The 51,045-nt window shown below is 34.1% G+C and overlaps 4 protein-coding genes and 1 pseudogene across 5 annotated transcripts; 3 read left to right on the top strand and 2 right to left on the bottom strand.

Annotated features, from left to right (window-relative positions):
• Nucleotides 1–7,035: 7,035 nt before the first annotated feature.
• Nucleotides 7,036–8,776, top strand: LOC121803208 (2-oxoglutarate-dependent dioxygenase 19-like). Its single transcript, XM_042202905.1, has 4 exons — nucleotides 7,036–7,302; nucleotides 7,389–7,630; nucleotides 7,851–8,178; nucleotides 8,395–8,776. The coding sequence occupies exons 1-4, from the start codon at nucleotides 7,078–7,080 to the stop codon at nucleotides 8,644–8,646; spliced, it is 1,047 nt and encodes a 348-aa protein (XP_042058839.1). The 5' UTR covers nucleotides 7,036–7,077; the 3' UTR covers nucleotides 8,647–8,776.
• A 6,282-nt stretch (nucleotides 8,777–15,058) lies between these two features.
• Nucleotides 15,059–17,040, top strand: LOC121802478 (2-oxoglutarate-dependent dioxygenase 19-like). Its single transcript, XM_042202158.1, has 4 exons — nucleotides 15,059–15,321; nucleotides 15,416–15,657; nucleotides 16,007–16,334; nucleotides 16,668–17,040. The coding sequence occupies exons 1-4, from the start codon at nucleotides 15,094–15,096 to the stop codon at nucleotides 16,917–16,919; spliced, it is 1,050 nt and encodes a 349-aa protein (XP_042058092.1). The 5' UTR covers nucleotides 15,059–15,093; the 3' UTR covers nucleotides 16,920–17,040.
• A 622-nt stretch (nucleotides 17,041–17,662) lies between these two features.
• On the bottom strand, nucleotides 17,663–19,714 carry LOC121803374 (annotated as a pseudogene).
• Nucleotides 19,715–21,010: 1,296 nt separating this feature from the next.
• LOC121804695 (putative 1-phosphatidylinositol-3-phosphate 5-kinase FAB1D) lies at nucleotides 21,011–27,966 on the bottom strand. Of its 2 annotated transcripts, none has more exons than XM_042204329.1 (13): nucleotides 27,740–27,966; nucleotides 26,676–26,896; nucleotides 26,560–26,593; nucleotides 25,822–26,466; nucleotides 25,577–25,724; nucleotides 25,169–25,510; nucleotides 24,307–25,068; nucleotides 23,893–24,221; nucleotides 23,677–23,803; nucleotides 23,440–23,595; nucleotides 22,190–23,365; nucleotides 21,843–22,103; nucleotides 21,011–21,657 (listed from the first exon to the last, which is right to left on the bottom strand). In XM_042204329.1, the coding sequence occupies exons 2-13, from the start codon at nucleotides 26,734–26,736 to the stop codon at nucleotides 21,262–21,264; spliced, it is 4,437 nt and encodes a 1,478-aa protein (XP_042060263.1). In that variant the 5' UTR covers nucleotides 26,737–26,896; nucleotides 27,740–27,966; the 3' UTR covers nucleotides 21,011–21,261. The 2 variants fall into 2 exon arrangements, with proteins under 2 accessions (XP_042060263.1, XP_042060264.1); XM_042204330.1 differs by having other exon boundaries at nucleotides 27,782–27,966.
• Nucleotides 27,967–46,341: 18,375 nt separating this feature from the next.
• LOC121805858 lies at nucleotides 46,342–48,244 on the top strand. Its single transcript, XM_042205884.1, has 2 exons — nucleotides 46,342–46,983; nucleotides 47,540–48,244. The coding sequence occupies exons 1-2, from the start codon at nucleotides 46,624–46,626 to the stop codon at nucleotides 48,134–48,136; spliced, it is 957 nt and encodes a 318-aa protein (XP_042061818.1). The 5' UTR covers nucleotides 46,342–46,623; the 3' UTR covers nucleotides 48,137–48,244.
• Nucleotides 48,245–51,045: the final 2,801 nt, after the last annotated feature.

The following is a 51,045-nucleotide window of genomic DNA, read 5'->3' as shown; positions in this document are numbered from 1 at the left end:
CGTTAACGGTGCCTGGGCCGCATCGAAAGCGTCCCGGCCCGGCGTTGGATGCTCTTCGGGCAGGGCCGCAAGTCCCCAAATTTTTTTTTTTTTTTTGAATTTTTGTCTATAAATATTGAACATTTGTGCATCATTCTTCCGCACTTTACCCATTTCAATCCTCTTGTATTCCCATATTTTCGGCTTCTATGGAGTGGTTTAACAGTGATGAACGTCAGATGAACGAGTTCGCCAACAATTGGTACGTGCCACCATCACCCCCACCACATACGACGCCTAGTCCGGGGGTGGCTAGCAACATCGACCTAACATCGCCAGTTAGCACTGATGAGTACGAGATCAGTGATATGGAGCCCGCTGAAGGGAGGGGCAAGGGCAAGGTTGCGGATGATGAGGGGCCGAAGAAGTATAGTCCGCACGAGACATTGTGGCTGACCAAGAACTTCGTCGACGTCTCCGAGGATCCTATCATCGGCAACCAGTAGAGCGGCAAAGTGTTCTGGCAACGGATTGCAGAGAAGTACAACGCTGGTCGTCCTAGAGGGTCGTTCGAGCGTAGCTACGTGAAGCTGCGCAAGCATTGGAGTCGGGTCCAGAAGGAGATGAACAAGGGGAATGGCAAGTGGACCAATGTGTTAAGGACCTAAATCCCTAACGATCCGATAAAACGGACAATAACGAGATAAAGATAATCCGGCGCCCGTGAGGGTCGGCGGAGATAAAGATCTGGGCGGCGGTGCGCGGGTTCCAACCCGTCGGGCAACGGCTACAGATCAGATATACGTTCCGGCTGTGCGCGGAGACCTTCCGTCGGGCAGCAGGTAGCGTAGGGAATTACGGATTCAAAGCATAACTCGAGGCATTTGGCCAAAATAATATATTCATTGATTCATTATTGGATGATTAAATATGATAACAAGCTCTCCTATTTATAATAGTAGAATACTACCCTAACTTATTGAATAAGAAAACTAAGATATGGAAAAGATATGGCGAATCAAAAGATACTAAATAATTGAGATTTCCTAGATGTTAAGGGGATCGTATCACAATGTAATCAAGATGTGGCCGAGCGGGCACAATGAGATGGACCTCATGGAGAAGGCCAAGGCGGAGTTCTTCGCTGACAGGATGAAGCACTTCAAGTACTTCGACGTTTGGAAGATTGTCGAGAAGAGCCCGAAGTACACCGGTGGTGCCGAACCGACGTCAAGTGGGGCGTTGAAGAAAACCAAATTTTCCGCCGCTGGAAACTACTCTTCGAGCGAAGGAGGTCCGGCGATCGACCTCAACGTGACGGACGACGACGTCTTCTTCTCATCCCCTAGCACTCAAAGCCGTCCGATGGGAACAAAGACGACAAAGAGGAAAGCGAATTAGAGGCAACTGCGAGCTATTTCGCTACGCCGCCACCGCCGCCCAATCAGTCTCTGGATAAGATCTCCGACTCTATGTCGGAGATGAGTATTACCTGGCGGATGAGCCAGCTGACGGAGTTAACATCGAGGGATACCTCGACAATGTCGGAGTTCGATCTCGAGTTGCACCATGAGATGATCGCCTACAAATAAAGAAGTAGTAGTTTTATCCTTTTTTTAAAAAAAATGTGTGACTTGTATTTTTATTTTCTAGGATTTTTAATTTGCTTTGTCTAGGATTTGTAATTTTAATTTCTACTGAACAATGTATTTTCCCGATTTGAATTATTCAACGTATTACATTTACGAGTAAAATATGTTGAAGTTGTGAATAGTGTAATTTATTAGTTGTGGCCCGGGTTGGGGCCTGCAGGGTTAGAGGAGTTGTGGCCTGAGACTCAAATTTAGGGAAATGATGACGTGGAGGGGAATTGGGGCCTGAATCCGGGCCAGGGTTAAGGATGCTCTAAGATCAACAATGATGCCTTTATATAGGCAAGAGAAATCCTAAACTTATGGAAAGAAAATAACTAAAAAATCCTAAAATTATGGAAAGAAAACATCTAAAAAGATAATAAGCAAAAATAACTATAAGAAAAATAAGTAAAAAAAGAAAACTTAATTTGTAGAAGGAAAAATAATTAATATTTTTCCATCTACTAATTTTACTAACTAGGAAATAAATAAAACTCAAAATATAATTTTCTTAGCCTCCAAGTCTTGTCTTCTACTTCATCACAATATTTTAAAGAAATTGTACATGTTCGTAATTGAGCTTGGACATTTTAATTTTTAACCCTACCCAAAATTTGGTGAACACCATCAGTTATTTTCTCATGATTTGTTTCGATTGAGTTGTTAAAATTTTGTGATGTTACCTATTTGTGATTGTATTATGGTTTGATCGATGTGTATGCCCTATAAATATGTTAACCCATTAATATGTTGATAATAATGACAATGTTAATGATGATAATATGTCATGTTAATGCTAAGGCTAATGTTGATGTTAATATTATGTGGTTAATGGTAATGCTAATGTCAATAATAAGCTCCGTAAATGTTAATGTTGTGTGATGTTATTGCCTTATCAATGCTAATTCAAAGTTAATGTAAATGCTTTGTTAATGTGGTTGATGTCAATAATCTTTGATGTTAATGCCCTGTTAATACTAATTCTAATGCTAATGCTTTGTTAATGTTAATGCTGATGTTAATAATCTATGATGTTAATGCTAATATCAATGCTGATGTTAATGTGATGTTGTGATAATAATGTGATATTATTTCAACATTGCTGCGATTGTTGTAATAATATGTATTGCATCATGCAGTGAAGAAGAAGACTAATGATGAGAAGATTGAAGACTATAGACAGATTGTGTTTACTTGTGATGTTAATTTTGGAATACCTCCTTTTAGTTTTTTTGTTTTAATTCGGGTATTGTTGTATTTACTTATGAGTATGAGTTGATTGTGAGTTTAAGTTTGATAATACACTGATTTAAGTTGGAAAAACTTCTCAATTAAAAACTCACCAATTGATTAATGATAAAAATATGTAATTTTTGTCCAACAAAGAAGCATATATAAAGGCATAAATAAACCCTGATTTTATCAGAAAAGGAAAAGATAAAGGAAAATCTAAAATTAGATGTAAACAAAACATAAGGTTAATTATTGCAAGCTAATTATATTATTATATTGCGAGAAATAATATGTTGCATGCTTCAGTGTCGCACATCAACTATATAAAATCAGGGGTGGATCCCCTGCGGTGCACAGCACTGCTGTGCACACTCACAAAACAATTTTTTAATAATAAAAAAAAATATTTTTTTATTATTCCCTGTGTGCACAGCACAACAGAGGATCCAAATCCATAAAACCAAGGGTATGTGAATGAATCTTGAAATGTTGACTTACTAAGTTGCACCACCGAGACACATAGTAATAGTTTAGTTAAAATGTTTAAATTCAAAATCGATAATTATATACAAACTACTAAATCTTCATATTCTTAATTTTATTATTAGAATTTCAAAATTGGAAGTCCACGTAAAAATTTGCTTGTAGTGATTTAGTGAACACCAGACCATAGTTATGTCCCGATTTAAAAGTGTTTAGTAATCAATACTCGCAAAACATCATTTTTGGTAGTGTTTACGCGTCTCTCCAACAAATATAGTTTCCAATTATTACCAATGCACACCTATATGAATCTAATCTGAACTAAAAATTCAATTTTGTTTATAAGAAGCTAACACTTTTTGAAATAAGCTCTCTTTTGGATTACTTTTAGGGGTGAGCAAAAAAACCGGAAACCAAATATCCGAACCGAACCAAACCAAACCGAAATTTTGAAATTCGGTTCGATTCGGTTCGGGCTAAGAAAAAATTGAAAAACCGAATTACTATATTTTAAATATAATATATGTATATTCTATTAATTTAATATATTATATTATATATAATATACATTCCTTTAATATAGTATTCTACTAGGGGAGCACTATAGTGCCACCATAGATAGGGTAACACCATACCACCAATATAGTCCGTTAGCTCTCATTTATGGACGCCTAAGATTAATTTGTCGCCGCAAAAGAATAAATTTTGTGACTTTCAAATTCATTTATATTTGAGTCCATACAAATTCATTTAGACGAGTGCCTGGAGTAGGTTGGGCCTCAAGCCAAGTGGATTTCCCTGGTCAGAGTTGGGCCGGCCCAGACCATTTAACAAGGATAATTCGGGGAAATGTTTTTCTAGAGATGAAAAGGTAGAGATTTTTTTTAGATAGATGTTAAAATTGAAGATTTACCAAGTTTAGTTCTTATAGTACTAGAATGAAGAACAAAAAATTGACATAATTTGTAAGTCTTGAGTGGTTTTATAAGCAAGTAGTAACTTGATAAGGCAGAAAATCTCAGGGTTCTTTATGGATGTAACATGATAAAGGAAAAAATGAATTTTTAACTCACATTTATGGAGGTTACTCTAATCCTAATTATATAAATCGAAAAATCACTTTTTCTTTGTTACTTAGGGGAGAAAGATCATGATATGTTTCAATTTTAAATCTCTCTGTTTAAATAAAAGCTTTCATATTTCAATCATTATTCCTTTTTTTAATAAAATAAATAAATAAAAGAGAAAGATGAAAGTTCTAGAATTTCTATAAAAAATATATGAAAAGATTCCTCTTCGTTTTCTCATCTTTGCATGTGAAGTTGTGAACCAATCAATTGAAATCATTCTTAAAATTCGTAACGTAGTTAATTAGGACATGTATAGATTAATTACATTTTCCTTAGTTTAAGCGACAACCTTTGCCTGTATCACATGGAATATGATCTTCTACAGCGATATTAAACAAAAATTACAAAAAATATATTTTAATAATCATTTTATTAATTGAACAAAAATAAAATAATAGCACGAGATCATTACTTTCCAAATCGGCGGGCTGAGTTTATTGGCTTGGAGAAAGCCCACCAAAGCCAAAAGGAGAAAATATAATATAAATTTTTTCTATTGAGGGGGAAGTATTAGTAAAAAACTACTACTATATCTTTTCCAAAATGAATAATAATCTCAGAATCTAGAAATATACATAACTTAAAGATCTCGGTAGTTGAAACCCTAGAATTTTAAGCTAGAGAAAGATAGTCATCTCTTATAAGTTTCAAATATCCATAAGCATGGACTCTTTTTATAAGTATACCTTTGGTGTTGTTATAACTTAGCAAAAAGTCTTAAAACCGAATAAACCAACACGTTCATGGATGGACCTAGCTAGGTGGGGTCGGGTGGGATTGATCGATCCTAGTGCCGACTCATGAATATTGTTTCAAAAATTCCATTAATTGGCTCATAAACTTACAGCTAGCAGCTCCGGTTTTGCCTCAACCCTTCTCGTTCTGATGAGCGAAAATATACGAAAGATGGTAACATAAGACATACGTAGAAATCAACCTCGTACATATCTCTGGAGCAAAATTTTGAAAATTTATGATCAGACGTGGATAACGGAGAGATAATAAAATTTAGAAAGAGCCAAAAACGTCATATAGAAAATGATCTTGGAAATCACTACAGCCCACGACAATTCACATATCAAGAGGCCAAACATTAAAAATTCCATATCAATAATTCAGTTAAACTATGAAACAACAAATCCTAATAAATTAACAAGAAACAGTTAAACAATTTGTATACCATAAGTCATCAATCAGGAAATCTTATTAATAATCATATACGGATACGATACAACCATACCACACACTGGCACAGCTCATCAACCAACAAATCCTATTTAAAAATCATACCAAGAAGCATGAAATACATGATCGATCAACCGACCAATAATTCAAGTTATTCAATAATACAAAATCCAAATCAACATTGTATATATTTGTATAATATTCTAACTAAATAAATTATCAGAATGACTGATTAATTGAACCATGAATTGATAACTTTGTTAGACCCATTTATCAATTTGGTTTAAAATTTGTTGGGGCTCCTAGAAATTCCTCCCCAACAATAATTAAACAATAAGTAAGATAGAGTCCTCTATAATAAACAACATATACCAATAAAAAATACTTAGTATACTTTAATTAGTACTTTTTGTAATTTAACAATTATATATTTACCGAAAAAAAGAGCATTCATAATTATTTGTGATTATTTATGAAGCCCTTTGTCATTTTTCGATTTTTGATTGTTCAAAAAGTATAAATTGAGTACCTAACAGAAGCCAAAATCAATTCTACTTATATAGCCTACATAGTCACATACTCCATATGTCCCATTAAAAATAGAATATTTTTTTATTCCATTAAAATAAAACATTTCCTAAAATAGAAATAACTGTATTTCTATTTTTTCATCTCTCTTAATTAACTAACAAAATAACATTACATAAAATTCCGTATCGATTCCCAAATATTTCATTTTAAATGGGACGGAGGGAGTACGTACTAGATGTATTGCAACGTAAAAAGTGCAATTAAGAGACCTTTCAAACCTAGGAAAGTCATCAAAAGTAAAACCATACAAAAAAAAAATCAAACCCCCAACAATAAATTGGAGAGGGACGATTTCTTACAACAAATAACATATGGCTAATTGACTAACTAATTAGTGTTTTTGTAATATAATATGTACCACGAAAACAACATTGATTAATTAAATGGAATAAAAAGTTCTCTAAAGTCCATATGTGAATGGGGAGCGAAAGAAATTACTATTTTCTTGACATAGTTAGGAATTAATGGTCTAACAAGAGACCTTGCACGACTATGCAAGTCATCAAAAGTATAACCTTACTTTGAAAACCTAGAAGATCCACACACAAAAAACTTTAAAAAATACAAAAGCACATACAAAAAATTCAAACCCCAACAATAAATAAGACAGCTACAATTAACAACATAAAACTAATAAAAACCAGTAAACTTTAGTACTATCTTGTTTTGTAATTTAACAATTAGTATAATATTAACAACAAAATAAACATTGTTCAAATGTGTCTATAAAAATCAACCTCGGCGTGCTTGATCACATTCACTCTCTCTATAAATTACAACTCCAACACTCTCCAAACTCATCCACATCAAGAGAGAGAGAGAGAGAGATTCAGAGAGAAACAATGGCAGCAGTAGCACAAAACTCATCATTTGTGAAAGCTTTAGCAGAAAACACCATTCTCAAATCCATTCCTTCTCAATTCACATTCGCCACTGATTCCAAAGGCTCCCAATCCGATTCGCTCCCCATTATCGACTTCTCTCTCCTCACCTCCCCCGATCCCGATCAGCGCAGCAAAGTCCTTTCAGACCTCGACAGCGCTTGTCGGGAATGGGGCTTCTTCATCGTAAGCAAAATAAATAAAATAAAATTTTCTTTTATATATATAGTTCATTGAGTTTAACATAATTATTTCGTTGTTAATTAATGCAGTTGGTGAACCATGGGATTCCGGAGAAGCTTCTCAAGGCTATCATCGCGTCGAGTCTGGAGTTTTTCGAGCTGCCTGAGGAGGAGAAGCGGAGGTATGAGGCCAAGAGCGCTTCGGACCCCATCAAGTCCGGCAGCGGCAGCCTCATCAACACCGCTAACCAAAGGGTTCATCTTTGGAGGGATTTTGTCAAATCGTATGTTCACCCCGAGTTTAACTGCCCTACCGAGCCTCAGACTCTCAGGTAAATAAATAATACTCCCTCCGTCCATAAATAATCTTCCACATTGTGGAATGGATTAATGTGTGTGTTTTAATTTTTTAATATAAAAGCTGGTGATGTGTAAACAAATTATGTTGACCCTACTACTAGGGTTTGCCAGATTTTAACCGAAATGAAAATAACATTTTTTTTGTGGATTAAATGAGCAATAACAATAATAATAATGTTTCTCCATTTGTAGGGAGACTTTGCTCGAGTTCTCAGGTAAGACCCGACCCGTGTTCAGGAAACTGATGCACGCGATCGGGGAAAACCTAGGGCTCGAACAAGGGTTCGTGGACGAAGCTTTGAAACTCGACTCATGTTTCCAATTGTACGCGGCCAACTACTACCCTCCCTGTCCGGAGCCGGACCTGGCCATCGGTATCCCCGCGCATACCGATCACGGCCTTCTCACGTTCCTCATACACAACGGAGTGGCCGGGCTTCAGATCCAGCACAACGGAGAGTGGTTCGACACCTTCTCCCCGCAAAACGCAATCCTCGTTAACAATGCCGATCATCTCGAGGTATGTCCGGTCCGGTCCGGTTCGATTTGAGATTTTTTTAAAAGTATAGAAAATTAGATTTAAAATTATTTTATATTAAAACTCTTAAATCTTATCTCACATCGACTTTGTGATGATCCTAGCTCATCTATATAAGTATGGATAACTCAGTTACTTATAAGGCCTTTTAAGAGGTGAGCGACAAATTTCTAATATTTTAATGTTGTATAATAATAGATACTGAGCAACGGGAGGTACAAGAGCGTGAGGCACAGAGCCGTGGTGAATACGGAGGCGACGAGGATTTCGGTGGTGATGGCGAACGGGGCGGCGCCAGAGGCTGTGGTTGCTCCGGCGCCAGCGTTGGTGGAAAAAGATGGGCGTCCATTTTATGGGCCCATGAAATTCATTGAGTATGTGGAAACAATGCTGAGCAATCGACTTTTGGGCAAAAGCAACTTGGATTGCATCAAGATTCAAGATGAATGAATTATGTAGTATTCCATGTTTAAATATTACTAGTGGTATGCAACATTGTTTAGGTTGTCGGAATAAGTTTGATTCTTGTATGAATCGCATTGTCTACTTTTAATTATTTATATAAAAATACTATTTATTATGACTAAGGTCGTGAAAACGATCTCCGCATAAGGGAAATTAAAAAATTGCAATTTGTAGTACTTAGATTCTAAAATTTTAACAAAAAATTGTACTATTGAAGGTGATTAGTATTGCAAAATAGTAATACATTATAACGTATACTTTGAAATCTAATCGATATGTGAATCCTTTATATGGTCCACAGTTATTATTTTATTATCGTTTTCTTAATTTTCCTAATAAAAGAAGAGAAATTAAAGTGCTCAAAGCTGTTTAATTGGAAAAAGTGTAAAACAGTCGAGCTAGAAAATGCAAATTGAATTTAGAATAAAATAATTACTGTATATGATACTCCATATTCCAAGTCCAATTCCAGCACAATAACCTAACCCAACTATTTATTAAAAAGTGAACCTAACTCAATTATATTTGTCATCTCTAAAACCCTAATTATACGTGTCAAGAATCAAGATAAAAGTGGGTTTCATTATTATAATGATATAAAATTTAGATTTAGATCTAGTATATTTATTAATTAATTTTAGCTTTTTTTCAATTCAAAGATTTGGCCGGCAGTTTAATCGGATCAATTATTTTCAATCAATGTAACATTGTGTACTGCTCAGATCTACACATATGTGGAGTATATATTAATCAATGTGCATGAAACCGTAGCACATCATAAATATTGAAAACGAATAAATAAAATAAAGAATCCCTAGGTTCTGGAAATTTTTTTTATTTATTCTTCTTTTGTTCATTAATTTTATGTGCTTGTTTATAATTTCAGTTTTTTAACGAAAAATCAAATTCTCAGTACTAGTTCTCTATCCATACACTCAGCCACTCAGGGGCGGAGGGAGGGTGGGGCCAGGGGGGCCCCTAGTCCCCCCACTAATTCTTAAAAAACTTAGGGGTATTTTAGTAATTTCACAATAATTATAATTTATAATAAATATAATATTAGAGATAGGTTTCAGCAAAATATATATGAATCGTGCCTCTTAATTTAGCGTATTCATTCTGCCGTTCCAATCCAAGTCTGAATTTAGCGTATTCATTCTGCCGTTCCAATCCAAGTCTGAATTTAGCGTCGTTCCAAGTCTGAAATCTGGTAAACTAGAACTAGGTATATTCAAAACTCAAATATAATTCAATTAATTTTTCTACATATGTTATTGACTTGCAAGCTCAAGAGTTGAATCAACGTTTTGATGAAGTCAACATAGACTTAGTTTTATGCATGTCATGTTTTGATCCTAGGGATTTATTTTCTGCATTTGATTTGGAGAAGCTGCTTCGTCTTGCACGGTATTATCCTTCTGAATTTTCTGAAGTTGCTTTGTCCGAGCTTAAAAGTCAACTTGAGAACTTTATTTTCGATGTGCGCATAGATGAAAAGTTTTCACAAATATCAGGAATCAGTGGTCTTGCTCAAAAGATGGTTTCTACAAGGAAACATGAAGTTTTTCCAATGGTTTATTCATTAGTTAAGTTGTCATTGATCTTACCAGTTGCCACTGCATCAGTATAAAGAGTCTTTTCAGCAATGAAGATCATCAAGACTTCTCTTCGTAATAGCATGAGAGACCAACTATTGAATGATTGCTTAGTTCCTTACATCGAAAAGGATGTGTTTGTTAAAGTTATCAATGAAACTATTATGCAGCGGTTTCAGAAGATGAAGAATAGAAGACAAATGTTATGATGTGATTGCATTTGACTTTTACATTTTGAACCTTATAATTTAATTTATATAATTTTTTTAAGTTTAATTTTGGACCCCCATTATGAAATCTCTGGCTCCGCCACTGCATACACTATATATACATTTGAATTTGATATTACAGCATGGAGTAATTTATGTGAGCACCATCTCATTTAGCTCACCGTAGTATTAGTTTTTTCGTTTTATCCATTTAGTTTAATTCTAATATTAAAAATAAAGTTCAATCTGTCAATTTCATCTATAACTTAAAAAACTAAATTAACAAAATTGAGCTTTGATTTTTTTTGGTTATTTATAAAGTCAAAATGTCAATATGATCATTTACAAGTTATTATAATTAAATCAAATAGATAGATTAAAAAAATAAGAAATGTACAGTCTCAGAGAATAGTCTCAAAGATACTAGTAGTAATATTTTTCAGTAACTAATCACTATATATTTATATCCCTTCACATTTTAGATAAATAAAAACAATTAATATTCCACCCAATGTAGTCCATCAGGTGTAATCTGTATCACAACTAGTGTATTTTTTAAAATCTAATCTTTATTCATTACCGATAAAACAAATATATCGTCAACTTATAGCTGAACGAATGATTTTACATTGTTACCTCGTTTCTCATATCTTAGCACGTGAAAGGACTTTAAAATTCGTTAAAATAATAAACATATTTAGCTCTTAATTAAAGCGACTACGGTCTACGCGTATCGCCGTCACATGGCGTATCTTTGATAAACAATAAATTAAAACATAAAAGTTAGAACTTTCTAATTTAATAATTAATATGAATAGTGAATAGAATCTCCCTTCCATTAGAGATGCCCACCGGTTCCGGTTCGGCGGTTAAACTTTCTAATTTAATAATTAATATGAATAGTGAATAGAATCTCCCTTCCATTAGAGATGCCCACCGGTTCCGGTTCCGAACCTGAACCGTGTCAATTTTTTCGAACCGGAACCGCCGCATTTGGAACCGCGGTTCGGTTTCGGTTCAAGATTTTTTGAACCGGAACCGTCACCGAACCGCCGGTTAACCGGCGGTTTCACGGTTCCGGTGAGAAAATCGAGGCGGCAGCGGGGGCAGCTTTTTAAGCTGGTTTTGTCGGCCAAAGCCGGCGGTTTTTGGACCGGAAACCAGTGGTTAACCGCGAAAACCGAGGTTAACCGCGAAACCGACGGTTTTCAGTTTCGGTGCGGAACACGAGGCAGACGGTTTGTTGACCGAACCAGCGGTTTTGGCGGTGAAACCGGCGGTTCCGACGGTTTTTGGCCAAAACCGCCGGTTTTCCAAAATTCAAATTCTTTTAAATTTTGATTTTGAATTCAAATTCATCCATTATCCCCCCATTTCATTTTTTTTATTTACATTCCGACGACACTTGTAAATTATATTACATTGTTGTATGTTGTATACTTGTATATGTATGGTAAATTGTAATGTATAGTTGTCCGTTACAAGTTACAACTCAAATTCAATAAAATTGATATCATTTTCACCTTATTCGCCTTATTTCAATTTAAATTATCCGTTGTCTTGTTCCAATTTATTGTATAAGTCCAAATTTCAAATTACATAGGAAAAAAAAACCGAACTGTGAAACCGCCGGTTTTCGAACCGGAACCGTGAAATAGCCTCACGGTCCGGTTTCGGTTCCGAATTCCTATAAACCGGAACCGCCGATTTTGGAACCGTGGGCAACACTACCTTCCATCAGCAAACAAAATTTTTTAGATGTATAGCCTCGTGGCAAAAATTAATTAAGAGACCTTTTCACAATTATGCATCGAAAGTAAAACCATACTTTGAAATTAAATCTCCCAACAATAAATAAGACAAGACCCTTCTCTAAGAGCATCCACAGTGGGACAGATGTCCCGGCGAATATCCCGACGGTCTTTCCAAAAGCACCTCCTGCCACGTCATAAGAACGTCTCACTGCACTGCCACGTCATAAGCACATCTCACTGCACAATGACGGACATCCCCAAAGACATCCCGACGGACATCCCACAATAATAAAAATTCACAAATTCACCAAATTAAACAATTTACGGAATTAAACAATTTACAGAATTAAATAAAAAAAAGTACATTTCATTAAATAAAAAAAGTACATTTCAACAAAAAAAAAAGTCTAAACAAATTACATTCTAAATATCAACGACTACCCCTCCGAGTCCATATCTCTTCAATAATATCTTTCTGGAGTCGAATATGGGCTTGTCGTTGGCGCAAGTCGGCAAATGCACGGACTCGATCGGCCTCTTCATGGGGTATCCCCATACGTACATTGGCAGTGGCCATGCCGTGCCTTGGACCGGCAGCATCAACATCATCATTGGCTCAATCAGTCAGTGCTGGACCTTCATCTTTGACAATCATGTTATGCATGATAATACATTCGTACATGATATCAGCGATGCTGTCAATATACCACAACCATGATGGACCCTTCACTACCTCCCATCGAGCCTGGAGCACACCAAATGCTCACTCCACATCCTTGCACGCTGCCTCCTGACGACCCGCAAAATAGACCTTCTTCTCTTCTGTGGGGCATCTGATCGTCTTCACAAAGACGGGCCACATAGGGTATATCTCATCCGCCAAATAATAGCCCATGTTGTGCTGGTTGCCGTTGGCGATGAAACTGACGGCCGGACCAACACCCATACACTGGTCGTTGAAAATGAGCGATGATTGGAGGACATTGATGTCGTTGTTCGATCATCGTGGGATTCTTGCCCTTGAAACCGGTAGTGTACACCTCTTTCCAGGTGGTGGGGCAGTTCTTCCACTCCTAATGCATACAATTTATGCTGCCCAACATTCCTGGAAACCCGTGCTGACTCTCGTGCATATCCATCAGAGCCTGGCAATCTTCGGGGGTAGGCTTCCGAAGATACCTATCCCCGAATATCTCTCTAACGCTCTCACAAAAATACTTCAGACAATCGTGGGCAGTCGTCTCGCCGATATGGAGGTACTCATCGAACATGTCGGCCACACCTCCGTATGCCAGCTGCCTGATTGTGGCAGTGCACTTCTGTATCGGCGTGTGGCCGGGTTTACCAACCGCATCCTCCCTCATCCTGAAATACTCGTATCGACGCTCTAAAGCGCTCACGATACGCAGAAATAGCGGATGATGCATCCTAAAACCTCGCTGGAACATGTTCTCCCCAAACCGCGGCTCCGGAGCGAAGTAGTCCTCATACAACCGACGGTGTGCGGCGATATGGTCCCGGGGTACTATAGTTCGACGATGGATGGTTCGAGCTATCGTCGGCTGCTGCTGCTGTTGCAAGGACGCTTGTATCGCGCGATTTATCTCCCTGGACGTAACGACCCGCAACTGTTCTATAATTTGTCGACGTACGTGATCAGAAATTCCATGACTACCACCCGCACCACTACCACTACCACTACCACTAACCATTCTGGATATATAAAAGAAACGTAGAGAGAGAGAGAGAGAAACTCGTTAAAACAAGTGGTGCGAATGAAATGAAGTTCAACGAGCCGTATATATAGAGTTTTTTTATAAAAAAAATCGGGACGTCCGCCGGGAACCCGCAATGGCGGACATCACGACGGACGTCGTCGGAATGCCGCGTAATTCCGGTGTCCGCAGCGGACGTCTGTATCTGTCCCTCCCGCGCCTAATGGCGGACGTCTGGCACGCCAGTCGGACGTCCGGCGGGACGGCCGCCGTTGTGGATGCTCTAACAATAAACAACATATATTACCAATACAAAAAGAGCATCGTTAAGCCTTTTTTTATGACTTTAAGTTTGTGTTAAAAACCTTAATTTTGTTAAATGTATTGTAGACTTTATATAATACGAGTAAGTTTTATGGTACTTGATTTGTATTTTATCTTTTAATTTTCGTTAAGTGACTCTCAAACAATTCCATTCATTAACTAGCGATTGTATAAACCACATATTAGATATCTAACTTAAAGAGGAACATAAATCATATATTCAACTTAGCCTACATGGCAATAAAATTTATTAAATGCATTGCCGTAACCAAAATTAAGACACCGTTCACAATATGCAAGTCAATGAAGTTAAACCACACATCAAAAATTAAGGGACCGTTCACCGCCTACAATAAATTAGAGAGGGCCCACTCTATCTATAACCAACAATATATGACCAATAAAATAGTAAACCTTAACATTATATAATAGACTTTAACCGTGTCATATATTTTCCTTCTTCTAGGATATAAACATAAAAATCCTCTAAAAATATTTTAGGTTTTATATAACTTGAGTTTCCACTTTGTATTTTATGTTTTCGTTTGTACTCCGATTTGTAACTAATAAACAATTGTGTGAAAATATGAAAAAGTTACTATATATAGATAACTGGCGAAGTAATTTTTACAGCAAATATGAAAATAACATTCACCGATCATAATTCATAAGTCGATAAAAATGAAACCGCCCAATAAATAAGATAGGGCCGTCGTTATTACAAAATTCAACCTCGGCGTGCAGTGCTTACGCCGCTTTCCCATTTCTTCTCTTTCCATAAATACCAACTTCAACACTCCCCAAAGTCCAAACTCATCCACATCAAAATAACACAATGGCTGCAGCAATAGCAAGAAACTCATCATTCGTGAAAGCTTTAGCAGAAAACCCCACTCTCAAATCCATTCCTTCTCAATTCACACTCTCCACTGATTCCAAAGGCTCCCAATCCGATTCACTCCCCATTATCGACTTCTCTCTCCTCACCTCCCCCAATCCTGACCAGCGCTGCAGAGTCCTTGCAGACCTCGACAGCGCATGTCGGGAATGGGGCTTCTTCATCGTACGCAAAATAAATAAAATAAAATAAAATTATTTGAGTTTAATGATTAAGATCGAGTTTAACGTATTTATTTTGTTACTATTAATTAATGCAGTTGGTGAACCATGGGATTCCGGAGACGCTGCTCAAGGCTATCATCGGAGCGAGTTTGGAGTTCTTTGAGCTGCCTGAGGAGGAGAAGCGGCGGTATGAGGCCAAGAGTGTGTCGGACCCTATCAAGTCTGGCAGCGGCAGCGTCATCAACACGGCCAACCAAAGGATTCATCTTTGGAGGGATTTTGTCAAATCGTACGTTCACCCCGAGTTTAACTGCCCTAGTGAGCCTCAGAGTCTGAGGTAAATAAATAATACTCCCTCCGCCCCGCCCATTAATAATTTGGCGCATTGTGTGTTTAAATAGAAAAGTTGGTGGTGTGTTAAATGAAAAGTCCGGTTTTCTATTATTTCAACATTTCAAAATGTGAATTGAAGGTTAATTGGCCATTTAGGTCCAAATCCGTTGAAAAATGATTTTAGAAAAACATGTACAAAAGTCAGCCAAAACCGCAAATGCGAATAAGGTCGCCAGTCTAGTTATGATTCCTCTACCTACGATGGCAACTCTAACTATAAATATAAATACACAATTTTTTCATGGATGAAATGTGCAGTAACTAATACTACTATAATTTTCCATTACCCGCAGGGAGACTTTGCACGAGTTCTCAGGGAAGACCCGATCCGTGTACAGGAAACTGATGCACGCGATCGGGGAAAACCTAGGGCTCCAACAAGGCTTAGTGGACGAAGCTTTGAAACTCGACTCATGCTTCCAATTGTATGCGGCCAACTACTACCCACCGTGTCCGGAGCCGGACCAGGCCATCGGTATCCCCCCACATACCGATCACGGCCTTCTCACGTTCCTCATACACAACGGAGTCGCGGGGCTTCAGATCCAGCACAATGGGGAGTGGTTCGACACCATCTCCTCGCAAAATGCAATCCTCGTTAACACCGCCGACCATCTTGAGGTAAATTCGATTCGGTTCGTTTCAATTCAATTTTTTTTTTTGAAAAGTACTCCCCCGTCCCTCTGTAGCAGAGACGTTTCATTTTCAGCACTCGTTTTAAAAAAAATTATAACAAATAGCTAAAGTGTAAAAAAATAAAGTAAATAAGAGAATAATATAGTTAAGAGTCTTCTCTATATTATTTTTTCACTTATTTTACATTTTCTCTATTTTAATTATTTATTTATTTTTTAACAAAACAAGTGCTTTTAATGAAACGTCTCTACTATAGAGGGGCGAAGGGAGTAAATGTTTTAGAAAATTTTATTTAAAATTATTTTAATTTTCTAATAGATACTAAGCAACGGGAGATACAAGAGCGTGAAGCACAGAGCCGTGGTGAATACCGAGGCGACGAGGATCTCGGTGGTGATGGCGCACGGCGCTGCACCGGATGCCATTGTTGCTCCGGCGGCGGCGCTGGTGGAACAAGATGGCCGTCCACTTTATCGCCCCATGAAATTTATTGAGTATGTGGAAACAATGCTAAGCAATCCACTTTTGGGAAAATGCAACTTAGATTGCATCAAGATTCAAGATGATTGAATTATTTAGTTATGTTTGATTAAATATGATGTACTTTGTCTAGGTTGTCATTCGCAGTTTGCTACTTGTATTACTTTTAATTTTACTATACAAAATTAATACAAAAATTAAGGTTGCGAAAGCGATCGCCGCATAAGGGAAATTAAAAAATTGCAATTTGTAGTATTTTAGATTCTAAATATGATAAAAAAATTAATGAAGATGATTTTTTTGTTGCGAAATAATATGACGTAGTCTATCAGGAGTAATATGTAGCACAACTAGTGTACTTATTTAAATGTCAACTTATAGTTGAAATGAAGAGGGAGAGTATGATTTACCTCTTTTTTCTTATCTTAGCACGTGAAAGGCATTTAAAATTTGTTAAAATTATCAAACATATTTAATTAGCTCTTAATTAATCTAAGCCGACTTTGCGTATCGCCGTCACATGGCGTATCTTTTTATAACAATAAATTAAAACATTAAAGTTAGCAACTTATAGTATAATTTAATAATTCTATGAATATATATAGTGAATATAATGTACTACATGCTATAAGCTTTTGAAATTACGCGTCCAAATTTGTCAATCGGCTGTAGCATGTGATGTATATTTGTATTTATGCAAATATTATATTAATCGTTATACTTCCAATTTACAGTTCAGAGAATGCATATAAAATAAGATTATTTAATAATAATAATCAATTATTTAATCAGCATACTCTGTGTTTGCTTGCTAAATAGAAATGTCCAGAATTTATAATTGTGCTCATTAATTATATAACATAATAGACAACCACTACAACAATGATCACAGAATCATTATTTAATACTACTTCATGCATATATAGTATGAGTCGCTATTGGTGACTTCATTGAATTTGTTCAGAAGTAATTAAATTAATAGTATGAGTAAAGATAAATTAGGTTTATAATAAAATGTGGATGAGAATGATCAGTTTATGGAATATGTGGTCCGTTGGTCGGCGTTGTTAACGAGGATTGCGTTTTGTGGGGAGACGGTGTCGAACCACTCTCCGTTGTGCTGGATCTGAAGCCCTGCGACTCCTTTGTGTATGAGGAACGTGAGAAGGCCGTGATCGGTATGCGCGGGGATACCGATGGCCTGGTCTGGCTCCGGACAGGGAGGGTAGTAGTTGGCCGCGTACAATTGGAAGCACGAATCGAGTTTTAAAGCTTCGTCCACGAACCCTTGTTCGTGCCCTAGGTTTTCTCCGATCGCGTGCATCAGTTTCTTGAACACGGGTCGGGTCTTCCCTGTGAACTCTTGCAAAGTCTCCCTGAAAATGGAGGAACATTATATTAGTCATTACTTATTTCATCCATGAAAAAAATTTGTCATTTTTCATTTATAGTTAGGGTAGCCGCCGGTTCTGGCTCAATAGGTTGTGGAACCATAACCAGACCGGCCACCATATTCACAGTTCAACTTTGAACCGGTGGTTTTTGTTTTTTTAGGCCATCCACAATAGGAATAGCCCAGCAATAGCCCAGCCATAGCCTAGCCACTGCCACATCATCAGCACTAAAAATCCTCCTGCCACATCATAAATAGCCCAGTCATAGCCTAGCCACATCATAAATAGCTCAGCCACATCAATAGCCACATCACTAATAACAATTATATAAAAATGAAATAATTAACAATCACACAATATACGGAATTTAATTTACGAGACATATACGAGAAACATTAATAATACTATCCACATCACTATTAACAAATATATACAAAATGAAATAATTAACAATCACACAATATGCGAAATTAAATTTACGAGACATATACGGGAAAATGACGAACAAAGCGCGTATATATAGTGTTTCGAAAAAAAAAATTTATTTTTTCGCGCTAGGCGGTGCGCTGGGCGATCCGGGCGCTGCAATAGCGCCGAACGGACCGCCCAGCGCACCGCCCAGCGCCACGCGACCGCCCAGCGCTGCGCGGTTTCTCTCTCCAATCGCCCGCTGGGCGGCTGCAATAGATCGCCCAGCGAACCGCCCAGCGCCGGCGCTCGGCTGGGCGGTCGCTGGGCGCCTATTGTGGATGGCCTTAGTAGTATTAATTAAAATCGTCCATTATCCCAATTTTAGTAGTAGTAGGATCCACATATTCATTTACACATCACCAACTTTTATATTAAAACACACACAAATAAACCTCAATGTGGCAAATTATTTATGGACGGAGAAAGTATTATTTATTTACCTTAGAGTCTGAGGCTCGGTAGGGCAGTTAAACTCGGGGTGAACATAAGATTTGACAAAATCCCTCCACAAATGTACCCTTTGGTTGGCGGTGTTGATGAGGCTGCCGCTGCCGGACTTGATGGGTCCGAAGCGCTCTTGGCCTCGTACCGCCGCTTCTCCTCCTCCGGCAGCTCAAAAAACTCCAGACTCGCCTCGATGATAGCCTTGAGAATCGTCTCTGAAATCCCATGGTTCACCAACTGCATTAATCAACAACGAAATAAATATGTTAAACTCAATGAACTATATATAAAAAAAAATCTTATTTTATTTATTTTGCTTACGATGAAGAAGCCCCATTCCCGACAAGCGCTGTCGAGGTCAGCAAGGACTCTGCAGCGCTGGTCGGGATCGGGGGAGGTGAGGAGAGAGAAGTCGATAATGGGGAGTGAATCGGATTGGGAGCCTTTGGAATCAGTGGCGAATGTGAATTGAGAAGGAATGGATTTGAGCGTGGTGTTTTCTGCTAAAGCTTTGACGAATGATGAGTTTTGTGCTACTGCTGCCATTGTTTCTCACTGATCTCTCTCTAGCTTGGGTGTGTGTGTGTATGTTTTTTGTGTTGAAGGAAAGTGGTGAAGTTGGTATTTGTAGTGACTAGTGAGAGAGGTAAGAACGCCGACTTTGAAAGCCGTAGGAGTTAGGACAGCCAGCCACAAAATGAATGATATTCACGTTGAAAAATAAGATTATTTAATTGTCTGCCTAGTTTTATTGGTATATTAAATTAAATATTTTGGATTGCGATACGATATAATTCTTAATTTATTTGGTGGGTGGGTTGCAAAAAAATTGTATAGCATGTGAGAAGGTTTGTTTAGAATACGACAAAGTCGGTGCGGTTTGTACATTTTCAATACCTATTAAAAAATAATAGTAGTAGTATATCATTATTGGTTTCTAGATAAAGAACTAATTTATTGTAATAAAATAAACTTAATTATTAACATAACTATAATTATTTAGTGATGATTTAATTAGATATAATTTAAAAATTCAAATTTAATTGATTATTATTTATAATAATAATAATAATAGTTGTATAAAATAATTAAAATTATATTTAAATACCTGAATATATAAGAATATGGGAATCAGAATCCAGGAAAGCTGCACTACTTTGATTGGTTTTCAAAATTCTGATTACTTTTCCAGTTTTATTAAAATTCAAATAAATACCAGAATTTGAAAATTCAAGAAATTAGATTGTCATTTCAGACCGAATCCTGCAAACAAACATGACAAGTAATTTTGTACTTTCGAACTTTTTTACGGTACTCTAAATTAACTTACTCCCCCCAACACTCATTATAGATTAAACCAATGTGTAAATAATAATTAAATTTACAATATACTCTTGATTATAATAATAAAAAAAAAGATCTTAGTCCCTAAAATTATAAATGTTGCCTGAATTCTTTATTTCCATTAATTATAAAAGTGGAATAAAATATCACAAATTTTATAATGGTTCCCAACTTGACGTGAATACAAATTTTCTAGCTGAATTTGCTCCATGAATAGTACGAATAGTACTTAAAACGATGTCGTTCCTTTAATCAATTTTACCGTTTTAAATCAATTTTCTCAAAATCAATTTCGAATGATGCTTGCAAATTTTTGACATTTTCTGCAAGAGCACAATCTAATTATCATGGATTACATATTTTTCCATTTGTGCTGTTGAATTTCGACGTGAGATTAGTATCACAAGATTAATGAAAAATGTCCTTTTGAGCAATCTTAAATTTGATTTAATTGATTATGATCTTAATTCCAATGACTTTCACCTCATTATTTTCATATCATCACACACACTTGTAGACGTGTAAATGTGTGTAAACAAGAACTGTTTCATAATGTAATAAATAACCACTACATTTGAATTTGATGAAATATTCCATTGCCCTTTTTACAGTTGCTCAAGGTGATATACATACAAAAGCAAACATATATGTAACAAACAAAAATACCCCCAAAACTATCTGCTTAAAATAAATGCAGGCTTACGAGGCGATCGACTATATACAACGTAGCCGGATTCAATATATAGACGGACAACAAAACCACGACCAACGACTCGAAATCAGGCAACCTTTACAGTACCTTGTTCGCGTTTCCCTTGCTTTTGAGACGTCGTATGGAACAAGCCGTCGTCCTCATTCACCCGTTTCTTCTGCTGCAAGCCGTTATCCGAGGCCGGGCTGCAGACCGTGCAAGGGTAGGAAGACCTGTGGGAACACCAGTGATCCGGAACGGTTAGAAAATGTGTGCTTATGAACTTCCTAAACCTCTTCTTGTATTCGATGGGAGAGATGATGGTCGGCAGCTGGTTCTTGGGGACAACGAGTGAGGATTTCACCCAATTCTCGAGCTGCTTGTCCCACGTGTACTGCCTGAGATAGTCTATGATGCCACATACCAGTTCACCGCGTTGAGTGTCCACTCCCACGAGCAGCGAGTAGTCCATGACATTGATCGTCTGAGAATAAACGAACACGAGATAGTCAGTCATGGTATGTAGCGGAAACAATAACGTTGAATTTTCGGTATTGTCTTGAAATTCCGAACTCAAAATTGAGAATATATAGCCCCTACCAAAACAAATTTCTACGTGTGCACGTGACATGAAGTAGTCAAATTATATAACTGGCAAAAAACACTCACGTTGAGGAAATTTGTGTCGTTGTATACAGCGCGCTGCAGGTTCCGTTTTGATTTCCTGCAAACGTAGAGAGGCGAAACGCTCATATCGTTGACGAAATTCTGATCGAGAAGAACCTCCCCTGCCTCGTCCGTGTTGAGCCGAGCGTGCAGAGCTCCTTTGAGATCGTACTGTCTTGATATATTCCAACCAAACGAAAGATTTTCCATCACTAGAAGATCGTGCCTCGTCTCCTTCCCGTTTCTCGGAGCTCGTATTGTAACCTAAACGCAACCGGATACACAACATCGGTACGATACACACCAAAAGCAACAACTGCAGCTATCCGAAATTAGATGGAGAGGCTAACCTGGTATATTCCGAGAATCTTAGCAAGACACGTCTGGTTTCCGAGCTCGTAGCACTCGTTCATGTACTCGAAGTAGTCCGTGGCGAACTTCATGAATGAGTCGAGCTCTGTCCTCTTTATCTCCTTGATGATAAGACGGTCGTCTAGCGTCTTAGCAAAGAAAGATTTACTCTTCCCACCTTTCGCGTCCCAGTTTCTACAGCGACTCAGCGAGGCAATAAAATCGACTTCAGAAGGACAACAACGATCGCGCAGCTGACGGAACTGGCTTGCGAAAAGGCAAACGACGGAGTACTTGCGCTTTCTCCCCAACCCCATAGACACTTCTAGGTGGCTAGCACTATAGGTAACCGTCGAGTCTAACAAATCCAGACCATCGAAACTTGATGTGTGTGAATCTTCCAAGTTGGCAGGTGGAGAGTGTAGACCATCGGAATCCAACGAGCCAAAGGAACGCCATCGAGAAGTGGTTAAGGAAAATACTCTCGTCAGTTTATGAGAACTCTCGTTCGGTCTAGAATCGTTTCCTCTTTCTCTCTCGGATAGATCATCCGTTGCTACCTCAAAATCCTTCAGTAAGGCTAGAGCGCAAGCAATAATGCTCGAGAATTCATCTTCGTAGTCGGAAACTATATAGTCGTTAGCACCGAGAGGAATGTGCAGCCTTGACCCCTCGTCGTTTATCATTTTCTGAGGGACGGATTCTGCAGCATAACTGCTAAATGATTCAATCTTTGGCAAGTAGCCTCTTTGCAGATCCTCCATGTATTCACGTCGAATGTCATCAAACACGGCCCAAATCCAATCCTTATCCGTTTCTAGGTCTAGAGACAAAGAGCGATGGGGCTTATCTCTTGAATCAGAAACACCAACTTCGGTACGATGTTCTGTCAATAATACATCGACAGCTAATCCATTTTCGAACCACACACCCGTATATTGTTCAACTTGTCCATTTAAACAATTCTCTGTAACTGGACATTCATTAGCTTCAACACATACTGAGGCGATAGAGTTAGAATCGATCACCTTGATGTCGGATGAAAGTAACGCGTGTAGTCTTTGATCCCACACACATGATTTAAGAAGAAGTTCCAACCGAAACGTGTTCAGCCTTAGGATCCTAGACGCAGCATCAACTTCACTTTCATCGTTCATAGCATGTTGAATTTCGACCTATCATTTTGCACGAACATTTAGAACAACGGTGGTGAATTATATAAAAAGCCATTCATCGCAAACTATCTTACCTCGAATTGAGACTTTTCCTGCTTCAGCATGAGCATAATATCTGAAAATTCCTTGCTCGAGCCCTGAATATTGAGAGTCACCCCGATGTATCGAGCTTCTATTTCCTTAAGGGACTTTTCGATATCAACGAACATTAACATCCCTTGCAGATATACCTTAAAAGAGGGAAAAACACAATAAGCATCACAAATTCATCGAAGGATAAAGCAGCGAAAAAATTATACAAAGGCGCGTACATCATCAGATTCCTTCTTAAGAAACTCCCTTTTGACTGAAGCACTGAATTCCATCTTCTGAGGCGGGAGTGACACCGAGCATGTCGCAACTGGTGAATACTTGAACACGGCAACCATGGGGCCTAGTCTGAATTTTAATCGTACAAGGCAAGAGTGTTACAATTTTAGAAGACATTTATCATCGGAGAACGTTAAGTATATGAAATTTTTTCGTACCCAAAGAAGTACAAGAAATCCTTATGGAAAGAATGGCCACAGCTGGACGAACAATTGAACGAAGAGATGTCTGAAAAACTGAGCTGCAAAAACTTTCCGAATGATAAGCCATGGGCAGCTGTAGATATCAACACTCTTTTCGTAGATTTTAAGCTTCCGTCTTGGCATAGACCGCAACGACTCCACATCCAAAGCTTCCCTTCAGTTTCTCCGGGCAAACTTTTCCCAGCAGGAAGACGTCTAACTTGGATCGTGAGTTGCTTGTTGTGATGCGCGTAGAAGAAAGAGTGCACCTCGGGGCTTTCTCCACACGTCTTGCATTGGAGTCCCTGTGAGAGGTATATTCTACGTTAGGTTCGACTTATAAGCTGAAAAACACAGTGATCACGGAATGCTAAAAGTTGGAAAAAGGACCTGACTGAGCAGAGTATCACGCAAAAACTTTCCGAGAGGAACATCAAAGCTCCGGTAGAACTTGATGTGAGAAAAATGACTCTTCTCGCATATAGTCCCTCGTGAAGCGTTGCGGCTGGACAACAACACTAATATGCTCTCGGAATCAAGCGCCACGCAGATGCCATCCTTGCTAGGCAACTGATCTTCAGCATTATCACTATGATTCCACGTATCCGATAATTCTGGTTGAGTGTCAGGCGAATTATCTTCCATGTATCCGTCTTTTTGCATGTCGTCAATTTTAGCCACAGCCTCACCATTTTGATTTCTTCCGTTAAAACCAAACGGAGTGGTAATTCTCTTAGAAGAGACGGAGAAAAGGGGAAAGCCATCATTCGTAGCTTTTTCGACTGATGTTGAAAGAGATAGCCCTGGAAATGTGTCTGGGCTGTAGGAGTGAGACGACAACGAAGAACTTCCTTCTGAGGAAGACATCAGGTTTTCCGGGTCGTTTTGATGAAAACCATTGGATATGGGAATGTCAATTGCATCGGAAACCTTGGAATCGCACGTGTGTGTGTCCTCGGAGCCAATCAAAGTCGATCTTTGGCTGTTGAGTGTCGGGTACAGCACGTCACATGGAGAAACCGTGGAGAACATTGAGGTCTGGTCGAGAAGAAAGGAAGCCTCGAGCATAAAATGATATGCCATGACAACTGCACACCGGATGACGCATTTAATCCTTTTCAGTTGGTCACTGCTCGCTCCCATCAACACAATCTGCATAAAATGAATATGTTCATCAACATTTTCACAAGAAAACGTAACAAAACTTGCATATATTACACATTCTAGCATAATAAAGTGAAGGAAGACTTACTGTGCATCCAAGTCGAGAAGGGCAGCCCTCGAGGAACATCAAAGTTTTACTTGGTGTCTTTCCGCCATCATTGCTACCATCATGTTCTTCGACAAATCTTTCAATGTGGAAGGACTCGCATTGCCTAAGTTTCAGGCCCAATGCAAGCTCTGTTGAAGAGATAGGTGAACCAACACAACGAGCAACTCTATCTAGGCGATGCAGCTTCATATCGAACACAAGTGTCATTCTGTTTGCAAGAATAGACTCTTGTATGTCTCGAGAAACTGATTTTTCGACCAAGATAACATTTGGATGGCAATTCTCTATCATATCGACAATAGTTTTCAGATTGCTCTTTTCCTGTCAATGGACACATAGTCAGAAAAAATCCCATATTCAGTTGAAATGGGAGGTTTTCAGTCTTACCTGCTGCTGCATTGAGTCGAATGACGATAATCCACCGGAGGAAAGATCTAGTGAGCCGTGGATCAACAGCAGTCGAGGGTTTTTGTACTTAATCGGCATGTGTTTGTGAGCAGCATGCTTTTTGAAGACGAGTCCTTTATATACTTGACTAAACAACATAAACAAGATCGAACGTTTCATGGCATTATTGAATATGTACAGACAATATCCCGAAGAAAAAGACATAAAGAAGGACTAGACGGTACCTTTGACCACGTGAACCACTTGCAATGCATTTAATCTTCACATATCCATCGGGATCCATGGCCTTACCTTCATGTGTGTTCGGCTTCACAAACGCAGCAGCCTCCCAAGATAAAGAAGTCACTATGTCCACCCAGTTTTCGCCCTGACCTCCGGAGGAACTAACACTGACAGACTTAACTAGTTGGCTAACGAGGGCTGCAAATTTTTCGTTCTTAACACTGTCCATTGCTTTAACCTTTTCCTCTCTGAACTTGAAACTAGCACTTCCTTCTTCTTCGAAGCTGCTTAAAGAACTAGGCCTAGCCCAAGTGGCGCCGTCCCCACATTCATCGTCATCATAACTTGCAACCCTACCTATCACGTCGTCTTCCCAATCTTCAGGCTCCGGGGGAAGCCAGAACTCGGCACTCCCTTCATCATTCGGAAGAAATGCAGCAGACCCATCAATGGATGAACTCAGTCTTTCGACATTGTTGTTCGTTCCAAGCGGAACTTCAGCAGTTTCTATCTCTCCGACACTCCCAAAACCATTAATCTTTCGAACTTCTAAAACATGTTGCTTCACCAAATTACCGTTTTGATGAAAACCGTTCGTATTAACTAATATGTTCGAGTCAACAAGGCTGCTATCTACCACATAAGGCCTAAAAGAGAATGAACAAATTTTGTAAGCTCAAAACTGAAGTAGGCAAAGCATCCGAGACTATTATCAAAAGAGAAGGATGTGCACTATGTACCGATCATAAAAGTTCCCATCCGACGAAATATCACCTGAAAACAAGATTATACGTGAAGTTATAAATTTGGAGAATAGTCGATTGAATAGAGAAAAAAGATAAGAGCAAGAGCTTACTGCAACTTGATAAAGAACTGTGGCTGGTATTCAAAGAAGCGGTAGGACTAAATGATGGCATCGCAAAAAGAACTTCGACTTCTTTCTGTTTACACTTTCTAAGTAATATACTCGAACCAAACACTTGCAAAGCTCATAGATCGACCTATATCCTGTGTTGTGCGCTTGCTTGACTTAGCCAACTTCCCGCAATTACATAGTTACGTTTGATACATTTCATTCTGCATATTAAATCTCAATGAGTTAATGAGAACACCTATAGCTTACACAATGTGTTAATCTTGTTCAACTAGAGGAATTCGAGTAGATAATGAAACTAAAGGGCTATGAATTGTTTACGAGCTCATAACGAATATCTAAGAAAGATTCAAGCCTAGATACCAGATCTAGTACAGAGAAGAATTATCTTTAAACATAAAGCATATGTTACACCATCCATTTTTTGGGGGAAAATAATGATTCTATATATATTATCTTTAGGAATAAAGGAAAAAGAAGCAATTCAAACTAGTATATGACTAAAATGAAGAAAGAACTATGATTTAATACAGTGAAAAAAATGCAATTGTATTGAAAAAATCTACATAGGAAATTCAAATTCCTTAAATTCTTAAAACATTCTGTATAATCATTTAATCTGTAGCTTTATTTCATTATAAATTCAAGATTAGATAAATCTCAATGTAAAAATCCACAATCTTGAAATACCAAACATCAACAAACCAAGGCAAAAACAAGAAACCAACTACCAAAACTGACAAGAAATTCATATCCATTTGATCTGTTGATTCACAACTCAACATATTGTCCACTAAATCACACAATTCTACTGTTCGAAGATAATTTTTTTTAAAAAAATGGATACTCCAAGAAATTGGAGAAATCAAAGTACTGAAAATGTAGAACAAAAACAAAAAAACTAAACTACCAAAACCACCAAGAAATTCACATCCATTTGATCTGTTGATTTCACAACTCAACATATTTCTCAACTAAATCACAATATCCAAATATCAAGGTAATTTCAAAAGGAAAAAACATAAAGAACAGATTTTGAATCTCACTCTTAAACAAATTCCCATAAAGTCAGCAATCTTCATTCATACCCCCAAAATCTTGGACATTGAAGAATTTCAAGGCGGTGGAAAAGGGGACATTGGAAAAGCAAAAGATATTGTGAACGAGCTCGACATGAAGAAAGATTTTGAGAAGGAGAAGTAATAAAGAAAAGTTTGAAAGATTGTCTGAAGATGGATAGGGCCCACAGCCAGTTTTTCGCTTCGCTGCTCACAAAAATAATTTGAATTTTTCAGCATTAAAGAGAGCATGAATAATGAATTTATGTAGGTGGGTAGAAGTAGAATTATGCCACTTGGAATTCTTTTGTTTGTATTCGAAGTCAAATATTTCTCAAGTTCGAAAAAAAGGAAAGAAATGGAAATTTATGGTTTATATATATAAAATATTATTTACTGAGAAAAATATATTGTAGTATTAAGAATTACAGTTATTTATCATTAAAATAATATATTTCCTCCTTCTACGACCAATATTCATGTTTTTTCATTTGATATGTCCGCAAAAATTAATTTTCTTCTTCTTTTGACATTTTTTTTTCTATATCTCTTAATTTTATCAGTTTTATGTTAAAATGTGTCGTCAACTATTAAGATCATTGGTAGTGGACGAAGGGAGGATTAAAGTTTATGGAACTAGCAAATTACCTTGGTGTTTTTATTTGTAATTATCACACATTAAAAATTATAGTTGTAATAAATTATTATTGATGTTTTATTTAACTTAATTACGTCTTTTTTTATAAATAGATGATATTGTTTAACTCACTTGTGGTAACATCCATTATGATATCTTGAATGACACATCAGATCTTCACCAAAAAAATTAATCATAAAATAATTGCTAATAAATATATTCTTTATAATTGCAGTTTATAGTATATTTATTACAACCATCAAGAAAATATAGTAATGATCGATAGGTTAAATATAAACCGTGACTTACCTAAAAATATAGTACAAATATTTTCTTTTTAACAAGTTCTCTTACCTTCTTTTATTGTTTTTTTGCTAGAGTTTTTTAATTATCAAAATGTGATCATTGCGCATTCGGACAGTTAAATTCTCATCTTACTTTTTTATAAACCACGTGATAAGTTAACAAATAGTTATACAAAAGAAATTAAGAAGAAAAAAAACAAAATTGTTATTTTTTGGTGGGAAAAAAATAGCCAATTTGAAAATTATATATAAGCATGATTGCCCTTCCCAGGATATTTTTCCTTTTCTTATTAATGAAAATAATGAAACATCACTTTCGCTAAATGCATTAATCTGATTGAGATAACTCATGTGAATTATTATTGATCAATCATGAAAAGCAATCAATAAATTAGTATACATGTAACATTTATATCAGTAAATATAAAGTTTATTTTTATTCGTTTACATTCAATAATAGATTAGTCTACATAAGATTTAGCTTTATATTTACTAAAATGTACATGTATGTACAAATTTATTGATTGCTTTTCATGATTGATCTAAATAATTCACATGAGTCATCTCAATCTGATTAATGCATTTAGGTAAAATGATGTTTATATTGTTTTCATAAATAATAAAATAATATTTTATTATTTAAACAAAATCCATCCTTTTGGTTGTGCATTCATATATTTTAATCTAAACAAATAAAAATTAGTATATAAATAAGCTAAATAATGACTAGTTTAACGTTTTAAAAGATAGTCATACAATCATACAAATAAAAAATAACTTCATCTCAATATGTGTAGGGAAAATATTATTAGTGAATAATATATTACTTATAAAATTTAATAAAAAGGTATGAATATCGTGCAAACATGTTGAAATTTCACGTTAAGAACTCAGACATCACTTATCCTGTACACGGGTGCGTTATAATGCTAACTTTTTTTAAATTGCTAACTTGTTAACTCATCAATGTAGTGTATTAAAAATGTCAACACGATCACGTTAAAATATCAACACATATTTGTGTTGACATTTTAATAAACTATGTTGACATTTAAATATTAATGTCAACACAATGTATTAAAATATCAACTTAAATTTATGTTGACATTTCAGTATTGACAATTTTAATACACTACGTTGATGAGTTAGCAAGTTAGCAATTTAAAAAAAATTAGCAACGGATCACACCCCTATTGTACACCTATTAATTAATATTGATTTACCAACTATATTGTACACCTATTAATTAATATTGATTTACCAACTATATTTCTCAATAAATTCCGCAGTAGATTAATCGATTATTTAATGTGGATCATTGAACTTTTATTTTACTTTTAATATTAATAAATAATACTATATATTATTCCCGACTATGAATTAAAATTAGTGGTTCGTTTAAGACACGTAGTTAGCTACCTCGTATTCCCAGCTTATATCATATAAAATTAAAAGGTTATTGTTCCTTTACGTAAATTGTTAATTATATAAATAAAGCTAATGTTTTATGAATAAAAATAGCACAAATAAAAAATGGCACTCTTTGTGCTTAAAAGTGATTATCACAAAAATAAAATTAGTACTCCCTCCGTCCCTGAAAAATTTGTCACTTATTTCCATTTTCGTCCGTCCCTAAAAATTTATCACCTTTCACTCTTACCATTTTTTGTAGTAGACCTCACATTCCACTAATTCATTCAGACTCATATTTTATTATAAACTAATATAAAAAAGTAGGACCCACATGACACTAACTTTTTCAACTCACTTTCTATTATATATCTTAAACCTCGTGCCGGGTCAAATTGTGACGAATTATGGGGGACGGAGGGAGTACTATTTGTATAAGTTACGGGCTATAATGTTCACGTCTGTTGTACAAGGTAATTGATGTTGGATTTGTAAACCTAATAGGTTCTCTTTTTTCGATAGACTAATATTTTAGAACGAATTCTCATGTTTCATCTATAACATCAGTGTGTTTTATTAAGTGACCTAATAAGTCTGAGTGGTGGGTTGGCAAAAGAACTAGCCATTACCAACGAGAATGTTTGGAGCCGACTCGGGGTAGTGGCCACGAAATGGTGACATGACAAAGGCATCAGCCACAACCAACGTGGCCTAAGAGGAGTCGAAGCAAACTCTAATGTCATTTGTCGGTTATATATGTAAGGCGATTGGTGTTGGATAGTCCATGGAATGGTGACCTGACAAAGGAATCTATAATGGCTCTCGTGGTCTATGATGGGTCGATTGTTAGGAACTCTAATGTTCCACACCGTTTATATAAGACAACTAGTGTCGACTCGAATATCCTACATCAATTATATATGACAGTTGGCGTTAGTTTATGGACAAAATTGATTGTTATAGACTTCGTCCCACATCAGTATATAAGACAACCAGTATTAACTCTAATATTATACAACAATTATGTAAAACAACTAATTTTAGGATTAGATCGGATAGATTTCCTTTTCTTGTAAACTTATCTCATATTTGTTCTACTAACATTTACATATATTCTTCAAGACGTATATGAACATGTCCCCTTACTATATGTCACGAAAAAAAAAGGGAAATCAAACGCATATTGCCAAAAACAAGTATCTTATCAAAATCACCAACTAAGAGAAAAATATAATATAATAATGATCTAGTTTTTTTTTTTGAAGAAATAATGATCTAGCTAAACACCATGCTTGGTGAATACACACATATCTTTGTAGGTATGATTAGTATTTAGTGGTATTTAATCATGCCACATTAAATAACAAGAATATGATTGATTTTAATATACTTTATTTCGTGACACTTTTGTACACGGATCGATACACGAATAACTAATATTTGCACGGAAAATGGCATGATGTTTTAATAATACCAATCATCAACATGAAACCAATCGATCGATACAGGCATGAAATTTAACCAATTAATTTGACCCATATATTATTGATTATTTATTCCCACAAAGACAAGTCATGTAAGACAAGATACACAAATAGTAATCCCACAAGAAAGGGTACAAATCATCACCAATTAATATGGCTCAAAATTGTATACTATCATTAATGTATGTGTGATGTGTGAAATGACTAGAGAGTAATATTCCATTAGTTTTAGGAGAGTTTGAAACTCATTTAATATTTTGTGTTACATTTATTAGGACAATTTGGGCATACAACGCCATGATAACCAACTTCTAGCATATCATTAGTTTAAAATAAATATTCGAGTGATTGAATTTAAGTTAGTTGTTTGAAAAATCATAAAATTGATCAAATTCTGAATTATAACGTGCCTTAAATTTTAAATAACAAATCTCGATATTTCAAAATTCTTGATTATTCATGATGATTTTTGCTGGAAAAAGTGATGCTAAATTGATGCACATAGTTAAATTTTTGTTAGTATGAATGAATAGTGATGGAAACGTGTATTAATGTGCCGATAAGGACAACTAAATAATATCTTCTGGAAATAAGAAAACAAACTGGTCACATGAGACAATTGGCAATTTTTTAAAATTCCTGATTTATCATTTAAATTGGAATAGTGCGAGACAAAACAGAAATGACATATTCTTGGTAATTTTATAGACAAATTAATCCTTGAGTTTATTCTATATCATTGATTATTTTAGACCAAAACTTCTTCATGAATAACGCAGAGTGTATAGATTTTTATACATGATATATTAAATTATTCTTGACTTTTGAATATTTTTCATTGTGTGTTGTAGTTAAGAACCATATCTATTTTATAAGCTTTGTTTGAGTTCTTCGTATGTGTTATACAATTTAATATTGTTGGTGAGGATATTTTATATAGCACGATATTTTTTTCGCTTGAATTAATTTTTTTAAATCACCATTCAATTTCAAAAAAAAAAATAGGTTGAAAAATCTAGAGTTTTGAAGAATATTGATTGGAGGGTCCCAATATTTTAAATTTCAAAATATTTTAGTGAGAGAAAGCAAGTTGCTAGGGTTGTATTTAAAGCAAATATTGTTCAGTTGGCTGGTCAAGATGGGCAGATTTGACATTCTATCTACATTTTGAATTTTTTATTGAATCCTTAAACTATAATTATTTCCATAAATGTATTCCTCGAAAGAACAAAAGTTTACCTAATTGAGCAAGATTAATGTTCAATCATTGATCATTATATAATTTAGAATATTACAAACGGAATTTCACGTGTATTGATCGAGTGAAAGAAAAAGTTTTTCATTATGAAATGACATGTTTTTTCAACAATATTTATATATTAATCGTGATTTTAAAGTTTTGTTGGTCACGTATTTTTTGGTCAAATGTGATTGTGTCTTTTGAGGCAACAATAAAAACGACTGCGTGGTTACGTGAAATTGTGTCAACAAAAAAAAATAAGTTTTTTGGAGACAGAAAATCTAGAATTGAGATGAAATGGATAACAATTTAGTCAAAGTTTGTGATTTTAACTACTTTATTGAAACATATAGTACATTTTTAAATAATGAATATAGGAAATAAATAAAATTCTTAGTAACATTATTCATTTCTTAATTTTTATGAAATCGTTACATTCAATTAAAGTTTGTGATTTTAACAGCTAATACTGCTTTACTGAAATATGTAAAAGTAATGAACTTATAAATAATAAACATAAGAAATAAATAACATTATTTAGTAACATTATTTATTTTCAATTTCTATGAAACGGCGATCACGTATGAAATCGTGGCATTCAAGAAATACCTTTCAACAAAATACGAAACTCTATTTATTCTTAGTATTATCATTTTGTACACAATTTTTTTTCTAATTTTAATTTTCCACACAGCCCGTGCTGCCCGGCGACGAAGCTGGCGTGATGTTGCTTGCCCGAATTTAATAAAATAAATTTGAATGAGAAAAATAATTATTTATTGTGTTTGTCAAACATGAGTAGTGGATATTGTCGTATTTTAATATGAAGTAAATTATTTAATAATATAGGGAACAATTCAAATGCTCTCTTGAGATTTGGTAGAGGTGAAGATAGATTTATTTGTGTTTTCGTGATTCTTTGTATAAGGAGTAGTTTATGCAATTAGTTAGTTAATTAGTTACGTACGTATTTTAATTTGATTGATCGAATTAAATTATTAAAATAAAGTCTTCGAATAAAATTATGTTAGACTTTATCTCTAATATAAGGATATATAAGGCATCTTAAACAAAAGGTTAGTATTATTCGTTTTCATATTAGTTGTCTTTTGAATAGCAAATGGTTCTCCTATTAACCCACTTATGACGCATTCATAATTTTTAATATAATTTTTAATTTGAGGTACAAGGTGCGACAAATAATTACTTAACGCGTCATAAAATAAAAATAATACTACTAAATGTAAAACAATTTGCAATATTATTCAGCTTTAACGCCATACTTTTCACAATATAAAAGATAATAATATAATAGTATCTAAATATTTTTCGACAATTCTTCTTTTTTTTTAAACGATTGACAACATTTATCGAAAAATTATTAAAATATCTATCAATGAAAGTGACAAAAATCATTCAAAGATTGATAGCTAGTAAATGAATTTTTTTTCTCCTGAAATGCGTTTCTTTCTATTTTGAGTATCGAATTAGTATTGGGCTTATTCCTAAAATATCATTTGAACCTTCTCAAGATTTATGGGCTTGGGCCACCATTTAAACCCCAAAGAAAAAAAGTGAAGAGTCCAGCCCTAAATTAAATATTTCTGGCCCATTTAATCAGTAGCGCAATTATATGTGAGTAGTATAGCTCAATTTATTGTATTTTTTTTAAAAAAAAATCTCAAAATATACGAGTTCTATGCGAGTAGTATAGCTCAATTTAAGAGTTGTCTGATTTTGCACACGAATTGAATTTAATTTGAATTATATAAATGGAATCAACTCTATTTTATAAAACGTCATTTTCAACATATTGATTTAGATTATTTAAGCATATATATTTTTATATTAAATTAAATTATTATTTTTACTATACCCAAAATATTAAACCCTTCTATATGAAGAGCGAGTCGAGTATTTAATTTTGCCGCTGTAAAGTAAACATTTTATCTCTGTCCTTTTTCTGCCAGTCTTAAATTTTATGCTTAATTTAATATCAAAACAAAATTGAAAAGTGAAAATTCAACAATAATGATAGTGAATTTAAAAGGAAGGGAACAATCATACTTGTGCAGCTTTGGGTTTATTGATAACAAATTTTGCAGCTTTTATATTTAGGGCGGCCTCAGCCGAAAAAGGAATTTTGTATTAAATGAAATTTTCTTGAGTTGTCAATAGAAAAAGCAACTAAAAATAGAGTTTTAAATAATCAAGGTACAATTGAGCCTATTAACTAGATTAGCAAAAAATACATCTGTATACTCTAAAAAGATCCTATTACTTGCTGTAGGGTGCGATCAATTGCTAACTACGACTAATTTAACACCATAAGATTTTAAAAATCTAATGGTTTATAAATTGCCACATAAATTTGTTTTTTATAGTTTAATACTAAAAATTCTTAAAATTTAGGGTTTCAGATCAAAATGTCAACACAGTAAATTAAACATATCAACAACATGCTTTGAATATGTCAACATAATTTCATATTGACATTTTACATGTATTAAGTTGACATATTTTGTTAGTTATATTGACATAAAACTGTTGACGAAATATATGAAAATTTATGAAAATATTATCAAATTTTGTCATCGGATTATATACAAGTGAGATCTCGTTAGAATCCTCGTAAAATTATCTTTAATTTGATATATTTTGTGTAAAAATAATATAAATTAAGATAGTTATAATCATTTAAAGTTTTGAGATATTTTTTAAAAGTGAGTTATAACTAACTTTTTATTAATTGACATTAATATCCCTAATTGATTTTTTTTGTGTATCGTATTGATATTTGTGGATGAATGATCTCGTGCCTTAATTTAATAATCCAATGTCGAATTAACAATATAACACAACCTTGTGGGTATTCGTAAAAGTGCCTATCAATTGTATTTGACTACCAAAAGGGTCCACATTGTACTTGAGTAGGAATTGGGCATTAGATTATTTATTAAGTATTAAAAAAATATTTTTAAGCGGGTCCATAAACTATGTTCCAATTACAGCTGAAAAAATTACATGGGGCCACAAAATTCATAAACAAGAGAAATGAGAACTTAGAAATTAATTAAACTAAGTCTCATTTAAATCGACATATTTTTATTTGGAATGAAATTTTATATGGGGTTGTTCATATCGACAGTAACGTGTCATTAGCTTTCTCGCTAGAGTGATGAACTAAACAAATATTAATTCAAATGACATAATCTTCCCAAATACTCGTATTCTTTTAATTAGGTAATGTAATAATTCATTTGACTTATAAAATTATGGACTCTGGGAGCGACACGAGTTTTATAAAATAATTTATATCTATCGTTCAATAGCTGAAGAGCTCACCCGCTCGAACTCTTCATTCGCTATATTGTAGTAATATATAGCTCAATAAAATAAATCTTGATTATTTGGAGACCGTAAGATACATTTTGCAATATTCTAATTTCCTATGATGCCTTGATTGGTGAAAAATAAAAAATAAAAGGGCAAGAATACAACATTTAAATTGACTTTGGTCAATTGGGGACAAGTTGTTTCAAGAGGTTGAGTGTGTTTAAACTTTGCCCAATCAAGATCAGCAAATGTGAGCTGCCAAAATAAATGCCGTTTCAGTTTTCCTCATTTGAATTCCTTCCCTTGCCCAAATTCACAAACTGCTCAATTTCTTCATTTTTGTATAGTTTAGTTGGTGGAATATTTAATTTATGATTCAAAAGTCTTGCAACTCAATTAAAAAATGGCTGAAAAGTTTTGAATTACAATATCCTGAATATTTAGCGAATTTCAGCTGATAACCTGACTTTCAGTTTAGTTTTTTCTACTAGTACTATGAATGTTGAAAAAAAAATATATAATTACAGTAACCTACAACAACAATAATATCGAGTTGAGAGTTAATTTTGATCAAATCAAGATTACTTTGACTGATGCATCGACAAAATCTATGCATCAATCAAATAAAACTTGTTATAAAACAATCGAAAATTAGCTATCTGGTATTATTATTGTTATTATTGTTATTCTTGAGTATAATATCAGTGAAGTTCAATTCAAAATCTCTAGGATTCAAATGCAACTAATTCAACACATGAAAGTAATGTTAATTATTACATTCCACCTAAACAACCCATGGCTATCAACCCCTAAAAAGAAAAACATGTGTAAAATAACAAAAAGGAGAAAATAGTATATTATCGCGTGTAGAAATAAAAATTGGGAAGACTCGATTTAATTTGTAGATTGAGTATGCATGGTTTGCTTCATTTATAGATAAATAATTATCACACTTGTGTTTGATAGTATTTCAGTTTAGGTAAGTTGTAATTTAAAGATATATAGATTTGTTTTCAATAATACTCAATAGATTATCAATATAGCTATCGTTATAAGTTAGATCTATCTTTAATATAGCTATCGTGATAAGTTAGATCTATATAGATTCATTTTCTTTTTCTAGAGGTTTTTCTTTAAGATTTGCTTTTGATCTTGCACCTCATCATTGTAAATTTGTAATTGGTCTCCTTTTTAAATTTGTAATGGTAATAATGTTGATTGGTTGACCAAGAGCTTCAATCTCAATTTATTCCCTAAATTTCAATGATGTTTGTTGATTTTGATTTCTTTTTAAAAATATTATTGGTTGACTAGATTGCTATGACCTCGTTCTAGCAAGGGTAATTCTTAAATATGTTCATAATTTCTGATAACGAGATAGGCTGGAGAGAGTATATGGGTATAAACAATCAAATCATATAAATAAAGTTTGAATAAAATATGTCTTTAATAAGAAGTGACATTCTTAGGGGAGTGATTTGTAAATATGGCTTAAATTTTTAAAAAATGCAAAAAAATGACAATTTTTCATAAATTTTGTAAAAATATAAAAAAAATATCTAAGGATATAATTAAAGTTGTAAAAATAGTTCGACGTTAAACAATATATAAAACAAAAAATTCTGAATTTTCATAAAAGTCAAAAATATATGTAGAAGAACTTACGCTACGTGAAAGGCTCAAAGTTGACGTGCATATTATGCGAAAATTCTCTATTCTACCTAGGACGAATATTGTTTATTAAAACAGGGTTTTGACAAATTTTATTTGTATTTTTTTTAAGTTGAAGCTAATTTTACATATATTTCGTAAGAATTAATCAATTTCATTTTTTTTAATATTAAAGCCATTTTCGCAAATCACTCCAATTGTTAACCTTAATTTGAACCTCACGACATAAACTAGTTTTTTTTCTCCTCATCACTCATAGAATGCAAAATAGATTGCTTATTAATTTCTCAAACAAATAAAAAGGTTCAAAGATTCAAAAAACCAATCAATATGTTCACAAATAAATCCAATATGAATAAATTAAATAAAAATGTTTATTATATATATTGCTCAATCCAAGTCCCTTCATCCAACCCTATGACTATGAATATGCTACCTTGCTTTAACAAAAAGTTGGATTTTGGTCATTCAATTCAATAATATAATAAATTTCCAGTCATATAATTATGATTGTCAGGGGAATAATCTCAATTGTGTGCTAAATTAAAAGCTGAAAAAGGCTATTCCAATTTACTGCAACGACATTTATTTTTAATAACATTTTTAATATTGATTTTTATTCTGACTTTTTTTGTGAAACAATAAAAAGTGAAGTATTTAAGTGTTGATGTTTGTTATAATTGCCTCATTGCCTGCCTAAAATGAGACGATGGCTATTATAAAAAGTAACAGCTGTGAGAATCAAATTGGCGTGAATTGACAACAGCTAAAACACAAAGTACAATTTGGTATTCACTGTTAATCATATTTGATATCAATAACTTTTGTGAAAGAAAAAAACAGTTGTAGAATAATCTCATGATTTGATATGTTGGTTTCGTAAATTTATTTGCTTTAACTCATGTCAAAAAATAATGGAAAGTGTCATTTTCAAGTTGTAATAATATAATTTTACTGTTTATTCAGTTTGGGCAAGATAATAGTGAGATAATTAGTTTTGTATATAGGATTAAATCAGTATCATATTGTTTGATTGATTAGACTAAGTTAGAAGATAATATTAGTAAGATGTTTGGTATATAAGATTAAAATAAAATTAATTATTGATAAAATTTTAAAATAATTTAATTAGTTATATATAATTATGAGTCATTAGAGTATTTTAACTTTTTAAAAGGGGTTTATTAGATGGATATAATATAAAATGGAGATGAGAGAAACGTAATCATAAGTGACAACAACCACACTAATAAGGAAACAATTTTGCTTTTCCTTGAAGGGGAGTATTGCAATTGAATAATAATCCGTCTCTTTTTCATGTGTAGACAGTAATAAAATTATTTTTTGTTATGAATAAATAACATATGGGATCATAAAATAATGACTAAATTTTGCATATAAATAATTGTCGATATGATTACCCATATTTGTATTTTTGACCAAAAATTGTTGGAAAAGATAACTTGAGGGGTCCAAATTAAAGAAGAAGTGCACTTTCAAAGGTTGGCTTGCTATTTAATTGAAAGGCTTCCCACTTGTATAGTTGGGCACCCATCCATGCATCTTAGGTATAATAATATTTATAAAATCACAACACATTATACATATAATAAAATAAAATTTATATTTCTCAATTATATCCATTAGATCTTCAGTACTCTTCTAATTAAGATTTGATTATTATATGAATAAATTTCTATATATGCTTGAATTTATCTCTTTTTGACTCTTTTCTTTGCTTTATTGCTATCTAAAGTGCTAAAACTCCAAATATGAAACATTTGAGAGGTGAAAACATAAATAAGTATTTATTGATGACCCATTAATTAATTAATTAATCCTAGAGCTATGATCTTATTATAACAAAGTAGGCTTTAATCAATTTCTTTATCCTCATTATTTTGTAGAGTAGAAGCTCAAAACTTGTCAGTGGTCCCTTAAAAGCATTCCAATTGACAACTAATATAGCTAACCACCTCATTCAAGATTATTGCATAAAATGCTAGAAACCACCTCATTTTCATTTTGAAAAAGAGTGATACTAAATTATCACATTTGGAAACTTATAGATACATTATTAGAATAGAATGATTAAATAGTATTTGGGAATTATTTAAATTAATTAGATTTTGTAGATTTATTAAAAAAAGTCTGGTGCACAATTATAATATGGTTGCATAGATTTATGGTTTTAAATATAAAAAATGTTGAAATCGAAACATAAGAAGGATAAAGTTATGCAACTATATTATGACTAACCACAAAAATGTTTTTTTATAAAAGATAATAAATTAATAATCTTATTTAATGCTTAAATATATTTCCATAATTTTTTTCTACTTATTCAAGCTTAAATGAAGGGTATAACAGACATAAGAATTTTTTTTGTTTTTAGGTGAATTAAATGTTTGACTAAATCACTAGAAAATGAACTGATTTTTGTTTGAGTTGTCATGTTATGACGGAATATCGCTCTTTTGAAAATAATATGGAAATAGCAGTCAAAATTGGTTACTAATTTTCCAATAAAATCCACGTAATATATCGTTTTTGTAGATCCTTAAAATTGCACTATTATAATTGAATTCGATTTTTCTTGATTCGGTACAACGTAATTAGCTCCCATCACGACAAAAAAAAAGAAGAAATTGAAAGTTCTTCCGTGGTGAGATTGATTTGAGTTCAATCATAGAGTAAGATAGTTCTTCGTTTAGTCTAATCATTTAATTGGAATATTTTCTAGTTTTGGATGAAAAATTATTTTCAATATATTTGAGTGATCGCTTTCATCGTTGTGAGGATATATGGACCATACAGTTGGACCCTTCAAGGATACATAAAAAATAAATTTTAAAAAAATAAGAATACACACGATAAAATTTGACATTAATTTGTTAATTTCGTGTATATTCATATGCCATTGTAAATTCATGTTGAATTTGACTATAGAAGAGTATTTAAATAAGGGTTGCGTTATTGTGTTAACTAATTTACAGTAACAACTAATAACTTTCAATCATGTGTATTAAAATTATCAACATAAAGATATAATTACATCAATACAACATGTAAATTTAAATATCAACACAAATACATAAGTTTATCAACACAAGAAGATTGATAAATTTATGTTTTTGTGTTGATATTTTTAACATACAAAATTGATAGTATTAGTTATTAGTTATCTCTGTAAATTAGTTAGTATTTGATCACACACCATTTAAATAATAAGGTATGATATGAGTATGACTATATGGAGTATGAGTTGTGTTTGTGTGCTAACTAATTTACAGTAATAACTAGTAACAACTAATAACTTTGAATTCAGTTTATTAAAATTATCAACACAAAGACATAATTATATTTGCGTGTATTTTGTTGAAAGGAGAAGGCCAATAGAATTGATCATTTTTTAATAATTTATTTTTAAATTACAAGAAATTATATACTATGTGCATATCAAGTTGAGTAGAATAATTGTATTTTTCGGGTAGAATATATTATAGTAATATGTAATTTTTTTAATATGAGATAGTATACATCTCTAATTTACACATTTGGTTATAATAATGTCTCGATCATAGTAATTCATAAACATCACTAGTAGTTTTATACTGTGTGTTAAGATGTCAATCCTCCAACCTATTTAGTTTTATATGTTTTAAATAATAATTTATCTTAGTTTGTAAGACATTAATTCTCGATGGATCGAATATTGTTTTGTTCAAATTGATTCTTTTAAAAAAATTGACTTTTCTATGCTATATCAAAAGACCCAACCAACATCCTCTCAACTCTCAAGTGTCCCATTCTTCAAAAACCCACGAGCACTGGCTAATAAAATACTCCCTCCGTCCCGAGCTACTCGCTCATTTCCTTTTCGGCACGGAGATTAAGGAATGAGTGTATAGGAAAGTCAAAAATGACGGCTATAGGTGAAAATTTTTACTAAAAATGGAAAGAGTGCAAGTAACTTGGGACGCCCAAAAAGGAAATATGTGCGAGTAGTGCGGGACGGAGGGAGTAGTATAGTAATAAAAATAAAAGGCTTAATAAAATATAGAAATACATCAACTCAATATAAATAATATTTCATTGCCCCCCATCTCCTCAGCTGGAAAAGATGCATTCACTAATTAAATAAACCACAATCATTTATCAATATTAGTGAAGAGAAATTATTAGATGATGGAGTATGAAGTATCATCTTCATGCTATATGACACAGCTCTATATCTGTGATCATCGCTCTCGTTTAATTTCACATATCATTATCTTCTTGGCACGAAACACAATCCTTAATAAATGAAAAGTCCATAAAAATAATAGTACTACCAATTTGTGAAATTATGTAACTATATTTGTAATCTCAATATCTTCTTCACATTTAGCTTAATGGAGTAATAATTTTCGATCTTGATTATATCATACTCCAAAGTCCAAACCAATATTATATAAATATAGACCAACAATGGCTGTGTCTAACTACAACTATTCTAGAAACTTGTCGAATCAAACCCAAAATAAGAAGACATAAACTTTAATTCTATTTCCACATTATTAAAAATACCTAGAGTGAAAAATGGAAAACTAACCTTTTCCTTACAAGACTATATCCAACTTTTGAAATTTGTATTTATTCGTGCCTATGTAGTGAACCTTTTTGGCTTATGGAGTAACATGCAATATGCGATTGTTGTACAATTTACTCGATTTGAAAGATTGGTAAAACTAATTAGTAAAATGTAGTTTTTCAATCATCAAATTGGGTTGATTTCACTTTGACACTTTCTATCCAACTATTTGTACTTCTATAATCATATTAATGGAATGACTTAGTACTATTAAACTCAAAGTAAATTGAGACGCATTGAAGTTTATGATATGAATTGTAATTCGCCTAATTTTTTAAATGTTTTTGTGTGTATTCGTTTTTCTGTCACGTGAACTTTCCAACTCAATCACTCAATATTCGACTATAATCTTGTTTGATATAATATTAATTTTAACTAATATTATATTTTGTACAATTTTAAACATAAAATTAATATTCGACGGTTATCTGATTATTTGAATGATTAACTTTAATACTGACAATGTTATATTTCCAATCTCTTATTTATTTAAAATGATTATTCAAAGTCACAAAATATTAAGGATTTAATTTTTTACTCAATATTAGTATTAAATGGAGTTACATACTAGTATAACTTTGGCTATTATTTTAATATAAAAAATGTAAATTTCATAAATAATTACAATTTTTAATATGTATTTAAACCAAATTTGGTTTTCAGTTGTTTTTCCAAATTTTTATACATCCAAACCGACCCAAATTAAACGAGAAAATCAATTTAAATTTCAATTTAATACGAATCGAGTATTCAATTTTTGGAATTTTACTCACGCCTTCTCATATGATTGAAAACAAGCCCAAATCATCAATGGAATATGATAATATACCCTACATTTTTACTAATCATATCAACTAGACCATCTTAATCGATCAAAAAAGTACCTTTTGTTTTACCATCTCGTTATTTCAAAGAAAAGACCATGGAAATGACAAATCATAGTAGAAAATGTGGCCAAGTAATTTAAAAAAAAATTAAATGAAAAGAAGAGATATGTATGAGTCTATAAGATGATTGATGATGGGTCCAAAGGTGCAATAATAAAATAAGACCGCTTCAAAAATCATGTGGGTTTGTTCATCGTTACGTCTAGAGGGAGAATCATATTTTGTACGACCAAATAATGAAAAAAATTAGAAATAAAAAATAAAAAACGAGGGGAAAAAAGAATCTTGAAAAGTAATGCAAAAGGAATAGTAAAAAGAGTTTTTCGGTGGCCTAAAAAGACTGGTTTCTTAGTACAACAACTACAAATTCAAATGAAGAATCCCATCATTTTATTCCTTTTATGAAACAAAAAAGATTTAAAACAAAAAAAGGTGGTATATGAGACATTTAACTTGTGTCTTGCAATCATAGTCTATTTTACTCCTAAATGCTACTTGTGTCACAGATGTTACTCTTGGTTCAGTAATAATATGAGTCATACTTTTTACTAAACAAATTTAAAAAAAATGTGAGTTAAAATTTTTAATAAAATGAGATATTATTTTTATATAATTATTAGTTTTAATAATAACTATAAGTGAAATGAATTAGTGAAATATACAAAATAAAATGAAACTTCCATCTAGTGACATCTAAAATAACAAAAGTGAGAATTCGCTACCGAAGAGTGTAGTGTTTAATTTAGAAATCTATTTTTTTAGCACTTAGAAAAGAGTGTGTAGACTCGGTACAAATATACATGAATCTAGACGAAAACAAAGCTCCACAAATTTCAAAATGAGAAGAAGTAAAGGAAACAAATTCAGTTGCTCGAGGAAGAAAAGGAGGAAACAGGTGCCCCTAAATCCAAATTGGAAGAACAAGAAGAAACACAAAACAAGAATTGAGAGAGAGAGAGTGGACTTATCTTAGGTTGCCAAATCCTAGTCATTCTTTGGTCAAACATTTTACAAACCAATGAAAGCTCATATATTAACATATTCAACAACAATGTCCAATACACAAGATTTTCAAATATATTTAAACTAGATCAATAGAAAAATCATTAATTTTAGTTAAATTTTAGTCTATTTCAATTTTATAATCATGTTACTATTTTTTTTAATTGCATCTGAATGTCATTCATGAATTCAATATGTTAACGTTTGAAAACATCAATAATAAACATATTGTACATAGGTGGCCTAACTTTTTATGCCAGAACAAACTTTATAATTCCCTCGATCAATGTTTGAAGTTACGAGATGAATCAAATGTTGATCAAAATTCTAACAAACACAGATTTTGCATGTTTTTAAGGACTAGATTTGACTTGTTTTAAATGTCAATCATGCAAATTTATGTTCTTAAATTGCATATGTTATACGTTTGGTATTTTTGACGTGTTTGTTGATAAATGATAGAAAAAGGTGAAAAAAGGCCAAAGTGCAGCAACCTCTGTTCGAGCCCATTCTGCCAGCGGTTTTGAATTCCAGTCAGTGCTTACTACATGTCATTCTCTTCGTCTTCGAAAGAGCTTTGCGTGGATATCTTGCATGTCTCCATCGGAGTTCTGTGGAGAAAGTTATGACAATTCTACAAACGTTGCGCAGTGCAGTCAAAGATGGCGGGAATTTATGCGGAAATTCACGGAAGGAAAAAATTTTTATATTCTGAAGCCAAATCTCTCATATTTCTTGTAGAGCACGAAATTTATCAAAAATAAACCTTTGTCCAGCCTATAAATACCTCTGAACCTTATTCATAATCTTGATCTGAGCCTCCAATCCTTCTCCATCTCAACACTTCTTCCATTCCATATTCCACCCTTAAATTCATTCATCTTCCATTGGAGCGGAGTTCTGCAGATCCAGGCAAGAGAAGACTGAAGATTGAAGATTCAACTTTGGGTTTTATCAATTTCTTTCATGTCTCGTACTTTATTAGTAGTTTTTACTTGTCTATGAGTTAAACATCAATTGTGGAATTTTTGGTGATATTTGATTGATTTTCCATGTTAGCTCTTGTAGTTATTTGATTTATCCTTGTGCTTTCTATATTCAATTGATTAGCTACCTCTTGAATACATGTTAGAGTTGATTAGAGTACTCGGAAGACGAAATAGTTGACTTGGAAAATGGATAATTCACACTTTAATTCAATAGAACTCGGGAGAGTTGATGTTTCACGTGAGGTCATTGGTCTTAACGATCTTTTAGGAGTTAGATGTTAGAGATTTAAAGGGGACTTTGATTTCAACACCTAATCTACGGATTTCTCACATAGGGAGAGGGTTTAATCCAGTTAAGTGACCGACTTAATAACTCTAGAGACCGTAATTCAAGAAAGTCGATTGTATTTTGGATCCTAATATTCTACATTCATATGCCTGCTTTGTATCATTGTTTATATGCTTTCTTTTTATTTGATTATTTATTTTTCAGTCTAGTTTAATAAAATCAAACAAAAAAAATATCCGTGTCTTTAAATAGTATATGACGCTTAGTATATGATAGTCAGTTGCAATCTTATTCCATGTGTTCGATATCCCGGTACTAACTTTTAGCTATGTTGGCAATTGAAACTAAAAATATAATATATAATTGTCCCACATCAGTGTCAAGATAAAACTGAAACTAGTATATAAGTCTCATGGGCCCCTCCTCCTATCACCAATTGGTTTTAGGATGGAACCCATGGATTTCTATCAAGCTATACTAGATCTACCCTGTAAATTTGCAGGTATTTTTAGTGCTAATAAATTGTGCATCAAATTCATAGTGTTTTTTTTATCAATGTATCAATTTTTTTTTCCTAGTGTTTTTTTATCAATGTATCAATTTTTTTTCCTACTATTTCACTAAGAAAAAGTAAAAGAATACTTTTCATGTGTAAGTAACATAATATCCTAGATGGTCAAGCCATAGGCAAGAAAGAAGGTGAACTCATGAATATATCATGTCCTAAGTTTTGCATGCTTTCTCTCTCATCCCTCCTCTCCTTCTTGAGAGAGAGAGATGTGATTTTGTTTTCCCTTCTTCTTTTCCTTCTTCCCATTAAACAATGAAAATGGCAGATTACCAATCATCCTTTCCCCTCCAAAGGAAACCATCATCATTGCCCCCAACAATCCTTCCCATTCCCATAATCCAATCCTCTCTCCCTTAAATACCTCTCTCTCCACTCTCACTTCTCCCCCCTCTTTCCAAACCTCTCTCATCTCTCTCTCATGATGGATCCTTCTTCAACCACCTCTGTCAATGGCTTCTACAACTTCCTGACACGTGGCATAGACGATCTTGAGAGAGCCTTCATGTCCAGCAACTTCATGTCGATTCAATTCCTCCAAAGAGCCCTCTCTCTCCTCAGATCATTCCACACACAGTTGACCTTACTTGTGCAGAAGCTTCACCTCCCAGTGGGTGAGAAATGGCTGGATGAATACATGGATGAAAGCTCCAAGCTTTGGGAAATCTGCCACGTGCTGAAACAGGGCGTTTCGGGAATAGAGAATTACTACTCCGCCGGCCTCAACATCGCCGCCTCCCTCGACAACCACCGCCGCCTCAGCCCGCAGTTGGCCCGCCAGGTACAGTTCAAGATCGAATTTTTATTCATGTTTAACCAAAAATATTTGAGTTTTTATTAATGGGTTCTTCTTGAATTTCACCAATTTTCAATCTTTTAACCAAAAAGATTGAGTTTTTATTAATGGGGTTGTGTTGAACTTAATCAAGATTTATCCTTTTCACCAAAAACATCGAATTTTTGTTAATGGGGTCTTTTTGAATCTCACCGGTTATCGAGTTTATATTAATGGGGTAGTGTCAAACTTACGCCTCGGCCCGCAGCTGGCCCGGTATAATCAAGATTCACCCTTTTCACCAAAAACATCGAGATGTATTAATGTGGTCTTCTTGAATTTCACCAATTATCAATCCTTTAAAAAAAGATACCGCGTTTTTGTTAATGGGATTGTGTTAAAGTCCCGCCTCGGCCCGCAGCTTGCCGGCCCGGTATAATCAAGATACACCTTTCGACATAAACATCGAATTCTTATCAAGAATTTCACCAATTACTATCAATCTTTTGTTAAAATTAAGTATGAGGTTGCGTTGAAATTTAGAAATTCTTGATTTTTTTAGGTGATTCGGGCCATAGCGGGCTGCAGGAGGGAAGCGGTGGGCCTGGAGGAGGAGAATCGGGCCTTGATCGAGACAAGAATCGAGCCACTATCCCTCAAATTCGACGACCAAGTCTCGATCGAATCGAAATTGAACGGATTCAACGGATTCAGAGGCGTTCTCCACGCGATGAGGAACGTGAGCTCGCTGCTGCTGATGATCCTCCTATCCGGGCTGGTCTACCGCTGGCCCGAGCCCGGCTGCGGCGGCGAGGGCGCCGCCGGAGGGCGGTCGGCGCTCATGGCCTCGACGGCGCGGCTGCAACGGCGGGTGGCGGCGGAGGCGGGCCAGGTCGCGGGCAGGGCCGGGGTGCTGCTGCACGAGTTCCGGCGGTCGCGGGCGGCGGTGGACGAGCTGCGGGCGGAGCTGGAGCGGCGATGCGCGGCGGCGGAGTGGGAGGCGGAGGGCGCCGGGATGAGGGAGAGGGTGGAGGTGTTGAAGGGCAGTTTCGGGATTTTGAGGGCGGGGGCGGAGAATATTGTGGGGCAGCTTGATGATTTCTTTGATGAGATTGTTGAAGGGAGGAAGAAGCTTTTGGATTTCTGCAGTCATAGGTAGATTTTTATTTTAATTTTTTTTGTTTTTTGGAGAAAAAAATTTCCAAGAAATGTGAGGAAATACAGGGTTTTTATTAGGGAAGAAATGAAAGAATTTGTTTGACTGTAACTTGTTTTTTCATTTTTTGTTTATTTGGAAAGTAAATAGTAAAAACGTAAAAATTGATTGAAGGTTAGTTGCTAAATAAAATAGAGGAAGGTAAATACTACTCGTAAAAAGATTTTTTTTTAAAAATTAGCTAAATAATTTTTTATTTCAATGCGTTTTAGAGTTTGTTGTAAAAAAAGCTGATTTTTTTATAAATTTAGGATTAATGTTTATGGTCTTTTCTTTACAAAATATAAATGAAAGATCACGAAGGTTTAGTACTAAGTAGTTCACGACGATTTTTTCTGGACAAATGCAATGCTGAGTACATGTAAAATCTCGATGACGTGGATAAATAGTTGTGCAAACGTTTATTATAACAATGTGAACGATTAAATAACCTTGCTTCGAAGATAAGATATAAAATAAATTTAGTTAGATGGGTTAATTATGAATTTTTAAAATTTTGTCATTTGGTATTTAAATTTTGAAACGTATTGAACAGATTAGAAATGACAAGCTAGCTATTCTTGATTTTGTAAGTAATAAATCCATAAATTTAGTAAGTTATTGATCTATAAACCCAAAAATGAATAGATGAACATAAGGAATAAAAACAGATTTTTCAATCAAGAATTTTCACAAAAAAATGAAAACATGACATGAGTGCGGCAAGCTAGAACAAAGCATAAAAGCAATGTTTCTGTCTTCCATTTCAAGAAAGCAGTGAAACACTAAAGCATGGAAACTTCTTGCTGTAAAAAAACATGGGGTAATATCTTCTTTAATGCAACAATATGTCATTGAAATTTGGAATAATTTGTGGTTGCATATTCTTGCAACATAGTGATGGTTTGTGGCAGTGGTTTGAATAATTCTGGTTGCTGTAATGGAAATGATGTTTAGGAGGAATGATGAAAGTGGTGGAATGGTTTTGGAGCAGTGAACAAAAGAGACTGTTAGATTCTTGGATTTGGCTTTAATGTCAAAAGCAAGATGCATTTTTCTGATCTATGTGAAGCTTTTGTCCCTTTGATAGCAATGGGTTTGATCATCATCAAAAAAATAAATATGCTTTTCCCCATCTCAAAATCCTGATTCTCGATTCACGAAAACTTCATCCTTGGTCGGTGGGGATGTCGATCGGGTCATTTAGCTTGGTTTCGGGTGTTGGGTTAATCGTGTTCTTGTGGATCGGATTTGTGTTTTTTCGGGTTAGATATTTTCGACTCGAAAGTGGTGGTATAGCAATGTAATTAAGAAATATATCCTACTACTATTTAAAGTTATTAGAAAACATATTTTGCATTGCGCAATGATATTAACCCGTGTTTAAGCCTTGATATTTTGTGATCTCAAGCTCGAAGTACGAGTGTTGAAGGTTTAAGAAACGTTGATTACGATTCTAAGAGAAGTAAAATCGTAACCGTCGTCGACAATATAATTGACGGTTATGGACCTTTAATTGGCGGATTTGGTTCTGATTCAAAATGGGTGTTTTAAAGCCGAATTTTACCCATTTTTTTAAATTTTCCACAAGTTTCTTTGATTTTTTCAGCTCTAAGGTGTTAGTATGTCACTACAGAAAAAGATAGATTATCACATTTTATTATAAAATTGTTTTACTCTATACAATAATATTCACTACTAGTGTCTATGCCTTGAGATTTTGTGATCTCACATTCGAAGTAGGGGTGTCGCCTGTTTAGAGACCGCCGTTTACGGTTCCAAGAGAAGTGGAATCGTAACTAGCCTTGATAGTATATTTGATGGTTTAACTGTTTCAATTTTATTTTGATTTTTTCATGGTTAGGCACGTCAAAATGGATCATAGTTTGAAAACCAAACCGACGATCTGAGCTAACCATTCATCCCTATCTTGAAATGAAGGCATAAATAATTTAGTATAATATCCTGAGTCGAGTTAAACCAAATCTAATCAAACAAGATGAGATTAAAAAAGTGATTAGAAGATAATGTGGATGACTTCCCATTTGGTTGTGTAGTTTCGAGATGTATTCAAAGTTGTGATTTAACTTAGTGTCACCTTTTTTATCCCCTTTTATTTTACATCATTTTCAAGATTAAGACAAAGGGCATACGTCTCTATTTATAAGGAGGGTTATTACGTCTCTTCAATTATCCAATAATATACTTAGAGATTGAGTAAACAAAAAAAAAAAACTATCCAACTAAAGTAAATCAAATCTTATATTTTGGTTCATTTTTTTTAACTCAGTTTTCGATTTGATTTTATTTTGATAAGAAGATGTATCGAAAATCGAATGCTCAAATCTATAAATAAAAGAGATTTAAGAATCAAATTTCCCTACTCTCCCAAATCTATTAATAAAAGAGATTTAAGAATCAAATTTGGAGAATAATTGTGACCTTCTCTATCTTTCACACACACTTAGATGGAGGTAAGGAAACACACATCAATTCCAAGATGATTTTATTCCTTTGGTTTGGTGCCAATTTCTTCCCCTTTTTAGGGGTTGAACTCTGCAGAAGGAATATAATACTGTAAAAAACAGTTTTAAAAATATGCAAATTCTACCAGAATCTCATGCTTTTTGTCCCTTCCCTAAAACAACATTTCACTCAATTAAATATTTTACTAAATAAATCCATAAATGATGCAGTCAAATTAAAATACATTGTGTTTGTTGTTCAGACAACATATTTTTTTGTCTTCCAACTAATCCAGTTTATGACTTATTCTATCCAGATTAATTATATCTTATTATTCTGCTACACTATCAACAAGTAGGATCCTAAATACCAGAAAATTCATCTCAAGGAATATGGAGACATTGATT

The sequence above is a fragment of the Salvia splendens genome, chromosome 5, assembly GCF_004379255.2.
Source record: "Salvia splendens isolate huo1 chromosome 5, SspV2, whole genome shotgun sequence".
In the NCBI taxonomy this organism is placed as follows: Eukaryota; Viridiplantae; Streptophyta; class Magnoliopsida; order Lamiales; family Lamiaceae; genus Salvia; species Salvia splendens.
Note: the sequence above shows the minus strand (reverse complement) of the source record. Positions and strands in the feature narration are given on the sequence as shown.

What these genes read in the sequence shown, in the direction of transcription:
- LOC121803208 (XM_042202905.1), top strand. Translation starts at nt 7,078, where the DNA reads ATGGCAGCAGTAGCACAAAACTCATCATTTGTGAAAGCTTTAGCAGAA. An exon ending in ACCGAGCCTCAGACTCTCAG is followed by an intron (nt 7,631 to 7,850) that starts GTAAATAAATAA and finishes CTCCATTTGTAG; the next exon opens with GGAGACTTTGCTCGAGTTCT. An exon ending in ACAATGCCGATCATCTCGAG is followed by an intron (nt 8,179 to 8,394) that starts GTATGTCCGGTC and finishes GTATAATAATAG; the next exon opens with ATACTGAGCAACGGGAGGTA.
- LOC121802478 (XM_042202158.1), top strand. Translation starts at nt 15,094, where the DNA reads ATGGCTGCAGCAATAGCAAGAAACTCATCATTCGTGAAAGCTTTAGCA. An exon ending in GGGAATGGGGCTTCTTCATC is followed by an intron (nt 15,322 to 15,415) that starts GTACGCAAAATA and finishes TAATTAATGCAG; the next exon opens with TTGGTGAACCATGGGATTCC. An exon ending in ACACCGCCGACCATCTTGAG is followed by an intron (nt 16,335 to 16,667) that starts GTAAATTCGATT and finishes ATTTTCTAATAG; the next exon opens with ATACTAAGCAACGGGAGATA.
- LOC121804695 (XM_042204329.1), bottom strand. Translation starts at nt 26,736, where the DNA reads ATGCCATCATTTAGTCCTACCGCTTCTTTGAATACCAGCCACAGTTCT. An exon ending in AGTGGTTCACGTGGTCAAAG is followed by an intron (nt 25,725 to 25,821) that starts GTACCGTCTAGT and finishes TATGTTGTTTAG; the next exon opens with TCAAGTATATAAAGGACTCG. An exon ending in AGATTCTCGGAATATACCAG is followed by an intron (nt 22,104 to 22,189) that starts GTTAGCCTCTCC and finishes GGTTGCGTTTAG; the next exon opens with GTTACAATACGAGCTCCGAG.
- LOC121805858 (XM_042205884.1), top strand. Translation starts at nt 46,624, where the DNA reads ATGATGGATCCTTCTTCAACCACCTCTGTCAATGGCTTCTACAACTTC. An exon ending in GCCCGCAGTTGGCCCGCCAG is followed by an intron (nt 46,984 to 47,539) that starts GTACAGTTCAAG and finishes TGATTTTTTTAG; the next exon opens with GTGATTCGGGCCATAGCGGG.